At 44.1% G+C, this 55,018-nt stretch overlaps 1 protein-coding gene and 1 long non-coding RNA gene across 2 annotated transcripts; both read right to left on the bottom strand.

Moving 5' to 3' along the window:
- Nucleotides 1–8,192: 8,192 nt before the first annotated feature.
- On the bottom strand, nt 8,193–18,973 carry LOC103172535. Its single transcript, XR_006086012.1, has 3 exons — nt 18,946–18,973; nt 8,537–8,704; nt 8,193–8,374 (listed from the first exon to the last, which is right to left on the bottom strand). It is a non-coding gene; the product is annotated as an uncharacterized LOC103172535 (long non-coding RNA).
- Nucleotides 18,974–25,005: 6,032 nt separating this feature from the next.
- Nucleotides 25,006–31,471, bottom strand: LOC103171931 (nuclear factor 7, brain-like). Its single transcript, XM_042345996.1, has 8 exons — nt 31,028–31,471; nt 30,847–30,942; nt 30,452–30,682; nt 30,005–30,027; nt 27,815–27,901; nt 26,383–26,469; nt 25,539–25,709; nt 25,006–25,051 (listed from the first exon to the last, which is right to left on the bottom strand). Exons 1-8 carry the CDS (start codon nt 31,469–31,471, stop codon nt 25,006–25,008), a joined length of 1,185 nt encoding a protein of 394 aa, XP_042201930.1.
- Nucleotides 31,472–55,018: the final 23,547 nt, after the last annotated feature.

The raw sequence follows: 55,018 nt of genomic DNA, 5'->3' as shown, positions 1-55,018 counted from the left end.
GCCTGGCTCATCGGCAGGATCTGTATGGACAGACCGGTCATGTGGGGGAAGGGTATCATCCCACTCAGCACCTGTCAACCATGCAAACCAAAGCCGTAGTTGGTCATGTGGTCCTACGAGTGGGAAAGGCTCAAACTCCGTTTCTCATGCCTCCCCTCACACATACACAGCTCAAACTTACCATCTGATAAGCCTTCGCACACATCTTCTCTGTCTGACTATTCGCTGCATCTGTCTGTATGCGCGTCTCTGTGGTTAAGGATGGGGAAGGGCTGAGGGTTTCGGTGTGGGTGAGGATGAGGTGGAGTTGGGTTAAGGTAAGGGTGGGAGTGGCTGAGTGTGTCTGAGGGTGGGTACATTCTTGGTGTAGGTGAGTATGGGGTGGGGCTGTTTAAGGGTGAGGATGAGGCTCGGCTGGGTATAAGTGAGTGTTGGGATGGTCGGTGGGTGAGATTGGGGAGGGGCTGTTTGTGTGAGGGTGGGGAGCATCTGGGTGGTGCCGGTGGTGGGGGTGTCTGGTTGTGGCTGAGGATAGGGTAGATCTGTGCGTGAGAGTGAGGAGGGGCGTGTGGGTTATTCTGGGAAGGGGTTTGGTGTCTGTGAGGATGGGGAGAGGCTGGGTATGTGAGGGCGGGGATTGGTGAAAGTGACGGTGGGGAGGTACTGGGTGTGGGTGAGGGTGGGAAGGGTGTTGGTGTGGGTGAGTGTGGAGTGTGGCTGTGTGTGTGTGTGTGTGAGGATGGGTCTGGTTGTGGGTCAGGATGTGGAAGACCAGTCAGTGAGCAGATTCTCAGCGGCTCAGGCTTTTCCGTGCCTCATTCAAACAGGGACTGAATTATGGATAAATAATCTCAGTGAAATTCTGGGTAAAAGTGTGGAAGTGAGACATGTTACCATCGTTGTAAAATAACTCCTGTCTCCCCTCCACATCTCACTCCAGGCAAAGTCCAGGCAAACTCCCAACTTCCTGGATCTCTTTCAGTGGCACGAGGGTGTCAGGTGAGGTCAAAGCTGTATATTATTCTGTTTCTCACACTCACAATCTAATGCCTGTTCTCTGGTGACGGTGTGGTATATCCATCCCCATTGATGGACCCTCTGGCCTTTCCCACATGCCTCAAAGTATTGTTGGCCATCTGCTCCTCCCAATGATGTCTCCCTGAAGGGAAGCCTTTAGAGCCCGTGTCCTTAACCACTTTCAGGTGTCAGGGAGCTGCTGGCCTTTGTCTCCGAGACTTACGCTGAATATGGGGAGGGCTGGGTATGGGTGAGGGCGCAAGCCAATGGGGTTTCGGAGGAGGGAATGATTGTGTAAGGAATTGGGTGGAGGAAGAAGTAGTGACGGGGACTAGGTGAAGGTGGTGTGGTTAGGTGGCAGGGGTCTGGGCGGGGCACAGGGAGGCCGGGGTGGGTGAGATGGTTGAGCAGGTGACAGATCCACGTGGACTCACTATTCATTCTCCCTCCATGCTGTGTGACCTGTTGAGAGGTCCCAGCAACTTCTCCTTTTGTTTAAACTCTTTGGCGAGTCAGGGAGCTGCTGCCGTTTGTCTCCGAGCAGTGGGAATACAGGGCCAAAGCTTTGGATTTGATCCAAAATGTGGAATCCAGCTCCACTATCTACTTAAGTGTTGACCCTAGTTTCTGAACACATCTCTCTTGAAATGGGAATAAGGCAAGAGAAGCTTTGAGACGCCGCCCGGCGTGGAGGGCGTCGTAGTAGTGCAAATTGTTGTTGTATCCCCAAATTGCAGCAGGAGCTTGTGGATATATGAAACATGATAGTATCTTTTGAGCGATGGGAGCAGCCAATTCAGTGGAATCCAAGGAATTCATGGAAACATTTGAAATTAGTATTTTACTCCCTTTTTCTCTATATTTACTGACGAAAGTTATGTGAAAATAACAATAATATTGCACTTCGTATACTACCTTTCACTGCTTAACCTCCATCTGTACACCAAACCATACTCTGGGGTCACCAAAGCTATTGCCAAAATAACATTTTTTGTAATATTTATTTTATCTTTTCGGTGTAATGTTGGTTCTTGCCTGTCGGAGAGCATTCCAGATCCCCTTCCTACAGGCCTTAGTTGTTCTCCAGCAGCCCACATGCACAGGTTATTCAGATGACTTCCTAACCTTTGTCGTGGGTGATGACACAGGGAAAGAGAAGCGATTTGTCAAGTACACTGTGTTTTCTTATCTCGTTTAAAACCGCGTATGCTAACAATTATCTAATCAAGGTTTTACTTAAATGTTGTTGAATAATAGAAAAACAAGCGCTGGATTTCCTATTGACACTAATTATTTGTGATTACAAGCTAACGGAATAACTGATTCACCAACGTATATCAGTTTAGCTTTCAAATTCACACACTGATCAAGAGAATCAAGAGGTATCGGTTCCTTGAGGAATAAAATTGTTATCAATTACCGTATGGTCTTTTTCTGTGCCATAAATTTCTATGTTTGGATGGTTCCACTTTTATTAGCTCTGGAGAGTTTCCTGAATTTTGAGAGGAGTGTTCACGTATATGTAAAATGAATTATCTCGAACTTCGACACATTTTCCAGAAAGCAGAGAAAGGCTGCATTTCTGATGTTTCCTTTGGCTAAATAATGGTTGGTGGTATAAATGACGTAATTATATGGAAACCTGGAAAAAAGAGCAGAGCTCAGTGTTACACCACGTAGGGGTAAAAATTAAATCCGTGGGCTAAAGCCATTAAAATTATCCAATTCAATATCTGCTTCTATAAACAATTTCAGTGGTTCCACTGAACTCTCATAAAGAATAAATCAGCAGGTGCATTGCATTCTTACTTATCCTGAAATTATGGCCTTGCCCTTTGGCAGCTGCCCCGACTTCCAAGAAATCGTAAAACAGTTTTACAACTCTGTACCAGGGCAAGGAACAGTCCAATTTTTATCAAAATTAATGAATAACTTCATACTCTTTGGAATGACTTATCTGAATATTGTTGTCGACGAAACCGGGTTAAGTTAATTTCCCCAAAAAATTAACACAAGTTTCCAAAATGAAACATCATCTATGTTGGGAGGATGTCCCCAAACCTAAGGTGGCGATCTTCGCCGCGGTTCAGCCTATAATGTCGTTCAGTATTACAAATTAAGATCATGAAGGATTTTGAAATTCCAAAATAAGTCTTAATGCAAGGTTTGCAATATATTCGTTATGCTTTTTCCCTCTGAGTACTCTGAGCACAATTTGGTTTATGCCAGAAACTGTAGTCAAAAAAATACATTCAGTCTACAAATTATTTCAATCAGAAAAATACCTCGAGATGGTTAAAAATTGAAAAATTCCCAACACTGCCAAGAACATAATATATTTAGTTGCATTCTTCATTGTTCTTTTAGAACTGTATCGATTCAGATTTAATAATTCTTGGATTCAGATTGCAACATGAAAAGATCACAACGGAGATTCGGATAAAGGAGAATTTTTGTTCCAGTCCAGCTTATACTTTTATAAAATTGCATTTTTCTGATGTCAAACGACCCAATCATCACTGTAGTGCTTTTGCAGCACTCCACTGAGTGGGGAAAAAGTTGATTTAATATGCAATGATATGTCAGAATCGAGGCTGATCTCTGTGTTGGTCTCTGCAGTTCAGTTCTTAAACCAGCCATAGACACGCAATACTCCATGGCACTGTCCTGACCACTCAGCCTGGCTCAGTAATTGGACTTGGCAGTACAACCTGGTCAGAAGGTAAGAGGTTCTTCCCAATGCAAGCCAAAGCCTTTATCATGAGTGTGGTCTCAGTATCAGAAAAAGCAGGAAAATGTGTGGGAGATTGCCAGACATTGTGTTCAATGGCGAGCTCTGCGTGTTTAGATATATTCCAGCTGCGGCCGTATACAGTCTGGATTCCCAAAGCTTTGGCTGCTGCCAATCTGGGCCTAATGCAGTCTTGAATTAAGCGAGGAGTTTGCTATCACCCAGAGTGAGAATAGGCATTCCAGACACAGAGACATTTTCATGTCTATGTAGCATACATACGTGGAAGTCTGTCTAGTTTGGACACACTTAAGCATGGTGATGATGATAATAATAATAATATTAATCAGAAGAAGAGGAAGCAGAAAAAGAGTAGAAGAAAAGAAAAGAAGAATAAGGAAAATAGGAATAATACTACTAATAATAATCATTTCACGTCTTCTAGAAATCTCAAAGTGCTTCACAGAATATACTATTAGGGCTTTGACATACGTCAGACGTTAATGCTCCGCAAATGTGTAAATCCTTCCTGTGAGCAACATGGCTGCTCTATTTGCCTTTAAGTTGAGAGCCACGTGTTACGTGCGACCCGTGGTCTGAGTCAACTTGGCAGGTATTTCCCACCTGCACATCCCTTCGAACAAGAGGATCCGGGCTGCTGTTAGCGCAGTGTTATTCCTAGTGGGAAAAGGCTCAACCCATTTTGTAAATTTTACTAGTGTTCAAAGGCAGCGCTTAAAACTTTTTCCATTGGTAATGGTCCGCTCGAATCCATCTGCCTATGGGTCCAAGGACCATGGGTTGGGTGGTGACAATTTAAAGAACGCTCACTGTCCTCGAGGAGAGGGATTATGCTGCAAACATACAAAATATCGGTGGGTGTGCTGCTCCATGTCGTCTACAAACTACTACATAAAATTAACGGTTACAGAATAGTGACCAGATGTAGGGTTCGTGTGAAATATTATCAATGTTTCCTCTTGCAGGCTTGGGGGGTGCGCAAACAACTGGCATATTGTTTGGGGGCGAGTACATTAAAATTGTTTCAGGAATCCAGTCTTTACTTGTCTCGGATGTCATCGTCAAAGGGGCCCAGTCACAGCCAGCCGGAGGAGTAGATGGTTTGCCTTTTTGAGCAATTATAACACACCAACATACGCGGACCATTACCAATGGAAAAAGTTTTAAGCGCTGCCTTTGAACACTAGTAAAATTTACAAAATGGGTTGAGCCTTTTCCCACTAGGAATAACACTGCGCTAACAGCAGCCCGGATCCTCTTGTTCGAAGGGATGTGCAGATGGAAATACCTGCCAAGTTGACTCAGACCACGGGTCGCACGTAACACGTGGCTCTCAACTTAAAGGCAAATAGAGCAGCCATGTTGCTCACAGGAAGGATTTACACATTTGCGGAGCATTAACGTCTGACGTATGTCAAAGCCCTTATAGTATATTCTGTGAAGCACTTTGAAACATCTAGAAGACGTGATATTTTTATTAGTAGTATTATTATTATTATTATCCTTATTCTTCTTTTCTTTTTCTTCTACTCTTTTTCTGCTTCCTCTTCTTCTGATTAATATTATTATTATTATCATCATCACCATGCTTAAGTGTGTCCAAACTAGATTGGTTTGTTGTCTGTAAAGATCGAGTGTCCAAAGCAGAAGGAACCTTTTCCAACGATGCGACCTCGAGGACCGAGAAAGGGGATGTTTTGCACATCGCAGCAGTTCTGTCCGCATATTTTGCAGCTTTGTCTGCATCCGAGTTCCCATGGGTTTGGAATGCCAATACCTTTGAATGTCCTTTAACTTCTCCCAGGTGCAAATGAGTATTTTGAGAGGGGGTTTCCCAAATCGTTTGCAACAGTGGCTGGTGTTTAAGTGGTGTATCATCAGTCGTCCGGAAGAATTCGACTGATAAGGGGGTAACAGAGGCAGAGTGTTGTCCATCGTACTAGGAGGCAGTCGTACTGTGAAAAAAGTTGCAGTCATTTGTCGCAGCTGAGCTTCCTTGGGGTTAATTTTCAGTGCTGCTGCAACCAGTCGGTTCAGTATTTCGGACAATGTTTGAATGCGAGTGTCGTAGTCAGCAGTTGCAAGTAAAATGGATGCACAAACTGAAACACATAATCAGAATTCACGCCATTTTTTAATAACATCAGCCACTCGTTTGTGAAAGACAGTCGGGGAGTATGGAAGCCTTGGGGTCTGCACATCCAGGTGTGCTGCTGGTTTTTAAATGTGAATGCAAATTTAAACTGAGCCTCATCTCTGATGGGGACAATCCAGAAGTCGTTAGAAATGTCTAACGTGGAGAAAAGAAAGCCGTGTCTTGGTAGAATAGCCAACAGTGTTGGGAATTCACTGATCACTGGGGAACAGGACGGGGGAACTTCATTGAGTTGTCGGTAATCAATTGTTAATCTCCAACTCCCATCCGGTTTTGGTACCGGCCATATGGTCGAGTTGGTGGTGAATGTATCTTCTTGAATGATACCCTGTTGTTTCAGTGAGTTAATAGTATCTTTTTCGCATGGGAGGCTATTCCCGTGGTATAGGTTATTGCTTGCAGGATTTGTCCGTTAATGGTCTCAACAGCAGCTGATTTTGCACACCCATACTTGATCAGAGGCATCACTGGGGGTTTGTCGGCATTAACGAATTCCGGGTTAATCCCTGACGCCTGTGCTATCTGCTTTCTCACATACATTGCGCTCGTTCCCATTTTAAATACATCCGTTGGGAGCCTTCCCTGTAGTTCGGGGTCAATGGCTTTTAGCAGCACCCCGACCTGCTTCAAACTGTCCAGCTCGGGGTGTCGCTACAGGAAAGCAGTCCACTCTCGTCTGAACGCCATGGGATGTTTTTCAGGGGGCATTCTCCCTATATTTATAGCCAGAGTGCTGCAGTCTGTGGCTGATAAAGGCGAGGACTGGCAGTGGGGAACTGGTGGGGTGGGAATAGGACTGTTCCCATTGCTCTGCCTGTGACGGGGAAGCGATGTTGGGAGGATCGGCTTTGGGATTCTGGGGGAGGTGAGGCTTCGGAATTGCTAGAGAGAGGGGACAGAGACCGTGTCCGTCGACATCATACCCCATCCGTTACAAAGAGGGGTCACACTAGATCAGAACTTCCCGGCGTCGCGGTTCAGGGTGCATTAAATCCTGCAGAGGTCAGAAGGGGAGTAGGGCGTTGAGGGCAGGAGGGTTGCGCAGTGGGGGGCAGTGGGTTGGTAAGGTTTTGCTCAGTATGTCTACCTGAAATCTTCGGTTCCCTGGTCTTGGCTGGTGGGGTGTGGGGCCGAAATTAATGGCTCATTCATGGGTTTGGTCTCGGGGAGCGGAGCGTGTGCTCCTGTTACCTCTTTCCTTGGGGCTGAAGGTTGAACTATCTGATGTCTCCGGGGGGGCGTTTTGATCATTGGATCGGTGGCAGCCGACGGGATCTGGATTAGCTGATACAGATACAGACATATAAACACAGCCAGACAGTGACACCAACAGAGACATACCGAGAGAGACAAAGAGAGACAGAGAGGCAGAGAGACACAGAGACAGACACATAGACCCACAGACAGACATAGACAGACAAAGAGATACTGAGTGACACAAAGACAGAGAGATAGAGAGAGACGCACAGAGACAGACAGACACACACGGCATAATGCAAAGTGCGTTACTCAAACCTTTTTTTTTGTTTCAAGTCAATGTTCAAATGTTCAAATGGGTTTAAAGTAAATTATGTGTCTTTATTTGTTGGGTTTGCATCTGTTGTTGTGCTTCAGAGATTTGTTCAGTTTTCCTTTGAATCTTTTATCTCAAATACATTTGTCGCTGAGTTAAACGGAAATTCAGCTGTGTGTGTGTGTGTCTGCGAGTATATCTGTGTATGTCTCTTTGTGTAAGTGTTTATGCGCGCGCTTGTCTGTATGTCTGTAGGTGTGTGTCGGTGTGTGTTGCTGTTTGTGTATGAGTTTCAATTTGTGTCTCTGTGTGTGTGTCTCTGTGTGACTGGGTGTGTATCTATGTGTCTGTGGTGTGTCTCGTGTGTGTGTATGTGTGTGTCTGTATTTATGTCTGTGTTTGTCTCGGAATGTGTATGCCTGTGTGTTTGTGTCCATGACTGGGTTTGTGTGTCTGCATGTGTGTGTCGGTGTGTGTGCTGTGTTTGTGTGTGTATGTGGATGAGACGGTGTCTCTGTGTTCATAATTGCGAATATTATAATATATAGTGATTGTTTGCTTTGTGGGAGAGACTGAAAGAGAGAGAGCCTGAGAGAGAAAGAGAGAGATAGAGACACTGAGAGAGAAAGAGAGAAAGCGAGAAACTGAGAAAGAGAGAGAAAGTAAAGGTAAAAAAAAGAAAGCGTGCAATGGGACAGGAGTGTGTCAGGGTTTATGTGACAATAACGATCCCAAGAGAAGGGATGGGAGAGGAATCAGGATTATCATCTTTAATAATCAATCACTACAGTATCTAGAATACATTTCATGTTACACAGACTGTGTGGACGGTCTCTGACTCAGTCCAAATCTCACTGTCACTGACAGCCCAGATCTGATTCCCCGCAGTGACTGCAGCTGATTCTCCCCGTCTGAACTGAACTTATTCCACCACAGCCTGAAACACATTAAACAGCAATTAAACCCATGGGATAATGATACAAACTGTAAACTTTTCATGTCGCAGTTTAATAAATAAATCCCGTCAAACTGTTCCCATTCTGATACGCAGCCCTTTCTTTGTGTGTTTATCACATTAAACACTGACACGAACACTCACCTGATCCCCTCCAGACTGGTGCAGGTCTGTATGAGGCGGCGGAGAGCGGGGACAGAGCCGTCTGTGAAGGAGTTAGACCCCAGGCCCAGGATCCTCAGTGAGCGGTTTGTACTGAGAGCTGAGACCAGATCATCAGTGCAGCCATCGGTCAGTCTGTTACCCCACAGCCTGGAGATCAGAGACACGGAGACATGACAGGGATAGAGTAAACACAGTGGGTATAACCCACTGTCACTCACTACAGGCCGTCACCCACGGAAGAAAGAGGCGATAGAGGCTAAAACGGATACAGAGATGCAAACGACCCTCAGACAGTCGCTCCCCCAGCGAGGGGGCCTCAGAGTGTTTTCTCACTATCCAGATATAATATGTAATATAATAATAATCCTGACTTTGATACAGTGCCTCATCATGTCTTGGAGACGCCTCAAAGCTTTTGACAGGATATACTGTAAAGTATAGTGCATGTATATTTTTGTATGAAATATTTATTTGCAGGGATTAATAAGCCTGGAGACGCGATCTGCGAATCGTCTAACAACCGGGTTGTGACTGACTGTGAGCCAAATAGACACCAGTGGAGTAAGGAAACATCCGCAAGGTTTTGTTCTGCCAGGAATCACCCCCAGGCCCTCTCGCTTGCGAGGCGAGGGCTCTAACCACTGAGCTACAGGGCTCAGACTGCAGCGTGTGAGCAGACACAGACTAACTCAGGGCTAAAGCTGTGTAGACTTTATTCTGGTTGAGGGTTTTGCACAGGCTTTTTAACTGTAAAAATACCAACAACAAATTACCTCAACAACAAATATTTCCATCCGGGAGCTAAAGCCAGTTGGGAATATGGATGAAATTGTTGACCTGAATGAGGTCAACGTCTCAGGATGAGTGAGGGAGTCCCAACATCATGTATGTCTGAGCAGGACAGGTTGCAGTAGTGAGCGAACACACATACAACACACAGTGAGCGAACACACACACACGCATGTTCACACAATTAAAACAACATACATCCACTTATGTACATATACACATACACACAACAATAAAGTGTCTTAACTCAACCAATCGTTGAACTGGATTCGGATCATTCTAAAGTTGTTGGAGATAGTTGCAAATGTTTCTAACAACAGATATATATACACACACACAGACAGAAAGACTTTAACACAAGTTGAGTGTTTGACGCAAAAGATGGCTTGTGGCCTCACACTGTCACACCGATTCCTGTCACAATATTTAGCCGCACTGATCAGACAGTCACAATAAACACATTGAGATATTGGAGTCATTCAGACTCAGGAGCCACAGTGTGTTACTTACCAGACTCTGTATTTTACACTCCGGGTTCCTCAGAGCCTCACACAGTCGCTTCACTCCACAATCTCCCAGATTATTATCATTCAGGTTCAGCTCCGTCAAAGAATGGTTTGTGCTGAGAGCGGAGACCAGATCCTCGGCACAATCAGCTGTCAAATTGTTACTGTGCAGCCTGGAGATCAGAGACACAGATATATAACAGAGATAAGAGTAAACACAGGGTGTATAACCCACTGTCACTCACAGGTTTTTGATGTCGTACAGGTTGAAGGAGTGCACACACACACACACGCACCGACACAGATACACACTTACTCACACTCGCACAAACAAACACATAACCCTGAAACAAATACACACACACGCAGACACACACATACACACACAGACAGGACCTACAGACACACAAACATGGATACACACAGAAACACACACATACACATATGCACACAAATAAACAAATGCACACATACACACAAACGCTGTCACGCAAACAAGCACACACATACGTACGCAAGCACACACAGAGAAACACATTCAAGCATACACAAACACACACACACAGAAACACACATACAAACACAGACACACAAACATGGATACACACAGAAACACACACATACACATATGCACACAAATAAACAAATGCACACATACACACAAACGCTGTCACGCAAACGCGCACACACAGAGAAACACACTCAAGCATACACAAACACACACACACAGAAACACACACATACGAACACTCACACAAACACACAAGCACACGCAAACACACACACGTAAACAAACACACATACATAAAAAAACAGAAGCACACACATACACAGAAAAACCACAAGAAACAAACAAATGTGCACGAAAACAAATTCACAAACACGCACACACCTGCACACACATTCAAACACACACGAACAGAAACACAAACTCGCATACAAACACACACATAAATAAACATGCACGGATACACACAAAAAATACACACAGGTATACACATACACAAACAAACACATACAGAAACGCAAAAATACTCACAAACACATACGCACAAAATCGCACACGCGCTAAAACACACACTCGAACAAACACAAACGCAAACACACGCACAAACACTCACAGAAGCACATAGAAACAAAATCACACACAAGCACTCATACATAAAAACACACACACAACAAACACATGACCCAAAGACAACTACAGACATACGTACAAACACACACAGAAATGCATATACACACACAAACAAACAAACATATGACCCACAGACAAGCATGCACACACAGACACACACACAAAAACACTCAAGCAAATATACAGGCGCAAAAACTCACACAAGCAGACAAACAGACACACATAAATACACATACTCAAACACACAAACAAACGCATGACCCAGAGACAATATGCACAGACAGAGACACAAACACGCAGACACACATATACACAGAAACACACACACAAATTCACAGACAAACATACACGCAGAAACACAAACGCAAACACAGACTTACTCACACAAACGCACACTCACAGAAACACACAATCACGCGCACACATTAGCTTACCCACGCAAACACATGGGCACGCAAAGACAAACACAGAAACACTCAAAAGCATACACAAGCAAACACACAGGCACACAAACGCACACAAACAAACAGACACACAAACGCACACAATCGCACACAATAACAACAACAGCAAGATTCCACGTATAGGGCGCATTTTACGTCGGGAGGACGTCCCAAAGCGCTGGGCAGTTGGGTCAGGACCCGAGCATTGGGGGGGAAATGGTCAGGGTGAGGGAGGGGAAGGGAGGGAACGAGGAGGGGGGAAGTGGTCAGGGTGAGGGGAGGGGAGGGAGGGGTAGAGGACGGGTAAATGTGGCTTAAGAATATAAAATAGAAGTGCAAAGGCGACAAAGCTCAGTAACTGAAGGCAGAACCCAAACCAATGGGAAGATAAGGTCTGGACGTACAAGGACACAGAAAGTCTGTTCACACTTACAAACTGGACGAAGGGACTAATCAGGAGAGACTAAATGTCGGAGAATTGAAACACATTATGGATATAACCATATAAGGGCTGTTTTTCTTAAAAAAGACAGCTATTGCTGGAGTTATAAAGTTAGCTGTGAACAAAGGTGTGTTAGATATCTCTCGGGAAATGTAGCGGAACAGTGCGAGACACAACCAGGACTGTAACAGGAATCTGGTCGGTACCGTTTTGTGTCTTTTGTATTATTTAATGTTTCACTTATTGTTCTATTACCTTCCGTTTTGAACTGAATAAAGTGACTGAACACAACCAATTGGTAAACTGGAACCGTATCATTTAAACATTGTTGTGGATAGTTGCAAATGTTTCTAACAGACACAGACACAAACACGGGCAAACACACAGACGCACACAAACACGGGCAAACACACAGACTTACACACACATACACAGACACACACACACAGGCAGGCACACGGACACATTTTGAGAGTTTGATGTAAACGATGGCTTGTGGCCTCACACTGTCACACCAATTCCTGTCACAATATTCAGCCGCACTGATCTGACAGTCACAATATACACATTGAGATATTGGAGTCATTCAGACTCTGGAGGCACAGTGTGTTACATACAACAGACTCTGTATTTTACACTCCGGGTTCCTCAGAGCCTCACACAGTCGCTTCACTCCACAATCTCCCAGTTTATTATTATTCAGGTTCAGCTCCGTCAGTGAGTGGTTTGTGCTGAGAGCGGAGGTCAGATCCTCGGTGCAATCGGCTGTCAGGTCGTTCCTGTCCAGCCTGAAGATCAGAGACACAGATAGGTAACAGGAATCAGAGTAAACACAGTGTGTATAACCTACTGTCACTCACAGTTTGTTTGATGCAGAACAGATTGCTGGAGTGTACACCCACACACACGCATGCAGACACGCACAGAGGATACACAGACACACACATACTAATAAACACAAACCGCACACAAATACACACACGAACACATACACACAAACAAAGAATTAACATAGAAAAAAATTCACACACAAAGAAACACAGACCAATAAACTAACACACAAGCACACACGGACAGGAGCACACACATAAATGTACACAACAACAACAACAAGATTCCATTGATGGAGCGCCTTTTACGTCGGGAGGACGTCCCAAGGCGCTGTACAGTTGGGTCAGGACCCGAGGAGGGGGAAATGGTCAGGGTGAGGGGAGGGAAGGGAGGGAGCGAGGAGGGGGTAGAGAGTCGAGAGGGGATCTGAAGACACGGTCAAAGAGAAAGGTCTTGAGACCGGCCTTGAAGGAGGAAAGGGAGGAAGCGGCGAAGGCACTGGGGACGGATTTTCAGAGCCTCGTGGCTGAGAGGCTGAAGGCCTGTCCACCGATGGTTGGGCGGTTGGGTTAGGGTTAGGGTTATACACACACATACAAATACGCATACCCAAACACGCACTTACACAAAAAGAAACACACGTACACACACACAAACGCACGCAAACACAAACACAGATGCACTAACACACAGAGATTCAAACACAGAGAAACGCACACGTACACTAACACACAGAAAAGCACACACTGAAACAAACACACATACACAGACACACAAACAAACACATGACACACACAAAAATGCACACACACAAACACATACACAAACAAATACACAGAAGAACACACAGAGAAGCAAACACCCACAAAAATACACAAACACACACACAACCGAACACACAAGTACAAAGTCATAAATACATACACACAAACACATATACACAAATATTCGCGCACACACAAATACGCACACAAACGCGCACACAGAAACACACAGGCAAACAAACACACAACGTACACACGCAATGGCACACAGAGACACACACACATGGACACACACAGAAATACACAAGCACACACAAAAAACACACAAACACAGAAGCACGCACAAGCACACAAATACACACCTGCATGCCAAACACACACAAATCACATGCGCATGCATGCCCACAGAAATACGCAAACAAACTCTCACACTTACACACAGTCACACACACACAAACAACCAAAGGCACACACATGTAAACACACCGACACAGAAACACACAATGATTTTGTACATGCATACACAATCATTCACACAAACAAAAAGCCATACAGACAAATACACATACAAACACAAAAAAAATCACACAAACATGTACATATACAAACACACAAATGCACACAAAAACACACACGCACTCACAAAAACACGCAGACATACAACCAGGAACACACACACAAGCACACATTAAACGCAGACATAAACTCAAAACACGCAAACACAGACACAAATTCACATACACACACATAAACACAAAACAACCACAAGCGCGCACATACACGCACAAAAACACACAAACGCACACAAACTAACGCACACCCACGCAAACAGGAACAGATGCAAAGACCCTCAGAAATGCACACACAAGCACAAACAAACACACGCATTCACACAAACAAATAACAAGAAGATTACAATTGTATAGCGCCTCTCACGTCGGGAGAATGTTCCAAGATGCTGGACAGTGTAAAGCATTTCAGGGGGAAGAAGGGAGGGGAAGGGGAGTGGCAGACGGCATGATCAAAGCCGATGGTTTTATGCGGCACTTGAAGGAGATACACGCACACAAACACACACCCAGAAAACACATGAAAACACACACACACACACACACTCACGCACATTCACACACAAGCAAACACAGGTAAACACGCACGCAAGCCCACACACGAACACACTTACACAAACATACACACAAACAAGCACAGACACACACAGATACACACAGAGAAACACACAAACCCACAAACATACACAAAAACAAACTCATAGACATACACACACAGGCACACACACGTAGAAAAACAAACTCACACAATCACACATACAAAAAAACATGCAAACACACAGTGAAACACACATAAAGATACACAGACACACACTCAACATCACATATACAAGCAAACACACAAACACAGACAAATACGCACACATACACGCAGAAAATACACACAGAAACACACATAAAAACACAAACATTCAAACACACATGCACAAAATCACACACAAGCACACACAGAAACACAAAACACGCAAACACTCATCCAAACACCCACAAAAGCACACACAGAAACACACACACGAGCACCCACATAGACACACATGCACAGATATGCATAAACATAAACAAAAACAGACACACACAGAAACACACACAAAGAAGCCCAGACACCCATCCAAAGACACACAGAAACATACACAAACATGCAAAAACACACAAACACACACAAACGCATACACACACGCATTCAAACAAATATCCGAACAAACACACACACACAAATACACACGCACACAAACGCACACATACACACAGAAACAAACACAAACTCTCATGGAAACACAAACGCACACGCACAAACACACACATAAACCACACGCAAACACACACAAAGAATCGAACACAAGCGCAAACACACAGACACGCAAGCAAACATAAACACAAGACACGCAGACACAGACATACAGGCACACACATTAACACACGTTGAGGGTTTGGTGCAAAAGATGGCTTGTGGTCTCACACTGTCACACCGATTCCTGTCACAATATCCAGCCTCACTGACCAGACAGTCACAAAAAACACATTGAGATATTGGAGTCATTCAGACTCTGGAAACAAAGTGTGTTACTTACTCCAGTCTCTTTATTTTACACTCCGGGTTCCTCAAAGCCTCACCCAGTCGCTTCACTCCACAATCTCTCAGATTATTGCCCCCCAGCCTGGACACAGAGACACAAACAGAGGGAATATAGTGTAACAACACAATACACATTGACAAGTATATATTGGAGCGTTTCAAGTGAGGAGCAAGTCCCAAGGCGCTGGGACCAGGGTCACAAACACACATATGTGCACACACAACACACATCACAGTCTCTCTCTCTCTCTCTCTCTCTCTCTCTCTCTCTCTCTTTCTCGGTAGCTCTCAATCTTTCTCTCAGTCTCTTTCCGTATCTACCGCAAAACACATTCATTACACTTTATAATATATTCTTTCTCAGTCTCCCTTGTCTCTTTCAATCTCTTTTAGTATCTCATTCTCTCAGTTTTTCTCTACCTAACAGTCCCTCTCTCTGCCTCTCCCTCGGCGACTCTCTCTCTCTCTGTCTCTCTCAATCTGTCACTCTCAAACTGTCACTCTCAGTCTCACTCTATGTCTCTCTCACAAAACAGTCACTGCATTTTAAAGTATAATCTTCCTCATTCTCCTTCGGTGTCTTTCACTCTCTCTCTTTCTCTGTCTAAATCTTTCTCTCTCTGCCTGTCCCACAAAATACACAGTCACTACACGTGATTATCTATTCTCTCCTACAGTGTCTCTCTTTCTCTCTTTCTCTGTCTCTCTCTCTCATACAAACACAGTCATTCACTCTCCCGCTCAGTCTATTTCTCTCTCTATCTCATTCTCTATCTCTCAGGCTCTCTGAGTCTGTCCCTCAGTCTCTCTCTCTCACTCTCTATCTCTGAGTCACTTTCTCGCTCAGTCTCTCTCTCAGTCTCTTTCCCTGTCTCTCCTGCAATTTATCTCCCTCAGTTACTATATCAGTTTATCCCACACAACACACATTGAAGTACACTTTAAAATATATTCTCTCTCAAAGTCTCTCTGACTCTCTGTCTCCCAGCCTATCTTCAGATCCATCTTTCAGTCTCTCTCTCTGTCATTCCCTCTCTCTCATCGTCTCTCTCATTCTCTCTCTCAGTCTTGCACAATCTCTCTCACTGTATCTCCCGAAAAATACACAGTGACTGAATTTTAAAATAGATTTTCTCTCAAAATCTCTCTCAATCTCGTGCTCTCTGTCTCTTTCAGTCTATCTTTCTTTATTTCTCTCGCTCTCTAGCTCTCTGTTTGTCAGTCTCTCTCTCAGATACTCTCTGTCTCTTCCAAAAACCACAGTCACTACGCTTTATAATATAATTTTTCTCAGTGTTTCTCAGCCTGTCTCTCCTTCTCAATCTCTCTCAGGCTCTCAGTCTCACTTTCTCTCTCCCATAAAACACAATCACTATGCTTTATAATGTAGATTCTCTCAGTGTTTCTCAGTTTGCCTCTCCATCTCAAGCTCTGTATCAGTCTCTCAGTCTCTCTCTCTGTCTCTCGCACAAAAACCTCAGTAATCTTTTTTATTACGGAGTACTGTGGTGTAAAGTGGTGTCCTGTAGCTCAGTGGTGAGAGCATTCGCCTTTCAAGCGAGAGACTTGGGTTCGATTCACAGCAAGGTGAAACCTTGGGCAAGTTTCCTTACTTCACAAGCCTGTTAATAACCCCTCAAGAAAAAAAATAATAAATGGTTCACTCATCCATGATTGAGTGCAGGGCTGCTGTGTGCGATTGGCTACCGCGTTTTGCCCCCAAAATATACAATCATTTCACTTTACAGTATATTCTATCAAGCACTTTGATAGTTCTAGAAGACGTGAAAAGCGCTATATCAAACGCAAGGATTATTATTATTAACGTATTTTCTCTCATTCTTTCTCAGTCTCTCTCTCACTCTTTCTCTCTCTTTCTCTCTCTCTCGCTTTCTCTCAGTCTCTCTCTGTCTCTCCCACAAAACAGCCACTTCACATTATAATATATTCTTCCTCTCAGTTTCTCTCTGTGTCCTATTTTTCCTCTATATCACTGTTATTCCCTCCCTCATATACTCTCCTCTCTCTCTCTCTCTCTCTCTCTCTCTCTCTCTCTCTCAGTCTCCATTTCTGTCTTTCATTCCCTCTCTCAGTCTCTCGCTTTCTCTCTCTCAATTTCACTCTCAGTCTCTCTCTTGGGTTATCTCTCTGTCTCTTTCTCTGGCTCACTCTTTCACAGTCTCTCCATCTACGACTCTCTCATTCATTCTCGCTTTGTTATTCTCACTCTCTCACTATCTCACTCTCTCTCTCTGTCTTTCTGCCTCTCTCTCTCAATCTCTCAGCCTCTGTGTCTCAGCCTCTCTCTCTCTCTCTCAATCTCACAGCCTCTGTGTCTCAGTTTCTCTCTGAGTCTCTTTCTCAGCCGCTCTCTCTCTCTCTCTCTCCGCCACCACCTCTTCCCCCCTCCCCCACCACCCACAAACCCCTCTCTCTTTCGCTCTCTCTCCCTCAGTCAATATCTTTCAGTCTCTCTCTCTTTCTCTATTTGTCTTGCCCACAAAACATGCAGTCTCAACGCGTTACAGTATATTCGCTCTCACAGTCTCTCTCAGTCTCTCTGTCTCTCAGTTTCCATTTCTGTCTTACTCAGTCTGTCTTTCAGTCTCTTACTCTCTCTCTTAATATCTCTCTCAGTCTTTCTCTGAGCCGATGTCTGTACCTCTGTCTCTCACGGTCTTTCTCAATCACAGTCTCTCTCACACTCTCTCCCTCTGCCACTCTATCAGTCTCCCCCACCCTCTCTCTGTCATTCTCTCTCTCTCTCTCTCTCTCTCTCTCTCTCTCTCTCTCTCTCTCTCTCTCTCTCTCTCTTTCTCTCTCTCTCTCTCTCTCTCTCTCTCTCTCTCTCTCTCTCTCTATCAGATGGAGTCATTGACCTGAGTGAGGCAAACATCTCAGGATAAGGGGGCCATCATGCATCTATACCGTCATGCATGTATGAGCCGGAGAGGTTAATGTAGCGTGCACACACACACAAAAAAAAAACATACACCTGCGTACATATACGCATACAGACACATAGGCACAAACACACACAAATTAATACATCAACAAACACCCATACACACACACGAAAAACAAACAACCACAACGCCCACACACACAATCACAAACACAGACACAAACACCAACAATCACACACACAGACACACACGTACAATCACATAAACACACACAGAAACACACGCACATAGAAACAATCACAGTCACATACAGACACTGTCACTCCGATTCCTGTCACAATATTCAGCTTCACTGATCAGACAGTTACAATAAATAGATGGAGATATTGAAGTCATTTAGACTCTGGAGACACAGTGTGCTACATACCCCAGACTCTGTATTTTACACTCCGGGTTCCTCAGAGCCACACACAGTCGCTTCACTCCACAATCTCTCAGTTTATTATTATTCAGGTTCAGCTCCGTCAGTGAAGGGTTTTTAATGAGAGTGGAGGCCATTGCCTTGGTACAACGAACTGTCAGTTTGTTACTGTTGAGCCTGGAGATCAGAGACACAGAGACACAACAGGGATCACAGAAAACCCTGTGTGTATAACCTACTTTAACTCACTGTAGTCCGTTAATCACGGAACGAAGAGACGTTGGAGGCCACGAGCGGATACAGAAATGGAAACGACACTCAGATAGTCCCTTCCCCCAGCGATGGGGCCTCAGAGGGTTTTCCCGATATCCAGGCATAATATGTAATAAAATACTAATACTGACATTTGACATAGTGTCTCATCTTGTCATGGAGACGCAACAATACTATTCACAGGCTATACTGTAAAGTAAATTGACTGTATTTTTTGTGTGATATTTTTTGGAATGGATTACTAACCCTGGAAAAGTGATCTGGAAATCATCTAACAACCGAATTGCGACTGACCGCGAGGCAAACAGACTTTCTCTCTGTCGGTCTCTCTCTCTCTCTCGCTCTCATTTTTTCTTCGTCTCTCTCTCACTCAGACTATCTCTCTCATCTGTGTCACTCTGCATCCCTTTCTATTTCTCTCACAGACTCCCCCAGTCTCACTGGTCGATTTGAATTTCTCTCTCACTCTAACTCGCCACAGTCTATATCTATCAGCCTATTCATTCAGCCTCTCTCTCTGAATCTCCCACATAACACACGGTCACTACACATTATAATATATTTTCTCTCATACTCTCTCCCTGTCGCTCTCTCTCTCAATCTCTCTCTTTCACACACTCCCACTCTCAGATTATCTCGGTCTCTCCCATAAAGCACAATCCCTGCACACCCACATCTACGTTTATTTCCGTCCGATAGCTGAAACCTCTTGGGAATATCAATGGAATCATTGACTCGAGGGAGGTAAACGTCTCAGGATACGGGAGGAAGCCCAAACATCATACACGTATGAGTTGGACAGTTTGCTGCAGTGTGCACAAACACACGTACAGACAAAGCGCATGCATACACACACACAAAATAAATTTTCACACATACAAATATATACATACACATACATACAAACACAAATATATACACATACACACAGAGACGCACAAATTAATACATACTGTGTGCAGTTTTGGTCTCCTTATGTAAGGAAGGATGTACTTGCCCTGGAGGGGGTGCAGCGTAGATTTATAAGATTAGTACCAGGGATGAAGGGGATGAGTTACGTGCATCGGTTTACCAATTTGGGATTATATTCTCTAGAATACAGAACAATTAGAGGAGATCTTATAGAAACCTATAAGATCATCAAAGTGCATGATGCGTAGATAGTGGGAGATTGCTTCCCCTGGTTGTAGAAACTAAAACCAGGGTCACAACCTTAAAATCAGAGGCCAACCCTTTCGCACTGAGTTGAGGAAGAACTTCTTCACTCAAAAGGTGGTGAATGTGTGGAACTCATTACAGCAAAGGGCTGTTGACGCTTAGTCCCTGAACATATTCAAGACTGAGATAGATAGATTTCTTATAGCAAAAGGGTATAGGGGATATGGGGATTAGGCAGGGTCAGGCTTTTAGCTGGAGATAGATTAGAAGATCAGCCATGATTGAATGGCGGGGAAGACTAGTGCCGAATAGCATAACATGTTATGTTATGCTATGTTATGTTATGTAATGTTATAAACAAAACACCATTCACACCCACACACAAACAGATAAATAAACAAACACCCATAACACCCACACACAATCACACGCACACAAACACAAGCACTCACACAGACAGCACACAAAGACATACACGAACAAACATACACACACCTCGAAACACACGAAGACAGAAACATTCACAGACACACACAGACACTGTCACCCCGATTCCTGTCACAATATTTATCCTCACTAATCAGACAGTCACAATAAATATATTGAGATATTGGAGTCATTCAGACTCCGGAGATACAGTGTTTTACTTACTCCAGTTTCTGTATTTTACACTCCGCCTTCTTCAGAGCCTCACACAGTTGCCTCACTCCATAATCTCTCAGTTTATTATTACTCAGGTCCAGTTTAGACAATGAGTGGTTTGTGCTGAGAGCGGAGGCCAGGTTCTCAGTGCAATGAGCTGTCAGATTGTTACCCCCCAGCCTGGAGATCAGAGTCACAGAGATACAACAGGGATCAAAGAAAACACTGTGTGTATAACCTACTTTAACTCACTACAGCCCGTTAGTCGCAAAAGGAAGAGGCGCTGGAGGTCGCAAGCAGATACAGAGATGGAAACGACCCTCAGACAGTCCTTGCCCCCAGCGAGGGTCCTCAGATGTTTTTTTCCCGATATCGAGATATAATACATAATATTATAATAATAATCCTGGCATTTCATACAGCGCATCATATACTTTGAAGACGCCTCATACGTCTTCGTGGGTTATACTGCAAAGTGAATTGCTTGTTTTTGTTGTGTTAAGTTTTTTTTGAATGGATTATCAACGCTGGAAAAGTGATCTTCAAAAGCATGTGTGAACCAATATAACAAAACTGTGACTGACTGCGAGGCAAACAGACACGAGTGGAGCAGGTTATATACTATGGTTTTGCTCTGCCAGGAATCACCCCCAGGCCCTCTCGCTAGCGAGGCGAGGGCTCTAACCACTGAGCTACAGGGCTCAGAATGCAGTGTGTGAACAGACAAAAAAAAGCTCAGCACTAAAGCTATGTAGACTTTATTCTGGGTGAACGGTTTGCGCAGTCGTTTTGAATGAATAGATACCAGCAAAGAAAAACCTCAGGACCTGACTTTTCCACAAAGATATATTGGTCCAGCACCTAAAGCCAGATGGGAATATGGATGAAATCACTGAGCTGATTGAGTTAAACATCTCAGGATATATAAACTCGTGCATGTCTGAGCCGGACAGGTTGCAGGAGGGTACGCACACACAGAAACACAACACAAAGAAAGACAAGCATGTGCACACACACAAAGAAGAACGAACATGAACACATATACGTGCACACATACGCATACACACAAACGCACACACATATACACAAAGACACACACATGCACACAATCTGACAAAACATGCATGCACGCGCATACACAAACGCAAACACATGCACAATCACACACACGGATACAAAAACACAAATACTCACACTCACAGCAAACAACGGCAGACAGAAAAAGTGTACAAGCACACCACACATAAATGCATACAGACACACAATCGCAGAAAATCACTCACAGAATCACACGCAAACGGAAATATAGATACACACAGAAAAACACACAAAAATACACACCGATACACAAACAGACAAGCAGACAAATATACACACCACACATGCATAAACACAGAAAGAGAACACGCAGACGCACACACACGCATACAGCACACATGGGCACAAGCACACACAGGAACACGCAACACATATACAACACATCACATATAGACACACATACTGACGCACAAGCACATCCACGGAAACAGACACTCCGAAAAATAGACAGATTCACACATCACACAGCGACAAACACACATACAGGCACACAAACACAAACATATAGCGAAACACACACATGCATAAACAAAACATCAAATCATCAAATACAGAAACACAGACTGCTCAGTGCTGCTCCGAACTCCCAGCGAGGCTGCTTATAGATTACACGCAATTAATCTTAAAAGACTCCCAATTGATCAAAATATTCCAATGCCTTGGAGAGAATGTGCCTCCATTGCACACGCACAAATTCCCAGTCAGATGTGGAACTGTCAGAAGGTTGGTTGGAGAGTTTGAAGCCTGATGGCTGGTTTGTGTTTGTGATAGACACACGGTCGACAAAAGCAGAGTACTACAAACCCACAATGTATTGAGAGATTGATGGGACCAGGGCAGGAGCTTCGGCATTAGATACAATGGGAGCGAGTTTGGGGCTTGGAGCCAATTTAAGGGTCGGGGCTGTGACTGTGCACATATCACTATTGCTGGAGTTTCCAGCACGTGGTCTCTTATTAATATATTTTGAGAGTTTGATGTGAAAGATGGTTTGTGGTCTCACACTGTCACACCGATTCCTGTCACAATATTCAGCCTCACTGATCAGACAGTCATAATAAACACATTGAGACATTGGAGACATTCAGATTCTGGAGACACAGTGTGTTACATACCCCAGACTCCGTATTTTGCACTCCGGATTCCTCAAAGCCTCACAGAGTCGCTTCACTCCACAATCTCCCAGTTTATTATCATTCAGGTTCAGCTCCGTCAGTGAGCGGTTCTTACTGAGACCCAAGTCCAGATCCTTGGTATAATCAGATGTCAGGCTGTTACCCTGAAGCCTGAAGATCAGTGACGTAGAGACATAACAGGGATCAGAGTAAACACAGGTGTATATCCCACTGTAGCTCACTGCAGGTAGTAGAACACAGAATGAAGAGGCGATAGAGGCCACAAGCAGATACAGAGATGGAAACAAGCCTTATACAGTCGCTTCGCCCAGCGAGGGGTCCTCAGAAGATTTTCCCGATATGCAGACACAATGTTTAATATAATAATAATACTGACATTTGTTATAGCACCTCATCATGTCTTGGAGACGCCTCAAAGCTCTTCATTTGATATACTGGAAAGTGAATTTAGTATCACACCCAGGCCCTCTCGCTGGTGAGGCGATTGCATAAACCGCTGAGCTACAGGACTCAGCCTTCAGTGTCTGAGCTGACAAACACTGAATCAGGATTAATCCTATGTAGACTTTTCGCCACAGGTTTTGTCTGTATAGATACTAAACCAAACAATACCTCAGCACCTTAATTCTCCACATAAACAAACATGTTCACACGGTGGGTACTGCGTGACAGACAGGTTGATGTTGTGCATATACACACGGATAGACAGAAACACACACATAGACAGAAACACACAAGCACAGACACACCCAGAAACACACCAAGAATCCCATACAAACACGCAACACGCCAAGTTACACACACCTAGACAAACACCCAGACACACACACAAACAAGGACACACACTCCAACACACACACAGACAGACTCACACTTCACAAACATACACACCCAGACAGACACACACAAATACATATAGGATCAGACACACACATACAGACACTCATACAAAGACACACACACGCACACCCACACACACATACCAAGATACACACAGACACACACATATACATACAAACAAACCAAAGAGAAACACACAAATAGAAACAAACACAAAAACACACATATAGAAACACATACAGAGACACACACGCATGCAAATATACGCACACGGATACTTAAACACACATAAGTACAAGAACATGCGCACACAAACACAAACACACGTTCGCGCAAACACATGCTCATTTGCACATACAAACATAGACACAAACACATAGAAACACATATAGACACACAAAAACATGTACACGAGCAAACAAAAACATCTACTACACAGTGCAGGTCGATGCTACGAGTGAGGCTGCTTCTAGATTTACACACATCCAAATTTCAAAGTCTCGGCGTGGCTGGAAAGATTCTCCTCCCCTGTTGATATGGATTAATGTTCCCGGAGAAGAGGGCCATCGGGCTCTTTAGGATCAATTGACTTCAACGCGACATCCCCAATAATGGAGGTGGGGCATCTCTTCCACACTTTGTGAGGGTGTCTATTCCTGTTACTGAGCCAGGAGGGGCCGCAGTATTCCAGGATACTCACTGCTGATGGCAGCACAGCCCAGCCTGGTCTTCCGCAGGATTTGGAAGCACAGATCAGTCACCGGAGGCAGGGAGTATTTCCCCTCTGATGCTGCTAACCCCACAAGCCAAAGTTCTGAGAGAATGAGAGAGAGGGTGAACCCAGCAGGATAGGCAGCGGGAAGCTGGCCACACACACTGAATAACAGCTTCAACTCCCCAACTGACCTCAAAGCCAAGCTTAGATCCCAAACTCTGGACGCCGGCGATCCTGTTCATAATAATATCTGGGATGAGGTGAGCAGAGCTGTCCCTCCGGGGAGAAAATTTGCCTCAATTACACACACACAAATCTCCACTCAGATGTGGAACTGTCAGGAGGTTGTTTTGGAGAGTTTGAAGCCTGATGACAGGTTTGTGTTTGTGTCAGACACTCAGCTAACAATAGTAGAGAACTACAAACCCACAATGTGTGGAGGGATTGACGGGACCAGAGCAGGAGCTTCGGGATGAGATGCAATGGGAGAGGGTTTGGGACTTGGAACCAGTTTAGGGGTCAGAGATGTGACTGTCCACATGTCAGAAGAGCTGGTGTTTCCATCACATGGTTTCTTAGTAATACATGGTGAGAGTTTGATGTAAAAGATGGCTTGTGGCCTCAAACTGTCACACCGATTCCTATCATAGTATTCAGCCTCACTGATCAGACAGTCACAATAAACACTTTGAGATTTTGGAGTCATTCAGACTCTGAAGACCCAATGTGCTACTTACCTCAGACGTTGTATTTTACACTCCGGGTTCCTCAGAGCCTCACTCAGTCGCTTCACTCCATAATCTCTCAATTGATTATTACTCATGTCTAGCTCCGTCAGTGAGTGGTTTATACTGAGATCAGATACCAGATCTTCGGTAGATTCACTTGTCAGGTTGTTACCCCCCAGCCTGGAGATCAGAGACAGAAGCATAACAGGTTTCACAGCAAACACAGTTTTTATTACTGTTGGTGACGCAGCCTGAAGAACAGAGACACAGAGATACAACAGGGATCAGAGTATATATTTTGTTGACCTCAATGAGAGATTGTGGATGGGTTGGGTTCTCTGGGAATGGGCCAGGGTCTGGCATTTTTGTCACCTTCACATTAAAACATCGCTGTGTGTGGAACAGACATTAACATTCAGGATTACAATATCAGGTGGAGTTTGATGCTTTTCGAGGTTCAGGGACCACACAGTATCTGTTGGAGCGGGTGGTATGGTTGAGTGTGTATTATAGTTGAATGCTGAATTTTCACCAGCAGAAGCTGTACTACGTACCCCTTAAGAGGGAAACATGCCGCTGTTTTCTGGACAGGAAACCCACCAACCTGTAAATACCGCGCCTCACAGGGATAGAAGGGTTATTCACAGACTTATTATTATTAATAAGAAAAGGAACTGAGCGGGAAGAATCTCTGCTCCCAGAGTCTTACTCTCAAAATCCTGCCGCTGATCCAGTCCTTGTAGTCTTTGTAGCCTTCAGCATCTCATTATTAATGCTGCTCACAGCTGCTCAGGGTATAATAATCTATGTTTAGAACCAGTCTCTGACACCAAATCCACAGGTTGTTACTTACCCCAGACACTGTGTTTTATCTTCCAGGTTCCTAAGAGCCTCACACAGTCGCTTCGCTCCACAATCTCCCAAATTATTGTCTCCCAGCCTGAACACCGAGACACAAACACAGGAAATATAGTGTAACAACACAATACTCATTGACATGTATAAACAGTCAACTTTCACGCGTGGACAACGTCCCAAAACGCTGGGACCAGGGTCAGACACACCGGCACATGTGACACGGTCATCAAACAGGGGTGGGAGGATAACCGAAGGCAGGGTTAAAACGGATGTCCGTGAGAGGGGTTTTGTAGGATGCAAAGGAAGATGCGAGTTTGGAGGGGCATCAGGTTACTTCCGGAGAGCGGGGGCTGAAAAGCTGAATGTACAACTGTCGATGCTGGAGAGGTCAGATCAGGTGAAATTGATTAGGCCAGTTTCCATTGAGTGAAGGGAGCGGACAGGTTGGTAAAGATGGTAAACACCACTTTCACCCTCTCACCCCCCCCCACCCAGTGTTGCTGAAACTGGGTTAGCTCCTGCCCCTTCTAGGCCTCTCTCCTATCTGGTTCCACCAGCTCAGGTCCCACAGCTCTGACTCCCTGCAATCAAGAGCCAATTCTCCTCCGGGCCAGGTGAGCAGGCCATAGGCTTCCTTTATAATTTCCTCAGCGAAGGAATTAAACGAACTGCCACCCAGAGTAGGAAGAGCCTCCCGGAAGCTCCCTCACCACCTGTGTGTAACTCAGTGAAGGTTTGACTGAACTCATCCCACGCCTTATAAAACATTTCAACAGAAAACCTCCCTTATCTGCCTTGTGACGTCCTCACGATGTGAAAGGGGCGATATACTCTTGTTGTTGTTGTTCAAGTCCTCAGGCTTTACAATCCCAGGGCTCAGTTTACCCACCTTCGCTGCCAGTATCTAGAGCTATTCACAACAGTATAAGGGACCAGAGTGTGAGGACAGGGCAGTGGACCAGCTGATGCCATGGGCAGCTGTTCAGTCCGTGAGGAGCCGGGCACATGCTGTCAGGATCACAGGCCGAGCGAGTGAGCGAGTGTGTAACCTGGTCAATCAGCCACTGGCTGGAGGAAGTGTCCTCCTCCCAATGGTGGACACCAGCTCCTGCCTGTTGGCAGCCCAGTTGGTTGACAAGGGGGAGTGTGTAGGTAGGTATAAAGCTGTGAGACATCTGACCGCAGGCGATTCACTCTGTGGCTTCAGGGAGGGCAGGGCTCTTGTGTGGAAATCTTTTCAGTGGCTTTATAACTGGGATGATCCGAGTGGTGTGTGCATTCATTACTCTGGTGAACAGAGGGGATCTTTGAGTAAGAAAGGGCGTTCAGAAAGATACCGATCGTGACTGTGATCTGTCACAGGTCATGTTGTATGTGTGCGCGTTCACAGGAGGTTTCATGTAATGAAATTTCAGTGTGTTACTTACTCCAGAATCCGTATTTTAGACGCCGGGCTCCTCAGAGCCTCATACAGATGCTTTGGTCCACCATCTCCCAGATCATTGTTCTCCAGACTGGACACAGAGACACAAACACAGTGAATATAGTGTAACTGTTGACATTAACACCTATGTACAGTGTGCTTTCACGTGGTGAGGGTGTCCCAAGCCGCTGCGTCCAGAGTCACACAGAAATATCAGAACGTGCGCACACACACATCGATGCTGATCAATAAAACATCTGAGATTCATATTACATTCACACAGGATCATTTCTCAGAGCTTTACTGGGATGGGTTTGGAAAGTTCGGGCGGCCCCCAGGCTCTATGGCAACAACTGCATTAAATTGCAATTTTAGCGCCTTTCAGGACAGGATTACATTCCAAGTCTCTGGACAATGAAGGGTTTACACTCTTGGGGTTGATATTAGTTAAGCGTGGAAAGCAGGTTATGGGACGGGATGACCGAAAGCAGTGTCAAAGGGGAAGATCTTGAAGACGGGCTTTGCAGGCAAGGGAGGGCCGTGGTGGGTGAGATCCAGGATGGAGTTCCAGGTTAATGGGGCAGAAAGTCTGAAGCCCGATCACTGATGATGGAGCAGGCCAGTTTGGGCTCCGAAGGATGGAGCAGACAGGTTGGTAACGTTGATAAACACCTCTTACTCCCTAGTTATGCAGGTCCCTTGGTTGGCAGCTAACAGGCCGTGGCCTCTCTTCTGCTCTGGTCCCTCTAGCTCAGGACCCATAGCACTCTTTCTCTGCACTCAACAGGTAAGCATGCTTCAGCACGTGTGATTAGGCCAAAGGCTTCCTGTGTCCTGTCATCAGGGCAGCAGGTCCTCCGTGAGCTGCCGTCCAGAGCAGAAGTTGTTTCCTGTGTGCTGCTTCGCATCCTGCTTCTGATATAGTGAAGGGGTAACTGAAGCTCCTCACCCACCCCCAGCACCCACCATCGCCCAACAACCCATGACAAAACAAAGCTCCCCCATAGCTGCCTTGCACACTGCAAATCCTCAGGCTTTACAATCCCATTGCCCAGTTTACCAGCCTTCCAACGGCCAGTGACCTGCGTGTGAGGACTGTTCAGACCGTGATCTGCCACAATATATCATATGAGGGGTCAAGATGTAGGGATGGAGTTCCAACGAGTGGGGCAGAGAGGATGAAAGCCAGGCTGATTATGGCAGGTTTGGTCGGGCGGGAGATGTGGAGGTCACAGCCTGCTGAATGGAGGGAGCAGACAGGTTGATAGGGGTCAGCAGAACAGAGAGGTAGGAGGGAGCAAGGCATTGAAAGTGAGGACGAGGCCTTTGATTTCTATCCTCTGAGGCATGGGGATCCGGTGGAGCTGACTTATGCTGGGGGTGAATGGTCACGGATCCTAATGTGGGAGAGGGCACAAGCTTCAAAATACGCGATGATCCACAGCTTGTGGAGGGAAGAGTTGGGAAGGCCGACAAGGAGGGCGTTGGCATAGTTGACCCTGGACGTAGTGCAGGCATATTTGAGGCTTTTGGCGACCAAAGAGTTGAAGCAATGTTGGAGTCGTGTCATGTTGCGGAGCTTAGGCAGGACAGAGTGGGTCAAGGCATGGAGGTGGATGAGAAACGACAGTTGAGGTGCGAACAAGACGCCTAGGTTCCTGAGTGCCTTCGTGAGGTGGAGTGGGCAATCGTACATTTTGATGTTGCCAATTCCTGAGGTATGGAGGCGTTGGTGCGAGCCAATCTGGAGATCCTCACTCCTGCAACTGTGGAAAGTTGGCGAGAGATGACCGAGGACAGAGACTTTTGGAACACCACACCACACGAGATGGGGTGGAGAGTTGTGGGGATATGAGTGATACGGTCTAAACCAGTCAAGGACAGAACCTTGAAGGTTGAGGTCAGAGGAAACGTGGTGGATGAGGGAAAAGTGATCCACAGTATCAAAGGCCGAAGAATGATCGAGGAGTTCGAGAAGACAGGTAACGGTTGAGCGAAGCTGGGAAGGAAAAATTCTTTCAAGGAACTTGTAATGTAAAGGGAGGTTGGAGATGGAGTAATATTTAGTGATCAGGGATGGGTCTGTTTTTAGGATAGATGTTGATGACAGCTGTTTTTAATTATGAAGTGAAATCACACATTGCGTTTTGTCATGCATTAAATTCTGGGATATTTGGTAAACCACATTTCATACCTTCTCTTCCGAGCAGCTTCCTGCTAATGAAATAAAACACACAAATGTGAGCTCACACTACGACACAACAAACTACAACAAATTACATGTGTACAGCGCCTTTCACGTCAGCGGGACATCCCAAGGCGTTGGGCGTGAAAGACTACATGTAAACTCAGACACACAGAATAGAATTCTACAGCACAGAGTTCACTGTCATTATAACAGCAATGTTACGCTCTCAACATGATTTCCAAAGGAAGGAAAGTTGAGATATACGGCTATCACAAAATGCTGTTTGTGTGAGGTTATAACTATAGGCACAGAGTCAGACCTGCTGACAGATACACACTATAGTTTTATAAATTACCAATTCATTCTCGCTTCTCTTTATCAATCAGTATTTAATGTTCCGCTCCAGACTGTGTGTTTCTGTTACTGAGCTCAATTATAATGTACTCGCTTTACCTGCAGAAAGATGAGCCCGTCTTTTTCCATTTTTGTCTGTAACTCTGAGGTTTCTTGATGAACTGAATCTAAATAGCTCCGAATCTCTCGCAGATTTGTCTCCATTCGTTTCAAAATCTCCTCCTGTCGCTGTCTCAGATCGCTCATTAACCGCTGTTGTCTCTCAGTCAGGCTCTGGTGTATTTTATCAAAATCGTCATTGACTTGGATCTGCAGACTACTCGCCTGTTCCTGCGAAATGTCAGACATCACATTGTGGACACATTAAGAGAGCCACACTGAGACATCGCACCACGTACACACAGTAAAGGGAGACAAATTGAGACATCACAACATGTACACACAGTAATTAGAGACCAACTGATTGGCCAGAAATCAGCCCAGACACAACTTACCTTAAGTTGTGAAATAGTTTGTTTCTGTTTGGCTTCAGCTTGTAGAGCAGTTTCCTTCCACTGTGCGAGAGAATCCAAGGAGGATTTCATTTCTTCCTGGAATAAACTCAAAAAATAAAAGTATTTGTACTTGAAATCATCAAGAGGAATAGATTTACTCCCTCGTAAGGGGTACTGTTACCTTGTAGATTTCAACAGCTTCTTCAATGGGCAGGAAGCTGTGATCTCTGTGCTCTCTCGCATCTCTGCAAACTAAACACAACAATTTCTTGTCAGATTCACAGAACAGCTTCAGTTCCTCCTGATGTTTCTCACAGTGAAGTTTAATTGCCATCGGGTTCAGGCTGAATTTCCGAGCTTTCTCTGCTAGACTCGCCATGTCCTGATTAACCCTGAGGTTCTTTTCTGGAAAAGTCTCATGACAAACAGCACAGCGGTTTGTCTCCTGCTTTTCCCAGCTCCGGGATATACATGAGCGACAGAAGTTGTGGCCACAATCCAGGGTGACAGGATCAGTGAAGAAATTCTGACAATTGGGACAGTTTAACTCCTCATTCACTCGCTGAATCTGGAGACTAGAAGCCATGTTCAGCCCCAACAATTCCGTGTCTAAACGGTTTGCCATCTCAGTGTTTGTGTGGACGTGGCACAGGTTCAGTTACCTCCGAAACCGGTTCCTCAGGTTTGGGGTGTAATAATTATTCTGTAAGAAACAATTCTGACTGAAAGTACAGAGAGGAGACGCCCATTGCCAGAACCACACAGTCTGTCCACAGCCCAGTCAAACTGGCAAAGGCCTTGCAATTACAGTCGAAGCTGATCCTCCAATGCTCTGTTGGGACATGTGCTTCATTGGTCAAAGTGCCGTCCTTTGGATGAGACACTAAACTAATATCCCGTCTGCCTGGTCAGGTGGACGGTAAAGAACCCATTGCGTTTTCAAAAAGGGGAGAGTTTCTCCCTTTCTCTCTCTCCTGGAATGATTATTGATTTGAACCAATTGGTGCAGTTGAAGGAGGACATTGGGGGAATGGAAGCGCTGCGTCTGGAGAAATATTTTCTCTATCAGCTCTGCAGCTCGTGTACTGTCCCGCACCAGGCTTCGGGACCACATCACTCCCACCCTCGCTCGCCTCCACTGGCTCCCCATCCCCCAGAGGATTGATTTCAAGATCCTCATCCTCACCTACAAGGCCATTCACGCCCTTGCTCCCCACCCCAACCTACTATCCCCCTACCTACCTGCCCGTACCCTCCGTTCCTCTGGTTCCGGTCTGCTCCACGTCCCCCGCCCCAACCGCCCTACTATCGGTGGTCGGGCCTTCAGCCTCTCAGCCCGAGGCTCTGGAACTCCATCCCCAGTGCCTTCGCCTTGCTTCCTCCCTTTCCTCCTTCAAGGCCGGTCTCAAAACCTTTCTCTTGACCGTGCCTTCAGCTCCCCTCTCGACTCTCTTCCTCCTCCTCGCCCCCCTTCCCTCCCCTCACCCTGACCATTTCCCCCTCCTCTCTCCCTCCCTTCCCTCCCCCACCCTGACCATTTCCCCCCTGCTCGGGTCATGACCCAACTGTGCAGCGCCTTGGGACGTCCTCCTGACGTAAAAGGCGCTCTATAAATGGAATCTTGTTGTTGTTGTTGTTGTTGTTGTCATTATATATGTAAATCCTGAACAGAGGAGAATGAAACTTATTAGAAAAATAAACTAAGCAACAAATAAACAGGAGTTACATACGTCAAGTTTGATGACACAGCTGGACTCCATTGTGCAGTTCTTGGACCTACATTTTAGGAAGGATGTCAACGCAATAAAGATGGTGCAAAGGAGATTGATCAGAATGGTACCAGAAATGAGGAACTTCAATTAATAGGAGAGGCTAGGAATATTCTCCTTGGAGCATCGAATGTCAAAAGCAGACTTCATTTCAAAATGATGAGAGAATTCTATCGGTTGATCAGAGAGAGAAGATTTAGACTGACGGTTATGTCAGTCTAAACTCGAGAACACGATTTAACATAGTTTTTAAAGAAACAGAGGGGAAGTGAGAAGAATTTTTTTTACTTCGCGGGTTGTTCGAATGTGAAATTCATTTCCTGAAAGGGTAGTGGAAGCCGATTTGATAACAACATTTAAGATAGAAGATAATTATTTGGGGAGGACAGCATTTCAGACTATGGGGAGAGCGCGGTTGGATTGATCAGGGTATGGGGAGAGAGCACGGGAATGGCATTGATTTAAACAGCTCTTTTCATTAAGCCGGCGCAGACAAGATGGGCTGAATGGCCTCCCTATGTGCTGAATAATTCCATGATTCTATGTTGGATCATATGATTAGTCTGCTTATGGGAAAGAATTCGTAGAACAGATTAGAATGTGTTCTTTAAGGGAAACCAGAAAGGGTAACACGATTAGTTGATGTAGTTTATGAGAAGCTAAACATAGAGGGAGGCTGGATGGACTGTGTGATGTTTCTGTCTTTGTAAGTCAGTGCAGTGCCAACTGCAGAGCAGCCATTTTCTGTGGTGTATAATCCATGGTCAGTAGCAATTGACAACACACATATTGCAACAGATTTCATTTCAACCTAATTTTATAATTAATCTTTTTTTCCTCAGAATAATTGTACATCAGCTCACAGTTCAGGCCAGTATAGGTGCACATCATCTGTTAACGTGATACAAGCGTCCTACCTCTGCGGACCTCTCACTGTATTTTGAGAAAAAACGCTGAAACTTGCCTTTATTCCCTCAACCTGGAAATGTTGACAAACATTTAAGTTACTGTAAGTGAAGCAAAGAGGCAGCGACTTATCCAACCTGTTCTGTTTGGTTTTCCAGGAAGTGCCGCTCCCTATGTTCAGAGACAAATATCAATCATTCTTCAGATGGAATGTGTCTCATGGGCTGAACCTGCCTGTCACACTGGCATGAGAGTCTCTCACAAACATTCATATGACCAGCCATTGTCACGTTAACAAAAGGTTTGTGCTCCTTTTCTGGGAGAGGCCATTACGTGCCTCCTAATTGTTGACTTGGAGAGAACTTGTTGAACGAGCTGGTGATTTCCAGTCAACGCGAAAAATATCAACCGGGGGAGCAGCTCAGCAGTTCAAACTGTTTGCTGATCAGCAAGTATCTGCTCAATATTCTACTTTTTCACTTCTCAATCTGATAATCATTAAATCTTTTCTCAATGTGGCTGAACTGACACCAAGGAGAACATGTTTGGCATCAGAATTTCGGAATCGAGCCAGCCATGTGAAGGTCTCTATCTGGTTCCTGAGCACTGATTATTTGTGATCATAAACACCCTGAGAGCTGTAATTGACCGAGCAGCAGGAGGTATCCCACTAGGGAATAGAAAACCAAACAGTACAAAAACACTAACACAATAAAGATCAAAATAGAAGATAGATAACGACCTTATTGTTTTCTGAAGTGCTTTATTCCGTGATGTTGAATATTTACATCACTTTGTGAGTCCTGTTTCACCTGGAGACCAGTTGTCTGCTCATGTGCCAAGTAAAGATCAGCAGGTAAAGTGTTAAGAGAATCACGGAGGAATCTATGACCATATCACCACACTTTATTGCATGATTATCATAGATGTTGCTCAAACTATCTTATATTATTCATATTTTAAAATCACTTTCAGCAAGTTATACATGTAGGGGCTTGACAGATGGTGGCAGATGATTTTGTGAGACGCGCCGCTCATTCAGTTAAAGTCAGGTTTCATGGAGGTTTCAGTTGAAAAACATCCTGAGAGCTGCCGCAGGAGGGCCAGACTGCAGCTGGTGAGGAAACTGAACCATCACCTCTGGGTTCTGCCCCTTGGCATCACAGAAACACACACACACAGACAACACACAGAATATCACGCACAGACAAACACACACGCACAGAAACACACACACACACACACAGAGAAACACACGCACAGACAAACGCATACACACAGAAATACACACACAGAAACACATGCACAGGCAAACACACACAGACACTCCTACACAGAAACACACACACACAGACAGACACACGCAGAAACACATGCACATGGAAACACACACAGACACTACCACACAGAAACACACGCACACAGACAAACGCACACAGTCACTCACTCGCAGGAACACACACACAGATACAAGCATAGAAAAACACGCACAGACACACACAGACACACACAGAAACACATGCACAGACAAACACACACAGACACTCACACGCAGAAACACACACAGAAACACACACACAGACAAACACAAACAGACACACAATCAAACCTGATTATGCACTAAATTTAGTGACAAATGTCAGTGAAAATCTCTTAATCTCAAAGGAAATCATCTGAGCAAATCAATCACAGAGGCACAAGCACACACACAGACACACTTAAACACGATCACACAGACACACATATACAGACACGCACAAAGACACAGAAACACTCACACAGGAACAGACACAGCAAATCTATCTGAAATCTCTTGAAGCCAAAGGGAAACTGAACAAATCAATCTCTGCAGCAAAATCAGCTTCAAACCCAAAAATGAAGACACATATTTTAATTTACACCCATTTAAAAATCGACATTAATCAAGAAACAGGATTAAATTCAATCAGTTTGCACAGGGTTGTGTCTGTCTGTCTCTGCGTCTCTCACTGTATCTCTCTGTCTGTGTCTATGTCTGTCTTCCTATCCGTCCATCTGTCTGTCTTTGTGTCACTGTGTCTCTCGGTAACGCTGTCTCTCTGTGTCCATGTCTTTCTGTCTGTGTCTCCAACTCCCCTCATCCTCAGGGTTCAACAGGCATCAGTGCGAACTCTCCCCAATCCTGCATTAATATTAAATATATCCAAGTTTTATTGCGTTAACTTTATATTACGAAAATAATCTCCTCTCCGGGTAAAACACGGAAATGGATTTGCAAAGTCCCCACATTAAAGATAACATTTATTAAACCCGAATTTATCAAGACATAAAGCGGATTATAAATTCCCCGGAAACCCAGAAGTTTAAGTGCACCAATGCAAAACATTCCTAATTCTGCATTAATATCAAATATATCAATAAGTTTTTGCATTAACGTTGTATTTAGATTGTATCCCCAAACCCGGAAAAAAAAATTCCATTAGCTGTGCAATCCACAGTTCCTGTACCTCAGGGATTAGACCCCCGCTTGGCAAGCCACAGCCACTGTAGCACAGGAGTTAGACCCCTTACCTCGCAAGCCAAAGCGCCTGTAGCTCAGGGGATAGATCCCTCGCCTCGCAAGCCGCAACCCTGTAGCTCAGAGGTTAGAACCCTCACCTCGTTAGCCACAGCCCCTGTAGATCAGGGGTTAGACCCCTCGCCTCGCACCCCACAGACCCTGTAGCTCAGGGGTTAGACCCTTCGCCTCGCACCCCACAAACCCTGTAGCTCAGGAGTTAGACCCCTCGCCTCACAAGACCCCTCGCCTCACGCCTCTGTGGACCCAGGTTCAATTCTCTAACGTGACAGAACGGGGTGAAACTTCACAAGATTTCTTACTGCTCACACATAAATACACAGACACACACAGGCAGACACACACAGAAACAACACAGACACACACATTGGGACGGTCAGACAGTCACTATACTTTACGGTCAATCATACAGTCAATACACTTTACATTGAAACACAGAGTCTCTGCACTTTACATTTAAGCACACAGTGACTACATTTCTTTCACGTCGGGAGTACGTTCCAAGGAGCAAATAATAATAATATTAGTAATAATCATAAAAATATTTGTGTTGGATGTAGCGGCTCATCACGTCATCGAGAGCTCAAAGCGCGTGACAAACTATACATTAATTCAGTAGCTTTCAGTGGTAGATTCTTTTGTGAGAGAGAGTGTGTGAGAGAGAGAAAGAGAGAGTCAGCGAGAAAAAGAGAGAGAAAGAGAGGGAGACTGTGAAGGAAATAAAGACACTGTGACACAGACAGAGATACTATGGAACAGAGAGAGAGAGAGAGAGAGAGAGAGAGAGAGAAAGAGTGAGCGAGAGAGAGATACTATGAGTGGCGGAGTGTGAAAGAGACTGTGAGAGTGAGAGAGAGACTGAGTGTGTGAGAGAGAGTGAAAAATTGTGATTGTGTGACTGTGAGAGAGCGAGAATGTGAGAGAGAGAGATTGCGGGAGGGAGGGAGGGAGAGAGACAGAGCGAGAGCGAGAGACTATTAGTGTGTGTGTGAGAGAGAGAGACTGTGAGTCTGTGTGTGAGAGAGACTGTGAGTGTGTGTGAGAGAGAGAGAAAGATAGAGAGTGTGTTAGTTAGAGAGAGAGAGACTGTGAGTGAGAGAGAGTGTGTGCGAAAAAGGGGGCACTAAAACAACACAGCCACTACACTTTACAGTGAAACAAAGTCACTGTACTTTCTTTCCAGTGAAAAGCGCAGTCACTGCACTCTACCATGTATCACTTGAAGCGCGTTGAGGCGTCTCGATGACATGATGGGTGCAGTATAAATCACAAGGATTATTAGTATAATAATAAGAGGGTTAACCTCACCCCGCACGTCCCCACCCCCCACCCCCACTCCCAATTAAACCTTCTCCCCCTTCAAGAGTTGGACGACCTCGCTTTAATTACCATATACGGTCCACGGACTGAAAACCTTCCAACAGCCCCGCACTCTCTGTTTCCCTCTCCGTTATCTGGGGATAGAGAATTACTGATGAACACGATCACATCCAATGCCATAATTTTCATTATTTACTGATTCCATTCTTTTTTTATTATTTTTATTATTATTTTGATTAAGTTATTTTTATTATCATTCATTTTATGATTTATTATTTATTTTATAATTATTTATTTTCAACAATGATCTACTATTTACTCTTTATTGTATCATTTACCATTTAGTTTTGAATTTAGTTCTTTCCAATAATTATTGATTTATTATTTATTATTTATTTTATAATTTGATTATTTTCAATAATTATTTATTTTTGATTTATTTTATTATTTTACTATTTTCACTCATCATTCATATATTATTTACTATTTGCGTCATCATGTTATTATTTTCAATCTTTTTTATTGTTTATTTTAAGATTCGATTATTCTCCATAATTATTTTATTGATTATTTATTTAATAATTTGATTATTTTCAATCATTGTTGAATGATTTGCATTTATATAACCTCAGATTTCCCTGTTTTATAAAAATGGGACCGGGGGAGTGGAAGAGAGCATGGGGGTGGGTGGCGGAGGGGACGGAGTATTACTGATCAACACTAGCACAATTAATGCAACCATTTTGATTATTTTCTTATTTTATTCCTATTTGATTATTTGATCCATATATATTGTTTTTTTTTATTATGTATGATTTGTTATTCATTATTTATTTTATAATTTGATTATGTTCACTAATTATTCATTTACTATTTGTTATTTATGTAATTTGTCATTTTTTAATTTGGTCATTTCCCAAAAAACATGTATTGATTATTTATTATTTATTTCATTATTTTGATTATTTTATTATTATATATTTATAATTAGATTGTTTTCAAAAAAGATATATCAATTATTTAATATTTACTTATATCGTCAGTGATTAGTTGGATCATGTATCATATGCTGTGAACAGAGTTCTACTCCTGGTTGATGCAGTGATATTCGTTTATCCAGTCTAATGGCAAGTATTTTGCTTTGTCCCCGAAAGTCCTACTGTGATATTTTCTGAGAATCATAAAATGATGAAACGCTTTTTCGGGCATTCCATTTGATGGCGTCAATGTTCTTGAAAAGTTTCTGCCATTTTTGCTTTAACCAATTTCATCCATTATATTGGCAACTGCTTGATGGTCATTCGGCTCTTGGGTCTCGGGTTATGGTTATGATAATTTTGTCCCTGTTTCAATGGTATTCCTTCCATCCAAAAAAAAAATTGTTCCAAGCTGCTATCGAAGTCCACTAATTTTTCCATTTAATTTCTGGGAGGCAGTCTCGAGTTTTCACCGTAGAAAGCAAGGAACTGTGCATTGTTTGCATTGGTGGATGTACGAGATTTGGTTTGCTTCCGCATTCCCCTAGCATTTGAGAAAAGCATTTCAGACTCGGTTGCAGTAAATGGAAATATTGTTTATTTGTTTTCTTCCCTTTAATAGTTAATTATACACATTCGCTTTGATTGACGGTGTAAAGGGAGCTTCATTGTGTGTGTGGACAGAGAGCGCCTCGGGCATCCTGCCGACATGAAACCCGTTAATTTGTTTTTGATATTGTTGTGGTTGAGGGAGTTTCACTCTGTCTCTTCCACAGACCTGGGAATGTGAACGGACACTGTAGAGGAAGGTTTTGTCTGTCTCTATTCCTGATACAGCAGTGTGGACTGACAGTGCAGAGGGAGCTCTATGCTATCTCTAAACATGAACGTTACGTGTGGACAGATATTGCAGGATGTGCAGTATTTTTATTCACTTAACGCGTCACTGGCCTTCCTGGTAATGTTTACTAATTAAATAATCTAAAAATTAGAATACATGGAAATGTCGCCACTTTTTTAATCTCCTCTCTGAATTGAGTCTGAGTAACTGCGTAAATGCATGTACTTGTAGAGGAACTCAACGTCATTAAAGCTTGTGCAGGCAGATGTCTTTGAAATCCTCCAGTATAAGAAAAATAAAACATAAGTCATCCACAATAGAATAAAATTGGCGGATATCGCAAAAAGTAAAACGATGGCTTTCCTTCTATTCTTCATCTCAGGATCACTGTGACTCTCACCTCTGCTCCTGTCCCCATTACTGTGTCCCCGCAATCTCCTGCGGGCTCGACTGACCACCAGTATGTGCCTCACTGTCAGGGCGTTGAGCAGCAAAACCAGAAGGAATGGCAGAATCGGGGTTAAAATTATGTCGAGCAGGTCAAACACTATCCATTCAAGAGAAGTGTAATAGCTTGTTATGGTATCACACCCTCGCGGTATGTTGTTAACTATGTTCTTCGGTTTATATGCAAAATACCAGGGAACGTTTAGCACAAAGAAGAACACAGTCAACACCGCTATCACTGTGCAAGCTGTGCTTTCGGTGCAATATTTTATTTTCAGTTGTTGGAAACAGATGGCAATGTATCGATCAAAGGTGAAAGCCACCGTTAACCAGACAGAAACTGTTGATGTTGCACAACTCAGCACAGCTAACAGCCGGCAAACAGTAGTGATGGAAACGGACGAATTCAGGAAGTAATAATAAACTATACGATCGAAAATCAACGCAAAAATAACCACCAACAGATCAGTCGTTGACATGGCCACCAGATAGCGAGAGATACATTTTGAAAGACCGCACCTCCCTCGAGACAGAATCACAATCGCCATTATGTTTGCTACAGAGATAGAGAGAGAGACAGAGAAATGGTCAGTCATAATGATCTATTCCTACAATTGATTTCGTGCTGATAAAGGGAAAACTGTGGAATTTCTGCTGGAGCAACAGTCGCCTCTCCCAACACAAATTGCAATTTTGTGATTTCGAAGGGTAAGGCAGAAAATTCTGTCTCGCTCTTCATCAACATCCGCCATGGGTGCCGAATTACATCGACACAGAGAGATTCAGACACAAATACACATACAGAGTTAGAAAGAGAGAGAAATACAGACAGAGTTAGAGATACACACAGACAAAAGAGACCGGGTTGTTGCAGATAAAAAGGCAGAGTCAGAGAGAGAGAGACACACATACAGAAAGTGAAAGAAAGACAACGAGAGATTCAGTAAAAGAGAGAGCTTCTTGCAGACAGAGTGTTACACAAACACAAAATGAGAGACAGAGAGAGAAATAGACGGAGTGGTACTGACAGAGAGAGAGGGAGAAAGGGACACACAGAAAGAGAGACACAGAGACAGAAAGGCACAGGGAAATGCACACAGACACAGAAGGACAGACTCTAGCAGACTGACGGGTCGTGGTGGAGATGCAGAGAGCGCAAACAGTCAGTTAAATGAACGCAGACACAAAAGTGGTATTTGCAGACGAAAGGGGAGAAAATACTGAGCAAAAGAGAGATATATATAGAGAGAGATCCACAGACAGAGAGACAAAACCAACACACAGAGATTACGGATAAGAGATATATCCAGCACACAACGAGAAATACATACAGAGAGGAGAGCTGCACTGAGACAGAAAGATAGAACATCAATAACGAAGCTGCCTTTGGATAACGCATTCACATTATTAGAGAGAGACGCAGACACTCAACCAGAGAGAGAGAGAGAGAGAAGTGGCTCTCATGTTACAGTGCTGACAATGTCTGCATTGGGCCAGCGCTCTGTAGCGGTCTCCAGTCTGGTTACTGCGCACTGACTGCAGGACTCCACAGGACTAAGTTTGTGATTCGGTGGCGAATATTCGACCAACTCAGCCAGGGTGACACACAAACATAGGTTAAAGCTGATTCAGGCTGCGACTTTGGGCTCTTTACATATATATTCAATCAAGCTTCTAAACCTGAAGCCGCGTTTCATCACTTGTCGAATTACAGAGTGTCACCCAGAAGAGAATATGTTGCTCTATGTCTCGCATTCAGATAAATATTTAATTTGAACTGCATTGTCACATCATTCATCAAAAAATAAATAATAATAATAATAATAATAGTGATGAGATTGTATCCTATTGATTTAACTGATACTAGTTTTCTGTTAGCAAACAATGGGCACAATGGCATATTTTACTGACAGACCGATATGAATAGCCGTTCGTGAACTCAACAGTAATGATCATTTCGTGTGATAAAGCGCCAGCCGGCTTCATCCAAACCTCTCCAATCGCAAAACAGGATTGTGAAGCAAAGACGCCATTTGTCGGCAAATGCTGCAGCTGAACGGAAAACAACAGCCATGGAGTGAGCCATTTTGCTGCGGAGATTGTTGGCCAAGGCAGCTCGAGAAAGTAGTTTCACTTTTCGAATAGTGCCATAAGATCTTAAATATCTAAAGAGTCAAGCTTCTCTTTTCTTATTAAGTTCTTTTTCCTTTCACTCTCTGGGCTCCTCACTACTCTCGACCTCCACACTCCTCTACGCCACCGGGTGCCTCCGATCGATTGCATCAGCCTCCGTCTTGTCCCTCGCAGACTCCGATCCCCATTTGGAGATCGTGCATTAAGCCAAGCTCCCAAAACTCTCGATCACTCTCCCTCAATCCCTCTGCCTCACCCCTCACACACCCCCGTTTTCAAGTCCCGCCAGAAAAGCTTTGCTTTTGAGTGTACTTACCGTTAAGTAAAGTCCGCCCACCACCCCTGCTAAGAGATCTAACATGCTGGCCTGCGCGGGTGGCTATATACAAATGTAATCTGTTTTGGTTTGTGAGTGTCAGTCTCCAGGAAATTGCACTAAACCCTACCAATTCACTGATGCAGATGGTAGAGTGCGACCAACTGAGTCTCTGGAAACTTGCATTTGATATAGCTACTTATCACATTTTCGAAACGTCGCAAAGCGCTTCACACAATACACTGTAAAGTGAATTGACTATGTGTTATGTTGGTGAAACGAAGCAGCTAATTGCGCAGAGTGTCCCACAAACAGTCATGATTAAGTGAACACATTATTATTATGTTGTTACATTATCTAAAAAGATAGATTTTATCATCGTCTACACTTTCTCTTTTCAAATAGTGCCACACGATATTTAATATCTAAAGAGGCAACACGGTAAATCTTTTTAAAATCAGGTTCTTCTTCTAATTAATGCGCTTCCAGCAATCGAACTGATCCCTCCAAACTTTATTTCTGCATCAATCGTCACTGTCTGTGACGCTAAATAGGGATAGAACACACAGCTTCCTGATGCAGGGGAGAAAGAGCTAAGATATGCCTGTCTCAAACTTTACTGTACATTAACCTTAATAATGAATTGCTTATCTCACTTGCCAGGAACACCAACTGCAGCGAGAATCATGTAATAAATGTCTTCAATCCTGTGAATTATCGGAAATGTCATCTTGACAGAGAAAACAAATATTCTTCCCCTTGGAACACGAAATGGCTCACGCTAAAATGATGATACTCAAGAGCATAAAGCTGAGTGTTATTTAAGGCAAAGGGTTACGCATTGTTGAGCAATTTTATCACATGCTACTGGATGAGTTTGAGCCGTGTGAAAAAGATTCGCTCTTCATGAGTTACGCAATATAGCTCAAGGAATTAATGTTGTGCTGCGGCTTGCCACATACACGTTAAAACTGTAACCCACAATGTCCCAGACACCACCATGTATAAACCACATTGTCATCGTTAACGTATCTACATCAATAGAGAGATTGATATGTGTCCCCACTTACAAGTGTAATTCTCCAGTCTGGAATTAAAGGCACCATCTCTCCATAGTGGCAGCCTCGTGGGTGAAGTAGTTTCAGAGATTTTGGGTGCAGCATGAGACGAATAAAGGCTTTTGGACTCCAGAGTGTGTCCTAAGGTTACATTTGAACCAGGTAAAGGTGAATTTTTTTGCGATTCCAATATGAAATCCTTAGTTACGCCCATCGGGTTATGAATTGCAGTATCAATAACAAAAGTGTCAGATTGACCAGAGGTAGTATTCTTGCCTCTGAGTCAGATGTTTGTGGGTTTAAACCCAAAACAATGGCTCTGGAGGTTGAGAGCTCGACTGATTGGTCGATTAACGAATCACTTTTCCGGCGCTTATATTCCCTTCAAAAGAATAATACTTTGGTCACTCAAACCACAACTGTGTGTTGGACGTCGCTCCCCAATACTATTGCATGCAAACAATATGTAGGGTTAGCAAAAACAGATTAGATATAAAATAAAATATTAAAATGATAAAAAATAATCCACAATAATACAAATAAATACTATAATAAATATATTTTTTAAAAATCCTATATTGGTATTGCAAAAGTTGTGCAAAATATAACAATGAGAGTAAACACATATTTACAAAAAATAATAAAATACAACTTATAACTATAAATTTAATAAAATTACAATAATAACGTAGAATCATACACATATCGTGACACTGCCGGCTCTTGAAACAGTTAACAACCAGTCCCACTCCGCCGCTCTCTCCCCAACGCTTTGCAAATATCTTGAAACATCTACCCACTTCTCTCTTGAATTGTGTTATCGAATCTGCTTCCTTTTATAGTATAATGATATAAATTTCCAATAATGTGAATAATATCGAAGAGTTTTGGTCCCGATAGCCTCACATTATAAATAAAATCGCTGTTCACTTATATCATTCAAAATGTTAATAATTTCCTTCAGATTTACACGTTTTTCTGATTCTCACCCTCCAATTGAATCTTATTATATTTAGGAACAGCGTCTCACACTCTGCCTCTCTTCCTCAGTGACACACTCCCACCCTCTCATACTCTCTCTTTCTTCCTCAGTGTCTTAAGGAGGAGGGTCTTGAGACCGGCATTGAGGGGCGCAACGGGTAAAGCGAGGCGAAGGGGCTGTGGGATAGACTTCCAGAGGGTGGGCGCGGAGAGGTTGAAAGCTCGGCTGCTGATGGTAGGCTGAGTGGATCGGGAGACATAGAGCAGCCCGGAGGCCGCTGAATGGAGGGACTGGGCAAGTTGTTAGGGAGTCAACAGGTCAGAGAGGTAGGAAGTGGCAAGGCTATGGATGGCCTTGTAAGTGAGGGTGACGATCTTCAATGGGATCCTCTGGGGAATGGGGAGTCAGTAGAGTTGGGCGAGGGTGGGAGTGATGGGGTCCCGGTGCCTGGTGCGTGAGAATATACGAGATGCAAAATTTTGGATGATCTGCAGCTTGCGAAGGGAGGAGTTGGGAAGGCCGACGAGGAGAGAGTTTGTTTAATCGAGATTTGATGGGACGAATGTGGGGGTGAGGATTTCGGGAGACTGAGGGTAATGGCGAAGTCTGGCAATGTTACGGAGGTGGTGGTAGACAGTGCCGGTCATGGCGCGGATGTGGGCAAGAAATGCCAGTTCAGGGTAATCAAGATACCCAGGTACCTGAGGGCTTTTTGCGGTTGACTGTGCAGCCGTGGAGGGTGATGCTGCCAGTGCCTGAGGTGCGGAGGCACTGGTGCGAGTCATTCAGGAGGACCTCAGTCTTGTTGTGGTTCAGTTGGAGAACATTTTCCTTCGTCCAGGACTTGATGTCGGACAGGCAGTCGGTCAGGACGCCAATAGAACTGGAGTTGAGTGTGGATGCAAAGAGATAAATTTGTGTGTCATCCGATTACATGTGGAAACTTACTACATGTTTACATACTACTGGAGTCCTGTAGCTCAGTGGTTAGAGCACTTGCTTTGCAAGCAAGACACCTGGGTTCAATTCCAGGCAGGGCGAAACCTTGGGCAAGTTTCCTTACTCCACACGCCTAATAATAATCCCTCCAAAAAACCCAAAACAATAATAAATTGGTCATTTTCAATCTACGACTGTTTGTGGGACATTGCTGTGCGCAATTGGCTGCCGCGTTCGCCCACAAATATACAGTCAATTCACTTTACAGTATATTCTGTGAAGCGCTTTGGGACGTCCTCCCGACGTGAAAAGCGCTATATCAAATGCAAGGATTATTATTATTATTATTATTACATGTCTGCGGATGATGTCATGATGGGGGAAGTGTGTAGATCGTGAAGGGGAAGGGACCGAAGACAGAGCCCTGAAGAACACCGCACGAGACAGTATGGGAGCTGGAGGAGAAATGGTTTGCTGAGACCAAGTGGTTGCGATGTATAAGGTAGGATCTGAACCATTGAGGGACAACATCTTGAGAGTTGAAGACGGAGGAGAGGCATTGGAGTTGGATTGAATGGTTGACAGTCACACACACGGACAGGCAGACAGAAAACGCACACGCAGACATGTACAGAGATAGTAACACAGATACACTCACACACACACAGACAGAGTCGCAATCCCCCGCATCCCCCCCCCACCACACACGCATAAACATTCACACATACACAGATTTAGCATTACAGTAAGACCTGGCCAATCGTCCTCTCGAGTAATCACTCACCGACTCACCTCATGGATGTTTGCGGGAAGTGGCTGTTGAAAAAACGGACACTAACAGATACGGATCTGCGTGAAAGGCCCTGTATCAATCCGAGTTGCTCTTCTTGACTACAACACTTGGACGGTAATTACCCTGAAGCATTTTAGAGTGTATTCACTTGATCAGGTACTGTACAAATGCAAAGATTAATTCAGAATTGGTCAAAACACTATTCCTGAAGAAAATAATAATAATAATCCTTGCATTTGATATAGCGCGTTTCACATCTTCTAGGTGTCTCAAAGCTTCACTGAATATACTGTAAAGTGAATTGACTGTACATTTGTGGGCAAAATGCGGAAGCCAATTGCGCAAAACAGTGTCGCATAAACAGTCGTAGATCGAAGTGACCAATTTATAGTCGCTCTCATTTTATTGAGGGATTATTATCAGGAATGTGGAATAAGGGACCTTGCCCAAGATTTTGCCATGCCGGGAATTGAACCCTGGTCTCTCGCTTCTGAGGAGAGTGCTCTAACCTTTGAACTGCAGGACTCCGCATATGCTGCTGACACAGATCTTCCGTTTCTGCCAACAGCTCGCAAAGTGGATGAGTGTGACTCCCAAGCTCACCCTCATTCGAACGTTGTGTTCCAGCAGAAAAACAGCAGACGACATCCCGTATTCCATCGAGACACATCAACGCAATCTGCTTGAAGGATAACTGTTTCTTCACATCAGAGAAAATGTCAGGGAACCATCACATGTATTGTTGCAGAAAATGGGTTTACGAAAACGCCGTCTCCGCAGAGTCACCAACGATCGATCTCAGGAGCGAGAACTAATAAATGTGCCGAATGTGAAAAGAGTTGCACAACGTCAAGTAGCTTCTATATTCACGACCGATCACACACGGGAGAGAAACCGTATACATGTGGTGAATATGGGAAGAGTTTCATAACGTCAACCAACCTCCACGTTCAGCATCGATTACACAAGGGAGAGAAACCATACAAATGTGCCGAATGTGGAAAGAGTTTCACACGGTCATGGGGCCTCCTACAGCACAAGCAATCACATACAGGAGAGAGACGTTATAAATGTACGGAATGTGAGATAATTTCACAACTTCAGGGTCGCTTAATCGATCACACACAGGAAGGAGACCGTATAAATGTGCCGAATGTGGGTAGAGTTTCACACAGTCATGGGACCTCCAGGTATACCATCGATCACACACAAGAGAGAGACCGTATAAATGTGGCGTCTGTCAAATCAGTTTCAAAACATCAGGGCCTCTCAAGCTATACCAGCGATCACACACAGGAGAGAGACTATATAAATGTGCGGAATGTGGACACAGTTTGACACGCGCAGGGCCCCTCCAATGTCACCAGCGATTACACACAGAATAGAGACCATACAAATGTGTTCAATGTGGAAAGAGTTTTGCACAGTCAGGGAACCTCAAGTTACACCATCGATCACATACAGGAGAGAGACCGTATAAATGTATGCGGAAAGAGTTTCACACAGTCAGGGGAGCTGAAGGTACACCAACGATCACGCACAGGAGAGAAACCGTTTTCATGTGCTGAATGTGGGAAGAGTTTCACAACAAGAGAGAATCTCCAGATTCACCAGCGATCACACAACGGAGAGAGACCGTATAAATGTAGCGAGTGTGGAAAGAGTTTCACTGCTTCAGGTCGTCTCCAGGGACACCAGCGATCACATACGGGAGCTGGACTGTATAAGTGTACTGAATGTGGAAAGAGTTTCACCATGAAACAGTACCTCCAAAACACCAGAAAGTGCGCACAGGAGAGAAAGTATAAAAGTCTCGAATGTGGAAAGTGGTTGCTGGTTACAAGCTGGGGAACCACCATCTCCTGCAGTACCTCACACACTCGTGGTTGCTATGCACACGTGAGACTATGACCAGGGATAGTGAAACACAATTGCATGGTGAGAAATCAGAGCCAGTGTGTCCCCAATGACACAAGTCATGGACTCAACTGTTAAAGCTCACAACATGGATCATAAGTCAAAAGAGACCGTCAAACATTGTCTCTTATCATTAGGTTGGGGAATGCATTCTTGTTCAATATCAACAGAATTGGATGTGCTTACTGGTCTCTTACCATCAGATTGGGGGACAGAGCCTTCCTTGTTCATTACCAGCAGAATGGGTTGTGTAATTTTTTATCACCTGCTTTATATGGGTGTTTTACAGTTGATTATCTGCCGAATGTTGAATGTTTATTATTTTTTCGCCAGCAGATTGTTGTGTGCTTGCTGGCCAATACCAGCAGAATGTAATCTGACTGAGAATTCACCATTATTATGGATTGGTAAACAAAGCAATTTGATTGAAACAATTACATGATGTGGTTATTATCTCACAAGAAATATAACAGCATGAAGTGCGAGGAAAGGGGAGGATAACATGGATTTGCAAGGCACAGCGGGGGTAGTGTTGGATCCTCAGGAGAAGAAGGGAAGATAACTGAGAGAGTATCAGTGAATTTGACATTCTATATTGTTGCCCTGGTGTGGTCAGGTTTTAAATCATGTTCTTGATGGTGGTGAGGGTCTTTTTCAGATGGATGGACTGAGGGTCTTCATTCAGATAGTTTAAAGATGCTCCAGCCAGAGCGTCACTGATTGCTGGAATAACCAGGGACGTGATGTGTTGGACATGTCACTATTTTTGATTGCGTCACTGGTGAGAATTGGGAATGTGGCTTTTGAGTTGTTCTGTCTGTTAAGGGAGAGGGGAGGAGCGAGGGACAAACATCTGTTTGTCTGTTTTTCTCACTTGATCTCTCGCTTTGTCTCTCTATCTGTCTGTCTGTTTCTCTGTCACTTACATCTGTGTACATTTACAGGCTTTCAAACCTCCAATATTTGAATGGGATTCTTCTGTGAGATTCACTCATCGTTTCTCGCTCACTCTCTTCGCTGGATATACTGTAAATTGTAGTGATTGTGTTGTGTTGGCGAAATGTGAGATTGACAGAGAGAGAGAGAGAGAGAGAGAGCGCGAAAGAGACGTGATTAGGCATTATATCAAATGCAACAAATATTTCCTTGAAAAAAATTTCCACTGAGTGCCGAACATTAAATCCACAGATTTCTTCTCTTTCTTGACTTCCATCCACACTGATCGTGATGCAGCCATCAAGCTGTTAATGATCGGCTCTCTGCAACACTCACCTTAATTGCCCCTCTAAATCTATCTGCTCCCCATGGTATGACATTTACCAACGCTCCCTGAAAAAACAATCTCGGTGGCTTGAGAGCAGATGGCACAAATCTGGCCTCATGATTCTTCGTCAGCTGTGGCTTGAGCACTTCCGTACCTATCGCCTCTCCCTCTCACAGGCAAAAAATCCTTTTCCACCAAAACGATTTTGGACGCAAAAAACAAGCAAAAAGCAAGGTCATCCACCATCCATCACTTTCTCCGTGCCCAGACCCAAGCTGCCGCCTTCCTCACCTAGAAAGCCAAGTGAGAATAGGTCCTAGATCCTTTGTGTCGAAGATGAAAACATCCTCTTAGCTGCATCCAGGACCCCGAGATCATCTTCTCAACCCTCTCCTTCTTCCATGGCCCATACCACTCCCCACTTCCTACATTATTTGCGCCGCCTCCCACCTCTTCAACCACCATCTCCCAGATGAAGCCCACAACCTACTTTCTCAAACCGCTCCCTATCCAGCTTCTGGTCACTCAAATCCTCCTCCTCTCCTGGCCGATGACCAACATATTCAACAAAGGGTCTCTCCTTAGGTTCCGTTTCTCTTCCCTTTAAAACTGCTGTAATCAGTCCCCTCGTATAAAACCCACCCTTGCTCCCTCGAAAGGAAGCTCGTGGCAATACTTCTGATGCTGATATCCGTTGCCCATCAGGAAGTTCGTAGGGGTTCAGTACTCCCAGCCATACTCGCCTAAATCTCTACAAAACTTTTCTTCTCACTAAATTTTGGTCAAACACTTTTATCGAAAATACAGTTAATGATGATTTTTCTTTTCAGAGCAGGGGAGGATAGAACAAAAAACACACTTCTTTTCACAATTAAACCACGGCCTTTAATTTGTGAGGACTTCTCAAAGCTCACAATATCACAAGAGTGAAAGATCTCAATATTTACATCAGTTTACTAAACGAGTTGTTCCTTCAGTTAATTTCAGCTGTTGTCATATTCTGAAAATCAAACACATTAACTTGATTTAACAAAATGCAAACTACTGCATACACTGGAAATCTAAACGATAAACAGAAGTCCCTGGGAACACGCAGCAGGTCATGAGACATCTACGAAGAGAGGAAAATGATCTTTCGTCATTGGAGCATTCTTCTATTTCATAAGAGGATGAGATGGATGAAGTCATGAAGTCGAAGTGGATGGATGAACAGAACGGTTGTATCTAATAAATTTAACCTCTGTCTTTAAAGCTGCCAGCGGCATCCTCACACGAAACGCTCTACAAAAATTGAAGTTGTAAAAAAAAACAGAAGCCACTGGGAACACCCAGCAGCTTCAATAGGGAGATGAAAGTGACTTCTAATTGCAGTTCGATCATCACCGAGAGGAGTATTTTTCACTGACTTAGTCAAGCGAATTCTAACATAATAACATTTGATACAACGCCTTATAATCAGCCAATCGACGGTTATCCGGCTTCCCATTTAATACCATCTTAACACATCCCTCCGGTCTGCTTGAATCTGAACGGGTTCTGAGCCCACACACCCGGCAATGGAATTTGATAATCGAGCCGCGCCCTCAGTGACGGTCTCCAATCCGGTTCCTGAGCCGGTCAGGTCCAACCTATTCCAGGACACTGCTGATCACAACACAGTACAGCCTGGCTTAGTGGTAGGATCTCCAAGGGCAGACCAGTAACTGGGGTCAGTGAATCCTTCCACTCCGCTCCTGTTAACACTGCAATCCAAACTTCTAACGGGTACGTTGTTGTTAGTTGGACAAACAGCGGGATGTCCTGCCAGACAGCGCTATCAATGACAACCTGTGCGGCTTTGGGTGGGAGAACACCAGCAATTGGCTCACACAAAAAGACACTCAGGGGCAAATTCCTCGTCACCCAATTGGCTATATTGTCGTTTGAAAATTAGTAGGAATTTTTATATTGGTCAATGATACGCAACTAAAATATATGAAACCGAGAAATTAAGTTACTAAATTTAAAACGAAATATTTCTATATTATTGGTAGCAAAATGCTTTGGTTTTTGAAGCAAAAAATATTGCTTGAGGCCCGCGGTCCTTTCGTAAATGTAACTACATGACCTCAGTCGCCAAAAAACGATCGATCGCGCTGGCAAGACTGCCAGCTCAAAGTAGTGATGTGGTCTGGTCTTCACCTTAAAAGCTTAATAAATATAATCCTTGCCTCTTATATGCCGTCTTTTCATGACTTCGACACATCTTAAAAAGCTTCACAGAATATACTGTAAAATATTAATCAGGTGGGCGAAACGCGGCAGCCAATTACGCACAGCGGTGGCTAAAACAGTCAAAATTGGGTGACCAAATTATTATTTTATTTGTACATATTAATTTTGGACGCATTATTATCCCAGGAAAAGCGTTCAACCAATCGAAAAAAAAACGGGTTCATGCTGACTGATTGGTAAATATAGGCGTTTGTGTGGAATACCGAAACTTGCCAACATTTCATTGCGCCCGGGAACCAAACCCAATTCCTCTCGCTTGTGAGACAGTTGTTCCAACCATTACAATACTGGCCTCTACAGGACTAACCTTCTGACTCAAAAGCGATATATCAACCAACATAGCCAGGTTGACACACACACATGTTGTTAGAATTTACACTTTTTGTGTAATGTTAGAATCATAATAGATGTTGCGAACGGGTTAACTTTTAAGTTAAGTGTGTTGTGGGCCGCGTGACTCAAACTCCCTGCACGTACACGAGATAACGGACTGTCTCAAGGACAGTGTGTTTGTGTGTGTGAGGCACGTACACCCCATGAGGTGTTCACGTGAACCCCGCATGATTTCGACCGGGTAATCTAATATCCGCACCATGATTGGATGAATATTGGTATAAGAGTTCCGATAACATTGTGTACGGGGCCGTCCCGGGTCGCGGAGACAAGGATACAGAGATGGAAGACTAAGAGCTGGAAACACTAAGACTGAGGATATCAGATGGAAGATTGAAAGCTGTAAGCAAGAAGACTGAAAGCATGACGAATCAAGCTTCTGTGCTGGAAAGACACAGTGTTGATCTCTTGAACTCGAGATATCTATAGTGGTGTTATTCTGTTACAAGATCTGTTGATTGTACCGGCCTTTGGTCAGACCCATCGGGATATTCGGGAATAACGAACGAATTATAATAAAACAGTCTGATATCTGGTTAGAGGAATTAGCGTTATTTCCTTGCAGATTTGGCTGATTTTATTTTCTAACAATGTGTAACGCAATGACCATCTGTGATTTGGGGCGCCTTACATATATATCAATTCAAACTTTTGAATATTAAGGCACGTTTTTAATCACATTATAAACCGCTGACTGTCAACCACAAGAGACAGCTTTGGTCTACATCTTGCATTCAAGATAAATGGCTCATCTTCCGTGTCTCACATTCAGATAATAATTTAGTTTGAATTGCATTATCAGATTACCCATCACACAGATCCGTGTGGATCTTATTGTATACAAATTTCCCATATGCAACGGATGGGAACGTTTTACTGATAGATCGACATTAATAGTAATGTATCGACTCAATAACAATGATCCTTGCATGTGATGCAGCGCCATTTGGCTTTGTGCAAACCCCTCAAAGCACAAGACAGGATATTACAGCAAATAAGGAATTTTACGCAAACACGGCAATATTAGTGATCAATATTATTTCGGAGATTGTTCCCCAGGATACCACAACAAATTATTTATCATTTCGAATAGTGCCATAAGATCTCAAACATCTCAAGAGACGAGACTATGTTTTCTTATGGAATTCTTTTTCCCTTCACTCCCTGGCACCTCCCTACATCTCCGACCTCCACACACATCACTGCACAACCCGGTGCCACCGTTAGGCTGAACCTACCTGCTGCTTGACACCCGCACCATCCGCTCCACCATTGGAAGTCACGCATTCAGCCAATATGCACGGAAATTCGAGCGTTATTTGACTAGCAATCACCAGTCTTTGTGTCCCTAAATAGGGCTAAAGTGCATAGCTTCCTGATTCCGAGTGGAAAATGCGCAACTGTGTCAGGCGGCAAACTTTACTGCATATTATCGTAAATAATGAATTGGTTAAATCACTTGTCAGGGCCTCCAACAGCAGCAAGAACCGGATAGTAAATATCTTCTTTCCTATAAATGGAGTCCTGTGGAGACTTGCAGCTCAGTGGTAAGAGCGCTCGCTTTGCAAGCGAGAGACCTGAGTTCAGTCGCAGGCAGAGCGAAAACTTGGGCAAGTTTCCTTACGCCACACGCCTAATAATAATCCGTCCAAAACCAAAAACAATAATAAATTGATCATTTTCAATCTCTCTCATACACACACTGACTGCTCTCTCACACACTGACTGCTCTCTCACACACTGACTGCTCACTCACATACACACACGCACACTGACTGATCACTCACACACACAAACACACATTGACTGCTCTCAGACACACACACAAACTGACTGCTCTCTCACAAACACACACTGACTGCTTTCGCACACACACACACTGACTGCTCACACACACACACACTGACTGCTCTCTCTCACACACACACAGAGTCTGCTCTCACAATAACACACACACACACTGACTGCTCCCTCACACACACACACACACACACACATTGACTGCTCTCAGACACACACACAAACTAACTGCTCTCTCACAAACGCACACTGATTGCTCTCTCACACACACACACACTGACTGCTCACACACACAATAAGTATCTCAAACACACACACACACTGACTGCTCTTACACACACACATTGACTGCTCACACACACACAAACTGACTGCTCACACACTGACTGCTCTCTCTCACACACACACACACTGACTGCTCTCTCTCACATACTCACTGCTCTCTCACAAACACACACACACACACTGACAGCTCTCTCACACACTGACTGCTCTCTCACACACACACTGACAGCTCTCTCTCACACACACACACACACACTGAATGCTCTCTCACACACACACTGACTTCTCTCACACACTGACTGCTCTCTCTCACACACACATACTGACAGCTCTCTCACACACTGACTGCTCTCTCTCCACACACAATAACTTTTCTCTCTGACAAACACACACACTTTGACTGCTCTCTCCCACTCCCGCAAATACACTGACTTCTCCTTATCTCGCTCTCTCAGATACACACACTGACTGATCTCACTCTCACTATCTCACGCACAATCAATGACGGCTGCGGCACATAGAGAGAGAGAGAGACGGAGACTAAGACAGATAATGAAAGAGAGAGACTGAAATAGAGAGACAGAAATATATAAACTGAGAAAGACTCACAGAGAGAGAGAGAGAGAGAGAGAGAGAGAGAGAGAAAGAGAGAGAGACTGTGAGAGAAAATGCATTAGTTGTGGTCGCTTACAGCAGTTTAGCAGTGACTGAGGGCCGGGGCTCTCCAGCCGCCCGCACGCCCGTAGGCGGTGTGTGTCAATAACGGTCCCCAGAGCAGAGATGGGAGAGGAATCAGGATTAAAAACATCTTTAATAATCAGTCACTACAGTGTACAGAACATATTCGAAGTTACACAGACTGTGTGGACAGCTACTGCCTCAGTCAGTGTCACACTGTCACTGACAGCTCAGCTCTGATTCCGCGCAGTGACTTCAGCTGATTCTCTCCGTCTGAACTGAACCTATTCCCCCTAAGCCTGAAACACATTAAAGAGGAAATAAACCCATTGGATAATGACACAAACTGTGAACTGTTCATGTCGTAGTTTAATTAACAAATAAATCCCTTCAAACATTTCCCATTATGATACGCAGCGCTTTCTCTGTGTTTATCACATTAACCACTGACACAAACACTCACCAGATCCTCTCCAGACTGGTGCAGGTCTGTATGAGGCGGCGGAGAGTGGGGACAGAGCCG

The sequence above is a fragment of the Callorhinchus milii genome, unplaced genomic scaffold, assembly GCF_018977255.1.
Source record: "Callorhinchus milii isolate IMCB2004 unplaced genomic scaffold, IMCB_Cmil_1.0 Scaffold208, whole genome shotgun sequence".
In the NCBI taxonomy this organism is placed as follows: domain Eukaryota; kingdom Metazoa; phylum Chordata; class Chondrichthyes; order Chimaeriformes; family Callorhinchidae; genus Callorhinchus; species Callorhinchus milii.
The sequence above is the reverse complement of the archived record's forward strand: the minus strand, read 5'-3'. Positions and strand labels throughout refer to the sequence as shown.

What these genes read in the sequence shown, in the direction of transcription:
- LOC103171931 (XM_042345996.1), bottom strand. Translation starts at nt 31,471, where the DNA reads ATGGCAAACCGTTTAGACACGGAATTGTTGGGGCTGAACATGGCTTCT. An exon ending in AAGCTGTTGAAATCTACAAG is followed by an intron (nt 30,943 to 31,027) that starts GTAACAGTACCC and finishes AGTTTATTCCAG; the next exon opens with GAAGAAATGAAATCCTCCTT. An exon ending in GAAGCTGCTCGGAAGAGAAG is followed by an intron (nt 27,902 to 30,004) that starts GTATGAAATGTG and finishes CTCTGTGTCCAG; the next exon opens with TCTGGAGAACAATGATCTGG.